At 35.9% G+C, this 65,334-nt stretch overlaps 3 protein-coding genes, 1 long non-coding RNA gene and 1 other non-coding gene across 14 annotated transcripts in view; 3 read left to right on the forward strand and 2 right to left on the reverse strand.

The window, feature by feature from the left end:
- Nucleotides 1–6,366, forward strand: part of LOC148877045 (uncharacterized) — an 8,234-nt gene extending 1,868 nt beyond the window's left edge. For 6 of the 9 annotated variants that reach the window (XM_088980674.1, XM_088980680.1, XM_088980704.1 and 3 more), the window contains 5 exons: nt 814–903; nt 1,357–1,533; nt 3,546–3,644; nt 3,731–3,976; nt 5,824–6,366. In XM_088980674.1, coding sequence (XP_088836800.1) covers nt 844–903; nt 1,357–1,533; nt 3,546–3,644; nt 3,731–3,976; nt 5,824–6,123 — 882 coding nt within the window. In that variant the 5' untranslated portion in view covers nt 814–843 and the 3' untranslated portion in view covers nt 6,124–6,366. The remainder of the gene's footprint in view (nt 1–813; nt 904–1,356; nt 1,534–3,545; nt 3,645–3,730; nt 3,977–5,823) is intronic. The other 3 variants (XM_088980712.1, XM_088980719.1, XM_088980726.1) reach the window with 1 other exon arrangement.
- A 12,139-nt stretch (nt 6,367–18,505) lies between these two features.
- LOC148877046 (uncharacterized) lies at nt 18,506–19,933 on the forward strand. 2 transcript variants are annotated; one of them, XR_016110682.1, is made up of 2 exons: nt 18,506–19,088; nt 19,264–19,933. It is a non-coding gene; the product is annotated as an uncharacterized LOC148877046 (long non-coding RNA). The 2 variants fall into 2 exon arrangements; XR_016110683.1 differs by having other exon boundaries at nt 18,929–19,088; nt 19,173–19,933.
- Nucleotides 19,934–21,684: 1,751 nt separating this feature from the next.
- LOC148877047 (flavodoxin family protein / radical SAM domain-containing protein) lies at nt 21,685–28,015 on the reverse strand. The gene is made up of 8 exons (XM_088980740.1): nt 26,605–28,015; nt 25,704–25,819; nt 24,235–24,410; nt 22,922–23,112; nt 22,743–22,829; nt 22,360–22,517; nt 22,062–22,272; nt 21,685–21,976 (listed from the first exon to the last, which is right to left on the reverse strand). The coding sequence occupies exons 1-8, from the start codon at nt 27,481–27,483 to the stop codon at nt 21,836–21,838; spliced, it is 1,959 nt and encodes a 652-aa protein (XP_088836866.1). The 5' UTR covers nt 27,484–28,015; the 3' UTR covers nt 21,685–21,835.
- A 1,431-nt stretch (nt 28,016–29,446) lies between these two features.
- TRNAI-UAU (transfer RNA isoleucine (anticodon UAU)) lies at nt 29,447–29,520 on the forward strand. The gene has a single exon. It is a non-coding gene; the product is annotated as a tRNA-Ile (tRNA).
- A 7,913-nt stretch (nt 29,521–37,433) lies between these two features.
- On the reverse strand, nt 37,434–60,107 carry LOC148877049 (methyltransferase, putative (DUF21)). The gene is made up of 12 exons (XM_088980772.1): nt 59,443–60,107; nt 58,506–58,582; nt 58,321–58,404; nt 58,119–58,232; nt 57,807–57,893; nt 57,471–57,610; nt 57,290–57,377; nt 45,388–45,461; nt 44,147–44,340; nt 43,169–43,434; nt 38,161–38,207; nt 37,434–37,983 (listed from the first exon to the last, which is right to left on the reverse strand). Exons 1-12 carry the CDS (start codon nt 59,618–59,620, stop codon nt 37,734–37,736), a joined length of 1,599 nt encoding a protein of 532 aa, XP_088836898.1. The 5' UTR covers nt 59,621–60,107; the 3' UTR covers nt 37,434–37,733.
- Between the last annotated feature and the right edge of the window lie 5,227 nt (nt 60,108–65,334).

Genomic DNA, 65,334 nt, shown 5'->3' on the forward strand with positions numbered 1-65,334 from the left:
GCCCACAAGCCATTCAATTGATAATCAACTGTAATAGTCTCAAATCAATTTAATTTGCCAGACTGGTACAAGTTAGGTACTGTAACAAAGAGGCAAGGGTCTTATTACCTGACGAAGACCATAATTTGGGTTTTACCTCATGCATGCAAAATGCCTTCGTTTCCCTGCATCCCCTGATCTTTAAGAAAAATATTACATAAGCTCCTATTGTTTAAGGACCTTTATATTACATATAAACTTTTTCCAGGAGAGTGATAATATACATTTCAGGATATCAAGGCAATTTTTTTTCTTATCAGGTTACTGTGATGAATGAGATCCTGCAGGATAGCCCTATTTGGGGATGGGCAGCTGCCAGCTGGATTTTATTTTGTTCTCTTTGTTTTCAACATATTATACCATGTGGAATTTGCTTTCACTAAAAATGATTTGAAGATCATATGGATCTTATGTTTTGACAAGCATATAATTAAATGAAGAGAATTGTTGGGACATGGAGGATACATTAAAGAAATATGTATTGATTTTGTATAGTTATTAAAACTTTTCTTTGGCAACAGTTAGATCTTTTTGAGCTCTATGAAGTAGCATCTTAGAAGTTTAATAAAGCTCTGCAATTCATTGGTTTAGGCTATTCATTTGATACCCATATGTGTTTTAAACTGTGCTTATGCTCCTAAAAAATCTCAAATCTCAATTTAGAAGATTTTTTTAACTTACTAATTTTAGATGACCAAATCAGTTTGCCTGGATTGGTAGAAATTTGAGAACTGTTTTAAATGATCTAATATGAGGTTTACTGTCTAATGTCAGGCTGCATTTTAAGCTTGGAAACTTGTGAACATGTTTCGGAGAAAGCACTCTCATAGTCACCAGGAGAATGATTCTTCACAAGATGCTAAGGTAATAAGAGAATTAGACATAGACAAGATAGGTGTAACATGTTTGTTTGATTTATTTGATTACAATTGCGAATTGACTTAAGGAGGATTCATTGCTTTTTGTTGATGATAATTACCTTGATTTTGCTCCATGAATCTTTTGATTGATCTAAGCATTGACTGATGTCATTTTCAATGCATAAACATAAGACTGTCCATCAAGTGGTTCACCAGCCATGCAAAAAATGCTCTCTTAGTGATGGCACATCTCATTTCAGTACTGTGGATTTTACTAGGAGTTAAAATTAGATTATTATATCAATTACTTTTCAACCTATTTTATATTGTTTGACTTCAAAAAAGTAAAAAAAAAAACTATTTTATATTTTCCATAATGAAAAATCAATAATTTGAACAAAGATAAAAATCAATGTAATCAATTTTAAATAATGGAAAATCCTTACTCTACAAACAGGTCAATGAGCTCAGGACTGCTATTGGACCAATATCAGGCCGTAGTCTAAAGTACTGTACTGATGCATGCCTCAGGAGATATTTAGAAGCTCGGAACTGGAATGTCGACAAATCCAAGAAAATGTTGGAAGAAACACTGAAATGGAGGTCAAATTATAAACCCGAGGAAATCCGTTGGGTAAGCTAGTCCTGTTCAGATCACATGTTTCTATCAATAGGAAAATATTTGGAATTTTTATGTGCTACAGGTCTTTGATTCTTTTCCTTGAGTTCTTGATATGATTGTGTGTGTGCTTGTTAATATAATTGATTCCCCATGTAAAAATCTGAATACCTAATCTGTAAAAACTGGCATATTAATTAAGCTTATTCATTATCTTATTGGTAGTCTGTTCCAAGTTTCAAAAGTATAAATACATATTGGTTTTCAGGGTCACAAAAACAATAAATAATGGGAGTTACAACTTTTTAATAGGTATAAACATTAATATCCGTCCTTAGGGGTGCCCACGGTTTGGTTAACCGAAGCATAGACATTTTTTTCAAACCGAACTGGTCCTACCATTTTTTTGATTTCTCCGAACTGAAACTGAACAGGTACCACTGGTTAACAGGTAAATCAGTTTTGGTTTTTGACCAATTCGGTTCTTCGGTTTTTTGGTTTTTTATTTTTACAATATATATTATATAAATATATGTATAATATTATTTTATAAATAATTAAGAATATATAATATATTTATAAATAGATTATTATAAATGTAATATATGTATATTTATATATAATATACATATAAATATATATACCAGTTGGTTTGGTTAACCACCGTTTTTTTAGGTTAACCAAAAACCAAACCGGTCCTTTGGTTTTTCAAAAATGCCAAACCGAAACTGAACCGATCGGTTCGGTTTTACGGTTTTTTATGGACACCCCTATCCCTCCTAATATACCTACTTGTGAATTTATCAAACTAAAAAAAGTAGAAAAAAAATAGAATTACAATGGTAAGAAACTCTGGATATGCGATTTTTCCATATCCAGAGTATTGATACTTTGAACCATGGTTTGCTCTACTATCTCATGTGGCAGCGAAAGCCTTCAGAAAGAATTAAGACCACAAAAATTCTTTTATTGATACAATGGAAAGACTTTTCAACTGAATTATCTAACCTTTCAAATGGTACAGCTGGACCTAGATATCCTCATGTAGAGAACCAAATACAAAGAAATGATGCATGTAATAGGTGAATGGCCAGTTATATTGAAATATCTTAATGATCTTTCTTAGTAGTTAATATTTTTGAATTTGGAAGCATAAACAAGCGCTAGGAATCCTTCTAAGGTTACTCTAACAACATTAGACTTGGCTGAAGTAAAAATTATCGAGTAACCACAACTGGAAATGAGCTATGCCCACAAGGAATACTTATTATTATAAGGCTTGCTATATGACACAACTCAAGAAGTGTATGTGCAAAGCAACACTGAAATATAGAAACTCCCTTGTTCTTTTGAAGGAGCCAATTATGGCGAAAAGTATAACTTATACTGAAGTTGTAAGGACTAGGTACTTTGCACTATAAGCATAAACTATAAAGGCTAACACATTTATATGAGTTATTCATTTGGGCTCTCTTTGCAGTTTTTGTTGACATACAATCTATTTAAAGATAAAATGTCTGTTCATCATTCTCCTCGGTGTCATGAGCAAGTTTTTCATATTGGTCCAATGTGAATCCGATTTTACACAGTTATTTATTTGTTGCAACTTACATCCAATATCATGAAATAAAGGGAAACTAAAGTGGTATCTGTCCATGGGGTGGGATCAACCATTAATTGTCCCATCCAAGAGATCTCCATTACAGAGAAAAAGGCCAAATATGGGAGGTTCGAAGTGAGGGTGGCAGGTATCCATAGTGGACAGTTACAGTTACCTAGCTTATTGTTGTCTTATGAAAATTCTCCAGCCTGGTGGTACACATCAAATGATAGGCCCCTGCTTAAATGCCTGTTTGCCACCTTGTTGTACTTCTAATTGGTGGTTCAATCGTTCCAAATTGTAAAGGCAATGTTTGAGAATATATAGGATGACTATACATGTTAAAGAAACTTTTTGTGGCAAAATTTATTGATATTTGATTTTCATTTATGAAGCTTGAACTTAATAAAATCTATTTGATGATCAGCATGAAGTTGCAAATGAAGGTGAGACTGGGAAAGTGTACAGAGCAAACTTCCATGACCGGCAAGGGAGGACTGTTCTTATATTGAGACCAGGAATGCAGGTTGTGTATTTGGTTTATCTTTCAACACATGCTTGGAATTTTTTGGGTCTTTGAATAATAACAACATTTGCAATTTTCTTTTACAGAACACATCGTCACAAGATAGTCAGATCCGACATTTGGTGTATCTTATAGAGAATGCTATCCTTAACCTTCCTGAGGGTCAAGAAGAGATGTCATGGTTGATAGATTTCACTGGATGGTCATTGAACACCAATGTTCCCATCAAAACTGCCAGAGATTCTGCTAACATTTTACAGAATCACTATCCTGAGAGGCTTGCTGTAGCATTTCTCTACAATCCCCCCAGGATTTTTGAAGCTTTTTGGAAGGTTCAGTTCTAATTCATTCCATAATGCATTTTTGGTTTTTGGTGAATAGGTTGACAAAGTAGTGATTTAAAATCTGAAAAGCCTAGCTATTTGAACAGAGATACTTGGGAACCTGCGCCACCTGGAGGGCATGCATTGAATGGGAAAATATTAAGATCCATGATACAAATGAACGTGTTCTGATTAAGTCATGAGCATTCTGCCATTATCTGTTATTCATTGGCTTGAAAATAGAATATATTCACTGTCATTTTGTTATCAGAACTTTTGATCCAGTGAGTGGTAAGGATCATAGGCACTCATGGCTTGGTGAGAACACGTTCATCACTTATTTGAGTGATCCTATTGACAGGTTTATTAATTGTTACTAACCTGGCTGACAGGGGTGGTATAGGCTGTGTTGGGCTTGTCTTTACAAGCAAACCAAGAAATTGTAATTTTAAGACCCTAACTCAACAACCAACTCATTCGTTAGAGAAATAAAGAAAATGAAAATAAAATAATATAAAAACCAAGAGGGTGAACAAGAAAGTGGCAGTTCTATTTATTTTTCCATGTTAGGTTGACAGCCAGCATTAAAACTTTTGCCAAAGTCTTAGGTCATAGACCCTGAATTGTCTTTTTCTGTTCATGATGATATCCATTTTTGCACATGCACAGTGGGAAAAGAGGATAAGGACAACATTTTGTTTTGTTTTCTTTTTTTTTTTTTTGTACTTTCAAGACTTAAATTTAGTACTGTACACCATATATAGCCTAGTAGGTAGGGCTTGCAACTGATCCTATTTCAAACCTGATCCAGATGGTGCTGAACATGGATCTCCATCGCAGTCATGTTATAGATCAGGTCATGACCCATGCTTGTGTCAGGATAGTATCTGCCACAGACCCCTTTAATCACAAAAAGACAAATATAGCATATCATAACCCAGTATATTTGACAAAAACTCTATTGACGAGTGCTTTTTTTTTGTTTTTTAATTCAATGGCTCTTTAATGGATGAGGGCTGTGACCCTAACACTTCTCTTAAGGAAAAGATTATGGATCCTAGTTATGGAATCATTTTGAATTGATTTTGTTAAAATTAGAAGTCAAATCTGCTATGAGGCCAATTTAAGATCAAATCCAGATGCCCTAATATGTAACTGAAACAAATTTGGAGTTACACGTATCCCATCCCAATCTGCCCTTTTTACAGCATTAGATCTTGGTTTCTTGGTTGTATACAGATGCATCCTAATGCCTCTTACCTAGCAGATATTGGAAATATGGTATATACTCCATTCAACCTGAATTTATATGGTCAGTATTACATCTAGGCAGTCTCTTGTACAAAATTATCAGCTTGATTACTTCCTCGGGGATCAACTGATAAGTCCTGTTGACTCAATCAGATCAGCCTTTCTTATTCAATGTTCGGATTATTGTCTTGCTCTCCCAAAATTTCACTGATGAGAAATTACCAGAATCCTTTCTGATGTTTTACCAAATAACAACTGCATAATGACATTTGTGTCTGGTACCCATTTCTTCTTAGACTGAAACCTTACAGTGCATGTCCATTTGTTTGTAAATTGCTAGTTCTATCTTCAGGGTATGGATACTTCCACATTTTATATTATGGAACCTCTTTTTACTAGATGGAATGCCAAGTGTTAATGTTGGAAGCCCATCAGGTTTTACTTTCTAACGAACCTAATTGCATGCTTCTTAAACTGCAATAATCCGAGCTTCTCTGTTTATTCTTTTTTTTTTTTTTGTTATCTTTTTATTTTTGGGAGAAATTGGGCCACTTTTCTTCTCACCACTGTGTTTAATCATCGAGTTCTCACTTATATCTGTGCAGGTTGTCAAGTACTTCTTGGATCCTAAAACATTCCAGAAGGTGAAATTTGTCTATCCAAAGAACAAAGACAGCGTGGAGCTCATGAGTTCGTATTTTGATGTGGAGAACCTTCCAACAGAATTCGGGGGGAAAGCTAAGCTGCAATATGACCATGAGGAGTTCTCAAGATTAATGGCCCAGGACGATGTAAAAGCTGCTAGAGTGTGGGGATTTGACAACAAGCTTCACCACGTCAATAATGGGTATTCGGGAGCAGAGGTGGTTCCGGAGCCAGTGCCTCTTGCACCGCCGGCTAGTTGAGTAGCCCGCCCCAATCCTCATTCCCCTTACTAGTATTTTAAGAAGTTAAAGGATCCTGTTTCCTAGTTTCTAGATTCCATTGATCGATGTCTTGAATGATCTCCCTATGGCCCTTGAGCTGATTGGAGCCAATCATAACTGCTATCCTTCTCGCTAACAGAAACTGGAACTGAGGTTCCATTTCTTACTAAGAAAGCATACTTCTAATTCTCGGATTTAAGTAAAGGTAATTTCTATTCCATATGTTCATCTTTCTTCATAGTTTCCACTTAGGCACGACCAGTTACAATGACTACTTGGAGGAGCTTCACATGAGGCATGGTCTGTGTGCTACAATGAAGTAAGCTAAACTAATTTTAGATAATTCAGAAAACTGAGACCTGTTGACAGACACAAGCCAAGTAGAAAACAAAACTGTCAGGCTCCATTCACAAGAACATCAGGGGTAATAAAATCGTGAACACATACACCGGGGATTTTCATCAGCCGTCAGGGAAATGTAAATTTCTTTTCATTAAACAGAACTTAAGCATTACTAAATCTGTTGAATGAGCAGTAAATTTCAGAAAGAAGATAAAGCAATGACCATCAGCTACATGACCTAAATCTCTAATCAGTAAAAAGAAAAAAGAAAATAGCGTAATTGGATACATCTCAGCCTCTCAGGGAAACCAGTGAGTGAGCAGCATTAGGATTTGGAGGGAGTTAATGTAATGCAATAGGTGACATACAAGGAATTCTCGTTACATGACCGACCACCTTTAAAGTTTCAGGTGGGTGCTTCATACGTCCGCTGCCCGAACCAGCAGAACTATTATTCCAAGGCTATCCCAACTCCAACCTCACTCCAGCATTGAACCATGAATTCGCCACCATCACCTTCTAGAATTCCGCCTTTGTGTAGTCTTCTTCTTCAGTCTCTGGTTTACGGTCAGGATCTTCAGATAGCTGCAAAACAAGTAGAAGGTAATTGCAAGTGTAATAATGAAAGTAGTAGAGCAGGAAGCTCAGAACGAAAACATTTACTGCATATGCAGATTCAACTATGAATTCCTTCAAGCAGCGGTAGCTAAACATGGAAACAGATTGCCACAGAAGGGTAGCTTCATAGTTGGAGGATGAGCCAATACTGCAGAAAAAAGGAAAATAACAAAAAAAATCAGAATTGTGAAGCGAGATTGTTATATTTCAAAGGAATGGAAGAACGAAAATGAGGGACCACCGGACACTTTTATAGAAAATTTGAAGAAGATGCTCAAACTACATGAAGATTCTGAACCAATGTTTTAAAAATCGATTCAGAACCAGAACCGCTTTGGTGGATCAGTAGTTCACACCATTCGATTCAAAGGGATGGTCCATTCTCAATTAAAAAAAAATAAAAAATAAAATAAAATAATTAAAATCAAAAAAATAAAAAATCATTATCTGGCCAATGCTTCAACTGCTCGGGTTAATAAATCACTGACCATATCAATGGTTTTTGACCAAGATTAAGTGTATGTGAAACGAATCAATTGTCTAGACGATTTCCGGATCCAGGTCAACAACGGTTAAAGAACACTGTTCCGAACCCAAAAATCACTGGAGAATACCAATATATACCATGGCACCAGCGCTATTGAATCTATGTATATGCATTAATTACCAGAATAACAAAGAATAAGATCTACACAAATGCGCCTTTCCTCTAGGACCATGTAGCGTCTGAAGTCCTGAAGAAAGTCAGGATTATTCACAAATCAATCAAGATAAGTTGGTGTCAGTAGGGGGGGTTATAAATTATAATCCTGACTCTGGCACATTAAGAGGTAGCCCATTTGTTAGCTTCCAATGGTTTAATAGGAAGGTGATAGTTGTTCAGGTTTTCTCAAGGTCGAATCTTGTGTTTCAGTTGTTTAGCCCTGCGCTACAATTGTGGTAGCAAAAGTGGTTTGAACCTGGAAAAGCAACCTTCCTAGTGTTTTTCCAGTTGGAAGATTGCCATGTGGAGGGACGAAAATGCCTCGGTGTCAAAAGGAGGAATAAAAGAGAAGAAAATGCTTTGGACATTTTTTTTTAAGGTTTTCGACAAATTTGAACGCCTGCTCCCTGCTAGGCTAGGGGTGAGCATTCGATTTATTCTGTTAAAAATCTAATTGAATAAATCTAAAAAAAATGAAACCGAAACCAAATTATAGAAAAATCGAAATAACCAAAATAAAAATTTCTGTTCAGCTTTTAGTTATTTTGGTTAAAATCGAATTTTAATAATATATACTCTATTATATATATTATAACATATAATATATTAATGTATAAATATTTAATATATTTCATTTTATTATATAATAATGTATAAATATATAATATATTATATCATATATATAATAATAGAAAGCTTAATTAATTTGGTTAACCAAATTTCTAATTCTAAAAATCAAAACCAAAAACTGAATTAACCAAAAAACCAAAATTAAAATTTTTTATTCGATTTTTTTGTTTTAACGGAATAGTGCTCACCCTTACTCTCTGCACGACCTACTATTTCTTTGTTTTTAACTTTCCTTTTAATATTTTACATGTGGATGCAATAGGTGGCAGCTCAATTCCGATATCCTGCCACTTCTACCCACATGGCACTGTAGTTGTACATTGGAACATCTCCCATGAATAGTAACATGTAAATAGGGAAGATGTTCTCAATGTACGGCTTTAGTGACACATAGGTAGGTGTAAGTAGGTTCTTTTGTGGGTAGGAGATCCAAACCAGTGACAGTTAAGGCATTCAAAAGATGTAATTTCTGAGTTTGAGCCTACTCATAGAGCATGGATGGGGTTTGGGGTTTTGCCTCTAAAAATTGCATCGTTCCTTACATCCCAAATGACTTTTAGGCTGCATTTGAATGTGATGTAAATCAAGAACCGATGTAAAATTTGTATCTGTTTGGTTTTGCAGGCGTTTGGAAAGAAGGTATAATTATGATCAACGTAAAATTCCACTTCGGTTCAATTTTGCGTGTGTTTGGATGGAGTGGAGTTTTACGTCGATAATCGATGTAAAACCTCATCAAGCATAAAGTTTTACATTGATAATCGATGTAAAAACTACATCGATTTTATTGATGTAAAACTTTACACTCTTCCACCCATCGCATTTTTCAAAAAGAAATGGTCACTTTCACAGTTCAGTGTAGAATGTTAACGGTGTATTTTTACACCAGTGACATTTTACACTGATTCCACATGCAACCTTAAGATATTGGCTATGTGCTAAGCGGTATTCTCTTACATCCATCTCCATTGCGTGGGAGTTGCATCACCAACCAATGATGGTCGGGAGCTCATTGACTGAGATAATGTCAGGGTTCAGTCCCACTTGAGCTTGTAGCCAGATTGTTCTAGCAAAATGACATTTAAAGAAATGTGGAGTTGCGTTTTATCTTCGCAACCACATAGGTCATAGGTAGTGTTCAGGTTGTGTTCACGCTTCCAAAGGCTTGTTTTGTTTTGAACTTACCCTGAGAATGCCCACATGAAAAGCTGGGTACAGGGAACTATTTTTAAGGACCACAGGAAGGGCCAATTAGTGGGTTGGCTTGTTCTTGGTTGCAGGTGTGTGGTCAATAACCTATGCACTGATTTGACTATGTACCTCCCATTGGGTGTATGCTCCCGTAGGAGCCTATCTTTGCATGTTGACCAAGGAAGAGGTAGGTTAAATATTGCTTCAACACTTTCTCGAGTAAAGAACATATTAAGGATGTTCATGTTTCATAACCCAACCGACTCCATAAGGTCATTAACTATTAAGTTCATAGGTTGAGCTGTTGTTGACCTTAGAGTAGGTTTGTTTTCCTCTAGCCAAGGAACCCACGGGTCCTCTACTACATTTATCCCTTCCCCTGAGCCTATCTTCCAACAGACTTGGTTTTCTAGTTTTCCTTTTAGTTTTAATGCATTTTTCCACCATAGAGAGTGTTGTCTTGAGCTTTTACATCCAAAAAAGTTATGTTCCCTTATGTATTTCTTTCTCATGATCAAGGCCTAGAGGGAGTCTTATTCTGTTAGCATCCTTCAGATTTGCTTGGCGAAGAGAGAAAGATTCATCTCTCTCAGTCTTCTGTGGTCAAGTCCTTGTCTTTTTGGCCTACAAATTTCATCCCATGAGATGCTTAGATGATTTTTGTTACCGTTTTCCACCAGAAGTTCCTCTCTAACCTTTCTAACTCATCTGTTGTGGATCTAAGGAGGATATCAGTCATCATAGTGTATGTGGGCATGGTTTGGGCAATGCTTTTAATCAAGGTTGACCTCCCCACTTTGGAGAGTAATTTGGCTTGCCATCCCTCCATTTTTTGTTCCATTTTCTCCATGAATTCTTTATAGGAAAGAGTCTTTGTCCTTTCTATATTCAATTTGGCCCCTAAGTATTTGCTCCCAAAATCCATGGGCCTTATGTTAATGAATTTGGATAGCATTATTCGATGAAGCCTCGAAATGTTGCTGCTATAGAGGTAGAGGATTCCCGATTTTTCGTAATTCACCTTTTGCCCCGACAAATCCTCAAAGTTTGCCATTACCTCCATTAAATTTTGTAGGGATCTAAAACCAATCTCGCTAAATAGAAGGCAGTCATTTTTAAATAAGATATGAGTTAGCATTGGGGAATCTTTACACAGTTTATTTCCAATTATTTTCCTTTCTCTCACCACCCTATCCAAAAGTAAGGAAAGTATGTTCATTTCCATAATGAAAAGATAGGGGGAGATAGGGTCCCCTAGTCTAAGACCTCTAATTGTCTTAAATTCACCTTCTGGGCTCCCATTTAAGTTTAATGGAGAACATGGGGGTTGAGATGCACAAATGGATAAGTTTACACCATTCTTCAGGGAAGCCTAACTTCTTCATTATTGCTATTAAAAAAATTATAATTCATTATGTCAAACACTTTGGACATGTCAAGCTTGACTGCAATTTAATTCCCTTTTTGCCCATTTCTTCTCATTTTATGTACTACCTCTCATGCTAGGAGAACATTGTCCAGAATTTGCCTTTCCTTGATGAAAGCCACTTGTGGGCTAATGATGTTTGGTAAAAGAGGTTGCAATCAATTCCCTAAAATTTTTGTGATGGCCTTGTAAATGTTGTTACAGAGACTTATGGGTCAACAGTGCTCTACTCTTTGGGGGTTTTTAACTTTCAGGACAAAAACAAGGTTTATGCAGTTAAGTATGGTGGGAAGATGGCATGTATTAAAAAAATTCTGAATGAGGGCCACTATTTCTTTACCTACTATGTTCAAGTAATTTTGATAGAAGAAAGTGGTAAAACCGTCAGGGCCTAGAGCTTTGTGAGGATTCATTTCTCTAAAAGCTGTCATATTTCTTCTTCTAGGGGAGAGGTAACTAGAGCTTGGGCTTCCTTTGTTGTGAGCACTGGTCGAATTAGTTGATCTAGGCAGTTTAGGTCCATACCCTAGTTTGTTCTTTCTTTTATATTTAGGAAGTGTTCTCTAAGAGCATCGAGAATTTGAACTCTTCCTGTGACCCATTTTTCATTGTTGTCCTTCAACCATTCTATGTTATTACATTTTCTTCTGCTCCTGGCTTGGAGGTGAAAGAAATGTGTGTTTTTGTCATCTAATTTTAGCCAAAACTCTCTTGATTTGAGCCTCCATAGTTGTTCTTCCCTACTCAACCAAAGGTCGAATTGTTTCTCCAAATCCCATAACCGATTTTCATTTTCTTCCAATTTGGTTTCTTGCATTTCTTCATGGATTTCTTTTAATTTCCTTGAGATGTAGCCAAAAGTCTCTATTCTAGACTTTTAATTTTTCTTTCAGTCTTTATAGTTTTCCCAATGTGGATTGGGTGCTCGAGGTCCAAACTTCCTCAATAATTTGTATGCAGCCATCATGCTCTAATCACATTGGAAGGAAGTGGAATTGTTTTTTAAAGTTGAAGGGGTGGGGGTTTGTCTCTAAGAGAATGGGGTTGTGATTGGAGCTGGTCACTGGAAGATGCTCAACTTTTGCTCCTGGGAAAAACTCCAACCAATTCGGGCTAGGTAGGGCTATGTCTAAACATTCTTTCACCGCTCTATTGCTTGGTTGTTTGTTCCACCAAGTATAAGGGTGACTTGAATAGCATAGGTTGATGAGACCAAAAAATGGACCATTTCTTTTAGGAACTGGGAGACATGACTCTAGGGAGAACCTTGGCCACTATAGTCATTGGCGTATAGAAGGTCATTAACATCTCCCATGATGAGCCAAGGGGAGTTTTCTAGATCAAGGTGGTTTATGATAAATTATTCTCAGAAGTTAGCCCGATTAGCTCAAACCGAATGACCATAGATGAACACCAGTTTCCAATTCCAATGAGAGGATGTTGGGCCTGTTTGGATGTCAAAAGAAAGAAAACGCTTGTTTTCTTTTATTTTTCCTAGCAGGATGCTTTCTTTCCAATAGCAAAATAGTCCTCCGCTCAAGCCCATTGATTCTATTGTAGCATAGTTCGGGTTCTTTAATTTACAAGTAAGGACCTTGTGCTGGTCATTATTTCTTTTGGTTTTTGCTAGAAACATGATACCTAGGTTGATAGTAATGAAAAGCTGGCTTAAGGTTCATTGGGCTTTTGGGTTGACACTCCCACGTATATTCCATGCTAAGAGCTTCATGATTATTTTGGTATGAGTGTTTGTAGATAGCAAAAAGTTGTTGCTACTACTGGGGAGTACCTAGAGAAGGATATTTGCAATAGCGAAAAGTTGTTGCTACTACGACAGTAGACTATCATATTGATCCCCCGCCATGTGGAGTCCTTGAGTTCACGAAGGGATTATAGGCTTAAGCTCTCATTGGGCAAATCAATAGTCTCTTTGTTTTCGGGAAGTTTAAAGAGCTTGGTTGATTTTTTTTTTTTTTGATTGATCCAACCTCTAATCATTCCCTTTGCCTTCTTGATCTCTGCCATTTCCTTGGTTTTGGCGCCCACTATCACTTGCATTCCTCTTATAACTTCTATTGAAAGATCGTTCCCTTTGCCTTCTTGATCTCTCTCCATTTCCTTGGTTTTGGTGCCCGCTATCACCTGCGTTCCTCTTATAACTTCTAATGAAAGATCAACTTTTCCATTAGAATACTCCTCCTCTATTTGGTCTTGGGGAGTGTGATTTAGCTCCTTAGCAGAGTTAGCTCTCCAAGGAGGCTCATCATTTGCCTCGTGCGGGTTGATTTTCATGGCCATCTTCTTCCTACATCGCAATGATTCCGTAGCCGAGTTGACATGTATCCTTCTATTCTGTAATTTATGCAAAACCCCATTAGGCCTTCATAGCAGAATCAAAGCCAAGGATTACTCACCACGCCGTCTTCCAAGAAGAGACCTGTAAAAAAAGCTTGCCAAAGATCAAGGACCACCTTGATATGAATATATTTCCCAAGTGTCAGGCGATCAGGCTGGATTTTCTAATGTTTAGAAAGGACCCTGCCTGCCAAGCCAAATAGTAGTTCTCCATACTCATTCTTGGGAGGTTATGGATCTGAACCCATATGCTTTGCTCCCATATTTGAACCCTTTTCTCCATTTCTAGCATCTTTCAACAGTGCAACAAGCATCCAGCTTGAGTGAAAAAACTAGGGTAATTCCTCCAAAACTTTTTCCATGTCTACATCTTTTTAGAAATGAAACACCCAACCTCCCTCCGCCTAGAATACATTCAATTTTCCAATGGGATTCCAAGTGTTTTCTATAAATGCTTCTACTTTCCAATGGGCTTCCATCGAGAACCCCCACAAAGTCCTTTGCACAACCTCTGCTGCTTCCTTCAGGAGCTTCAGTTTGATACCATAGTTCATGCCTGAAATTGTTGTCAATTTACCAAGTTCTTCACCCATGTGGGATACCTTGCTTTGCACATCTTGAGATTGTTGCTTCCTTTCCATTTGAATAGTTCAGAGAGAGATTGTTGCTTCCCTTCCATTTGGTTGAGAAAAGAGCTTGCACAACTAGTGGGAGAATACAAGGTCGACCCGAGTAGGCAGGAAAAATAAATAGTTGCCTCACAGCAAGCAACTACTTTAAGCTAAAGCTATGGGGTTGGTGTGTGAAGAGGGTCATGGTGGCCTAGGCATGAGGTTGGGAAGGATGAAAAGATGCACAAGAGGATCAAAAGCATCATTTCCATGGAGGAGTAAGGATTCAATCCTCACACCATGCTCACAACCTTTTGTAACCGTTCATGGGAAATACTTTTGTGTTTGTATTTTTTAGGGAAAATTGCAAATTAACACCTTGTACCTTGGGCCTAGTCTCACTTTAGTCCCCTTAACTTTAAAATGTGTCAATCCAATACCTAAACTTTCAAAGCATGCCAACTTTGTACCCACCATTAACTAGCCATTAAGTGGCATACAAAAAGACACAAATGCCCTTCGAGTGTCATCTAATTTTGGGTCATAAGAGCACTACTTCAATGATGGGTTTTCATATTAATGTATGTATTTGGTTTCTTATGGCTTCATGTATTGCTTAATGCAACAAAGGATTAAAGTATCAATATCGGAGATCGTATCGGACAACTCGGATACGGATATGGATACGAATACACTTTGAAAACGCATGGATACGAAAGAAAAAGATGGAAACACATGGATACGTTAGGGAAATACATATGAATTTCATAAATATATTAATCACACTAAATTTAAGATCAAAATTATCACAAAATAGTATATAAATACATAAAAATGTAAACATTAAGTATATATATGAAGAAATATATTACAATTAATGAACCAGGATGCATAATTTTATTTATAGTACATCAATCAAGAGTCCAAGGCACTAAACATATGCACCTATTATATTCTAATTATTATATCAATTATTTTTTATTTTACTATTTTTATTTTTTATCATTAAGAAAAGTCAAGTAAATATTAAATTTTCAAATGCAAATTAAAATATCAATTAATAATTTATAAAAATATAATCTTAACATAAAGTATATCAAATTTCTAAGATGCATATCATATACAAATTCATAGTTTTTAATTACTAAAATAATTATTCTATTATTAATATTTTTATTTATATAAATTTTATGAAATAAAAATTCATTTTTTGAAATAAATGTAGATTAGTGGATTTGATAGATTCAATTTAATATTATTTTCTTCAATGCTTTGTATATAATATTTTTTATTTTTTTGTAAATAATAAATATCTTGTTATTACTTATTAATGTAAATTAAAATATTATATAATAACTAATAAAATTATATAAAAATTTTAAGAATTATATCATGTGCAAATTTATAAATTTTAAGTATTAAAATAATTATTCTATTATTAATATTCTATTTGTATAAATTTCTTGATATCAAAATTCATATTTTTTATATAAATATGGATTCGATATATTATTTATTCTATTAGTTTATAAAATACTATTTTTAAATATTATTTTTTAATTTTTAGTTAGCATTAAATATAAATATGTGTGTATTGTTTAAATTGCATGTGAATAGTAAAAGTTAATAAAATTTATTTTATTTTACTTTATGTCACAAAATGTAGTACGGCTTATTGGTTTGGAAACGTTGTGAATTCTATTACGTGTGAGGCAATCCGGGTTTGAATCACCTTATTCGCAATTTTTTATAGAGAGTTTTGAATGATGCAACGCGTATCGGTGTGTATCGGCCGATATGCATTTGTATCCATTCGATACGAATGACTGATGAGATACGCTTGTATTCATAGTGTATCCCATATTGTTACTAACCGATACCAATACGATATGCCCTGTACCAGACATATCATATCAATATTTAAATCCTTGAATGCAATTGTACATTGTCCATTCTATTCAGTTTCAAGGAAAAAGACGATGAATAGTTTTTTTGAAAGGTAGTTTTGTCATTTTAAAAGTTTTAAATCGCACATGTCATCACATTTTGGAAGTTTAGGTACTAGATTGGCACACTTTGAAGTTCAGGGACTAAAGTGAGACTAGGCCCAAAGTACAAGGTACTAATATGCAATTTTTCCATGTTTTTATTCACAAGAAGATATTCCCAATAGATAATTGCAAGTTGCTATAAGCACAGTGTGAGGATAGTTCTGTGTAGACTGAATTTGAATTCTCCGTTGAGATATTCGATCCAATGCCATGCTCTTCAGTTTTATCCCCTCTCCCATGCCGTTGCTATATTGTTTGCTCCTTTTCTCAATCCTCACCGGAGATAGGGGTGCAAATGGATCGGTCGATCCGAAGTCCAATCCTGTTTTGTCATATTCAAATATCTCTATTTCGGATTTTTGGATCGGATTTCAAGCTACGTTTTGTTTGAAACAAAAGGTAGGGAAACCTTGTATGAGTTTCCCTACCTTTTTTAGGGGTGCTCACAATTCGGTTAATCAAACCGTGGGCCTTTTTTTCAAACCAACCAGTGGTACCAATTTTTGAAAAACTGGTAATCGAAACCAAATCAAAGCTAATCGATTAATCGGTGGATCGGTTCGATTAACCACCGATTTGGTTTTCCTAATTCATCCCTACTGCCTTTTTCTTTCAAACCAAACAATCAAACACAGTGCGGTTAAAATCTGTGTCCTTTGATAAGAGATCTCACTTCAGGTTGTTAATAGTAAGGCTTCGTTTGTTTGCAATACAAACGCCGAACTGGGGTATTTATGCACCCCGGTTCACATTTGCAAGTGTTTGTTTGAAATGTAAATAAGCAATGATTATCAAAGAAAAAATGTATTTTATGATAGTTTTGTACTCTAAAAAGAGAGCATTATTGTACCTATTTTTTAGATACAATTTTGTATTCATTTGATAATTAACCTTTTGACCAAGGTTGAGGCATTGGAGCATAAGATAGTTGGAGCATTGAATGATGGACCCACACCTTTGCACCGATTTCAAACAAACAGAATGAATGCAAAAATGGTTTAAAATGTGAACCGTATTTACATTCATGAACCGAAAATTGGGTAAATATATAATGTACATAAATGTGTTTGCATTGCACACAAACACAGCCTAAAGGATGTTTCTCCATTAATTATGTCCAACTACGGGATGGTTGCGCAGTTGGCTAGCGCGTAGAGAGTTCGAGCCTCTCTCACCCCACATTTCTTTTATTTCGACTTACCTTTTACTAACTGTTCCTCTCTCTCTCTCTCTCCGAAAGCCAATATACTTATTACGCCTTTTTGAGTACTGGTGTCATGGTGTGAAAGCCCAACAAATAACAATAAGCCTTTGTACTGGACCTTTACATCAAAGTTGTGTGTTGGCCTTAGGTTGTGTTTTCCTCAGATCACTTAGTATCTCCTTTTTTGTTGAGCACTTTTTGATTTCTAGAAGCAATTTATATGCTCGACTAAGTGTAGCCTAGGAGTCTTCTCTGTTTTCTACTGTAGTTTTGTAAAATTTACTTATTCTCCCTACTGGCAAGAATATTCTTCCAACTTTTGCTTTAAGGAGATCATCACTACTTGATGAGAAGTAAATTGGGTTCATGAGATGAGAGTGCTCCAGAAGGCAGCAAGGATTGTTTTATCAACAGCCAGCCTAAAATGAAAATGAAAATATTGGGGTAGAGGGATCCTCCTTCCCAGTTACTACAGTCTACACTCGATTCACTCCCTTCTTATGGATACCAAGCATTTCCCCCCAGTTTGTTACCAGTTACCACCCTTGTGAGTTGTTTCTCTCCCATTCCCCAACCAAAGACAAAAGAGTCTGATTGCCCTGAGAAATGGAAAATCCGGGGGCCGGCCCGAGACCCGAGTAAATCTCAGTTTGGAGATCGGGTCGAGCTTGCCCGAATTGGATGCCTTAACTGTAAGAGTTGAGCCGGTAAAAAAGGATGATAACAAAACAAAACGCTCTGCCCCTGCCGGTTGTGTGGGGGGTGGGGGCCGTGGGGCGGCTCTTGCTAAATCACGGCCATCTTTTGAGGTGGGGCCAGCTCAATAATTGCAAACGATCCCTTTAACTTAAGCCAAAGTGCCAAACATCAACGGTGCCAAATGCCAAGGCCTGTCTCAGTGGGTAGGTGGCCTACACTCTAGACACCCATGACCCATCATACAACACGTGGCAACTCGATTGCCTATGGACCGTTAAACACCCATGACCCAACATAGAACACCTGGCAACTCGATCGCCTCTGGATGGCTGGACCCATGTTCTGGCGACCTGGGCGATGCTTGAAGGAAGCTTCACGGGAGGGATGTAATTATGTGAATGAGTAAATCGTAATACTGTCACTGCGATGGTTAGTTACGGCCCCTTCGCAGTTTGCAGCAATAGAAACCAATTACATTCAGGGATCGATAGAATCATATAACAGAGGGTTCGACTATGATACGAAAAAGATATGATATCTGAAAATTTTATGACCACTCAACTGAAATCCTAAATGCGATACTCAATTACATGTTATTTATTAAAATTCATGAATGAGTTTTGATTGATCAAAACTCTTCTTATACCGTATCTTTTCGGCATAATAGATTTTCCCTATATCAAAGTTTGCTCAAGGGGTTTACAGATAACAGACCTACAGTTATCACATGCTTGATGATCCCAGAGTCCCAGGTGACTTGGATAAACTGCTCAAGACTCAAGTCAAGAGTCAAGAGTCGGCACAAGCGGTCAGTCCGACCATTCCAGTGTGAATCGTACTCGAACGTGCCTCAGACTTGGGTAAATGGGTACAGACTAAACTAACCAAACCGAACCCAACGTTAGGCAGTTCGTTTAGTTTAATTTTTAACCATGGTTACTCAATTTGGTACATGCTTTTAATGTTCTATTTCTTCTCCTCTTTCTGCCTGTCCTCTCATTTCTTATTTTCTTTTCCGTCTCATCTGTGGTTCGGGGTCTTCCATGCCAGAAAAAGAGCTGCTGCTTTTAATAGGGTTCGAATGCTTCGATGGTCGTTATTGAATAAACTGGGTGTAAGTGTAACTGTAAACTGTCTATTTAGTTTTTGACTAAGTGGAAGTTAATGTTCTCTGTGTTTCTTTTTTTTTTTTTTGTAGTTTGAGGATTTAGCTGTAACCTCGACTGTTTTAGCTTTTAGGAGTAAAGGATGAGCAAATTGTTTATTGTTGTTTTCTTTTGATTGGGTAGAGAGAGAGAAGGCTCTAGTTCGATTAGAAGTTGGGTTCTGTTTATGTTCTGATTGGATTGAAAATTTTTGATGGGCAATAAGAATAGCAAGAGAAAATCAAAGAGAGTAACAGTGGCAATAGCAAAAGCATCACCAACCGGAGAAACAGCAGAAGTGCAATCTCAGGCTCCCAGAAAACGAGGTCGACCTCGGAAAATCGTTGAGAGGACCGTGAGCCAGGAGGAAAAAGGACCAAAACAAGAGGAAGAAGCAGTAGCCATCGAGGAGGGTGTTTCGAAGAGACTGAAAAGCAAAGCCGAGGGAGAAGAAGAAGAAGAAGAGCTTCAGCAGCAGGATAAGAGAGCAATTGGATCCTCATCTTCAATATCTTTAGATGGTTCTGCGAAAGGACAACCTGATGCAAGCAAGTCAAAGGAACCTCCGAGGAGCCGAGGAAGAAGGAAAAGCCAGCCTCGCAAGAGCGGCTAATGAACTTAAAATTCTGCGGACAGAGAAAGATGGTTATTCGCTATGGCTGTAGTTGTATTTCTCCGACATAATTTAATATCTTATAATATGAAAAGTATATATATGTGTGTGTATAGTGTAAGCAACAAAAAATCTGTTACTATTGCATTTGTTTTCTTAAAAAAGAAACAAAAAATCTGTGGCTTCTATTCCAAGTCCCAACCTCTTCTCTGACTTGAATTTTTTAGCTTAATAAGTAGCATATTTGAAATTTTGAATTACTGTTCATGGAGAGGCCTAGAACATCAACGTGCCGCTTTGCTAATAAATTGATGTAATATTGGTCCGAGATGTAGGGCTAGAGTCTGAAGTGCAGTGTCAACTGATTGTAATCTGAGCAATCAATCAATGAATTTTGCCTTTCTATCACTAAAAATAACAATAAAAAAAGAATAACAAATTAAAAATAGCATCATCGACTTCAACTGTGTATGTGTTTGATTCCACATCACATAAGCGTTGATGTTTATTGCATATAAAATTATTATTTTATTTTATCATTTATTAAATAAATGTTAAAATATTAAAACACTTTGACTTGTATATGAAGCATTTGAGAAAATATCAAATTCATGATTCCTACTTGATCATTTTTTTAAATGAAATAATGATGTAACACACTTTAGCTGAGGTGAAAAACAACTTTATAGAGCATTATTTAAAATACTAATAAAAACATCCAATCAAATAGAAAAAGCCAAAACTTTTTGAAGTAGGCATTTTTAAGATAAGCATTTATCTAAAAAAACACCTATCAGAAAAGTTGGTGATACGTCAGCTCGCGGGTAGATTTGGCATTAAGTGGTTTCAACTTTCATGGGATTCGATGGAGGTTCCATTTTGAATTAGCACTCTTCCCAAACAGAGACTTGGCCACTGCCCAATGTTTGATTTTATATAAGCCGCTCGCAAGTTACAAACTTATAACCCTCAGACTCAAAGCTGAGATCTCCAGTACTGGGGATGCAAAAAAAATCACGTTAAATTCTGATAGAAGTATGTCCCAATCCAATCCGGTTAGCTACTCGATTGATATATACCTATAGCATTGTTTCAAATTCAATATTTCTTACCAAAAAAGAAGATTCATCAAATTCAATATGTTTACATATCCAGATATCCGGTTCAAATATAATTTGATTAGAAATCAAAAAATCTGCAAAAAAACTTGGCTTAAATTAACAAAAAATATAATATAATCTGATCTGATTGGATTGGATCCTAGCGGATTGGACCAAACAAAGACCAAGTGTTCCGACCAATAAACAAAAAACCATGTCTTTTTTTATTTTTATTTTTTTAAACCATGTCTTCAAATCTTACTCGATCCAATTAAGACTAAACATATAACCACATCTAACTTGAACAAATGGGTTTAAATGTGATCCATTTGCAGCCTTACTTCGGTCTTCACTATAAAATTAGTTGGCCTCACACTTGTTCTCTTATTAACAAGTGCATAGACATGGGAAGAACGAAGAAAGCATATGCCTGGAGTCTTGAGACAACCAATAAGAAACTACTTAAACTTGACAAAAAGAAAAGTAATTGAGTACATACCATGGTCATAGCCCTTTAAGTGAAAACTTCCAACTTCTTTTTTGCCCTTTTGGTGACCCATTGTCCCGTCAGCCAGCTCCTTCCACCTTCATCAATTTGATGCCTTGAAACGTGGATTTTTTTTTTTTTGGTGAAAAACCAGGATGAGCTACAAAACACGGGGGAGTAGCTCGACCCCACTGATTGGCAGGTACATCTTCTACTAGAAATTGCAGCATGAGCAAGGCTATCAAACAGGCTGATCTTACTAATCACATTTAACCAACACCAATTTGGAGTCCAAGACCCGAGCATCAAGGTGTAAATCATTCTACAGTTATGGAAAAGCCTTAAAAGCATGGAAAATGAAACACTGGCCAAGAAAATTATCATCATAAATTAAGAAACCTCAATGACATGTTTACAACGTTTCCAGTCAACGGGGTATGACCTTTTTGTACAGTACTATTCATTCAAGTATCAGTGTGATACGAAGTACAAGAAGACAATCTCTTGCCAAAGATGTCAGTGGCTTGGTCTGTGGTGTCGCTCCTTCCTGTGTCGAGATTGATTGGGATCAAAACCCCCATCCTCTGCGCCATAGAGGGCCCAGGATGGTGTTGCAGCAACATAGTCGTTGCTGCTAAATGGCTTTTCTGAAGCTACCTGCATTTCCAATGTTGATAAAATTCATCAGCTCAATTGTCCAGAGAACAAGCCCAAGAATGGATAGATGTGAATTACTACTGACCAAATCATGGAACTTCTCATAATCTATCCATGTGAACCATTGGCCATTGATCTTAAACTTTTCAACCTTTGCCAAAAGAACACAGCAGGAGTGGACATGTTCACAGGCAACTTCATACTCCCCATTACTCTTTGAAGCTAAGGCCTCTGAGAAGGCTTTTACATCAGTATGCCAAGGAACATTCTCCATTGTCAACTTCGATGTGGCAGACCTGTCAAATAGTTTCTAGTGTTGAAGGTAAACCAAACAGAAAATGACCAGGATAGTAGGTAGCCAACAAATGTGAAAGATAACTTACGAGCCACAGTAGGTTACACCCTTTATTTCAATAAAATCAGGTTTCCCAATGTTGATTAACTTTGAGTAAGCATCTATATCTTCTATGTTCCAACCTTTAACCAATGTCAAACGGAAAACAGTTCTCTGTTCCTTTTCTTGGAGAGCTTTCAGTGAATCCTAGCAACATTTTTATATAACCACATATAAGTCAAGCTATCATTGAACTCAAACACCTGGTTCGTAGTTTAGTTTTAAGAAGTTGAAAGGAGACACTAAGAGGAGGAAGTCAAATGTATCCCAGTGGCTGTCATAAATGCAGATATGCAAATAGTAGGACCACAGAGAAAAGGTTAAAAAGATTCTTCTACCAAGTATTACTGTCTTGATTCTGTAAGCACTTACAATGAAACGTTCCCAAAAGTCCCCAAAGAGTGGCCTATCAATTGCCTTCAAACTGTCCTTTGTGGCAGCATCTACACTTACATATAGCTGCAATTATGTCAAAGAAAGTCATGATTTACAATTTCCAGATAAGATCACTTAATTTAACTATGTCAAAGGATGAAAACAACTTTGCAAACCTGAGTGACAGGTTTCAGCATCCCAATCCTCTCAGGAAACTGAGCATTTGTTACAAGAAAGGTAGAAATCCGTCTCCTGTGAAGCTCATCTACAAGAATGTTTATCTCTGGGTACATGATTGGTTCACCAACAAGTGACAAGGCACAATGCTTAGGCAAGAGACCTTCTGATAGACGTTCCAATGTTACTCCTGCATAAAACAGATATTTGTATCAATCCATCGACATGACTGCAACCATCCATCCAATGAAGCAATTTTTATTTCCCAGCATTTCCTATTCATTTATGAGAGAATATACTTGAACTAGGCTGGATTTAGAACCTAGCAACATAAATCAATGCAAGACAACACAACTCAAACATCTTATATGATGATCTTCATAATATTTACCACATGGAAGAATTTGCTAATCCTTCACCAGACAACCAACTACTTTATAAACTCTCTTTAAGCATCATATAAAAAGAGGATATTGCCTGTGTAATTAGAGCAGGGTAGTTGAGGTGGAATACATAATGTTGTATGACTGGAATGTATCAGTGCACATTGTTTCAATTAATATACAGGTGGTTAAATAAATTCTTGAACCTAATTCACAAACTGATAAGGCTCTACTAATGGACCTAAAATTAGCAGCAAATGGACCCATGATTACTGGACCCCAAGTCCCAGCTGTTCCATTTATGCATGTACTCAGGACTCAAGGCACATGGATTTTCCAAGCAAGAGAGACAGAGAGTATGTACTTGGAGAGAGAACTGGATCAATAACCCAGGATTTTGTTGAGTAGTTTTTCATTTTATTTTCTTTATTGGTCCTATTGATCAAAAAAAAAATCTTTATCAGTTCTTTTTCCACCAATTTCTAATTAGGGTAAATGATAAAGTTGTTATTTTTCCTCATTAGAATAGGAAAGACATTATTTTCTCTCTCGGAGATAAAACTAGAACCAATGGTTGCTTTAGGAATTACCAATTGGATAATTGACGCACGAATGCTTCTTTTTGGTACATTAAGTTGAACTGGTGGAATTAAATGATTACATGAATCAAGTTTACCATTTGAAGAATAGAGATAGATCTTACCCTTCTTTGTTAAATTTTTGCTCTTCTAATTTCCTTTGCTCATATTGTATGTTGAGACCAATGAATCTGTTGGTAATTTGACACTCTACTATCTAATTCCCCTATTTATCATTGAAGCCATGCACAAAGTTTTACTAAGATTTAAATCACTTTTACAAGACCAATCATCTCCATGGTTTGACTCCAAACTATGTCATGGTTATCTCCAAACATCAACCAAACCTACCAGGGACTCCTTTCATTTGTTTTATCATTTTGGAATGCTGATCTATGGCACCATTTATAATCTCCAGAGGATCATCCATTTTCCACTGCCAGCTCTTCCCAACAGGATTTGTGTGATGCCTCCAACAGAAAACACATTTATTGGCACAAGCCAAACTGGGGGTTGCCTCCATGCACCTGCTTCATTGACAAGTTAGATAAACTTTTAAATATAAACCATTGCATAGAATATAATGAACAAAGAGAATAACAGATTACTGATAGTTGTCAAGGCATCTAGGCAATAAGGAACAGTGCAGTGCCTAGTCACCTAGGCAAATAAGAATTTTATAAAATAAAATAAAATAAAAAAACTAATGGGTTAGCTCACTGATTTCATATATCATTCAGCATGCATATTAATTGAAAAAATAGCAGTTCTCTTCATTAAGAACATTAAATTTACTCTCAGACAATGGATGGAACTGCTGTTTTATTTAATGTAAGAGAAAGAAAGAGTAGAAAATACAAAAGGAAGAAACCTCTTTATTCTTCATTTTTTTCCTTCTTTTTCTCTTGTTAAAACCCTTGGACTTTCAAAGTTCAATAGTAAAATCTTAAAATTAAGTACAAGTGATATATATATATAGTATATAATAGAATGTATTGACATGCATAATAATAATATGCAGCCATAAGGTTCCCATCTTGAGATTTGTATCACCTCAACAGTCACCTTGTTGCCATAAGCCAAGGCATTGAGGTTAACTTGCCCAACTAAGGGTACCTAGTGACGGCTTCAAAAATATGAAATGACATTAAAAATTAATAAATATCACAGTAAAACTCCTTCAAGGAAGAAGGCTCAAACTTTCTAAAAAAACAAAGGCTATTACAACCAAATGAATTAGCTATTTTATACTAATAAGCTGAGATTGATCAAAATCAGCATCATTCTTACATCCAAAGCCAATAAAATATGTGTACACTTTATCATTGGCATATGAATAAGGATTTCCATTTTTCTAACAGCAGTAATTAGTACCATATACCATAGATATTCTATAGCCAAATCAAATAATACATGGTTTGATCACTAATACTAATGTGTTACACAATATAACGATATTTCTACACATTTAAGATGTTTGGCACATATGTAAAGTCCTACCAGAAGTAAAACATGAGGAAGATGAGCAGGATGCAACCAACTCAAACCTTCAGAAGCTCAGTTATATATATAGATAAAGGGGTAAAGGTGAGCAGATCCATAGGAAAACCATCAAATGGTGAAGCACAACCATGAACATTATAAAAACTTATGAGCATAATAACACAGGTAATTACTTGCAAACAAACTCGATCTATGAGCGTCCAAGACATGTTCTTTGTTTTCTTTTTTTCCTTTCCTTTCTTTTTTTGTTTTTTATTGGTGTATCCTTTTTTTTTGGATGAGTGGAGGAGGGAGGATCTTAGGATAAATACAATCACCTATGACTCTCTATGCCATAAAATGAATGCTTGTAGCAACCTCCACGACCACGAAGTTGTGACTTGGTCCATCTACAAATCTTAACACCACTATGTGAACCTATAATTTTATATCCCTGCATAGATGATGTTATACAGGTAAAATTTAGTCCATAAACTTATTGAAGAAGGTAAATGAAATGACTGAGCAACAAAATAATAGATTTGCATGTACATGGTCAAATTAAATGTACAATATATAAAGTATGGATGTAAAATCAACGCAAAGCTTGACAGGGTAAGGACAATATGGTATTTAAGACTCATAGTCATAGATGAAATAGTTGCCAAGGCATCTGGACAGTTCTAGGAAATAGTGGAGCACCAAGATGCCAAGTTGCCTAGGCAATAGAAAATCGAACATCATATGCCTATTACAAAAACGAAGAAAATTGAACACAACTTACATTAGCAAATGGAGAAACAAAAGAGTTACTATCATCTGACCTAAGTTCTACTACTGTTAGTGATTTTGTTCTGTAACAGAAAGTAATTTCTCGTCTTACTATTTGAGGTGAATCAGACTTTTAGTGTTTTAGCAATTTATACTTTTAAATGATTTCAGTAAATGGTGAAGAGTTAGACAACGTAATGGCATCTCATTAGATAAGTGCAGTTTGATTTGATACCTTGCGCATTATTCAAATAATATGGTGAAGCACTGATTCGTCATAGATTTGAAGAACGTATATATGCATCAGCAATTGTCCTAGAATCTCTTTGAAATTAGTCAGTTTTGGAAAATTAACAGAATTTGGTCTCGTCCCCCATAGAAGCCATAACGTCGAATAATCTAAATCTCCTAACAACTCTAACTTGAACATTTAACTTAGATGATTTCATTTGAGGGGAGGATTGATACCTGCTTCTCTAAGCTCATTCTAATTACTGGAGTGACCATTTCCTTTTTTCCATTCACCTCTCCATTGGCCACGGCCGATGTTGACGATTTTCTTGGAGGAGCTTTACCAGCAATGTCCTCCAGATCAACGATAACAGATTCTGGACCATTCTCTTCAATATAATCATATTCGGAATCGTCGACACTCTCCACCTCACTTTCTGTAAATAATGCAGTGCCTGGAGGTTTTCCATTCTCCAACAAACCCCCCTTCAACACTCTTACCAACTTCCAACTCCAAGCACCAAAAACAGCGTCCAGATCTCCTGCGTCAACATCACCTTCGCACACAGGTAAAACCTCCGAGGCTCCAAGCGCTCTCATCCGCTTCGAGAAATCCTTTGCAACAGCATTAAAAGTCTCACCATATGATTGGCTTCCAACTCCGAACACCGCAAACTTACAGTCAGAGAGCAGCAATGATCCGACTCTGAAATCGTCGGCGCTCTCGGCAAGCCAATTCGCAAGAAAGTTGGAGTTGGGAGGAGGCTTTCCATCTTCCCAAGTTGAGGCGACTATTAAAACTAGGGTTTCCTTCGAGAGATCTTCAGGCTCGTAATCTTTCGGATCGACAAGGTCGAATGGGATGCTGTTCGAGTTGAGGATATCAAAGAGACGATGAGCTAGGGTTTTAGAGGTTCCAGTCTGAGAAACGAAGAAGAGCTTTCCCCTGCGGCACGATATATCAAGGTTTGGATTACGACTCCGAGATGAAAGTCTCTGGCTTCTGAGGCGACGGTACTTCCAAATGCAGTAGAAGGTCGAAGCCGAAACAAGCGCAAGGAGAGCGAATCGAGCAGAAAGTGGCGATGAGGATTTACCCATCATTTCTGCTCGCATCAAACAGCAAAAGAGGCACCTCAGATCTCAGGAGTGGAAACTCCCTTCATTAATTCTTTCTCCCGCGAGGCCGCGACGTCTGAGCGTTGTAGTTGTTCTCTGCGAGTGTGAACGAAGCACACAAGGCCATTTGGAGTTGGAGCGGCGGGCTTTATATTTTGAGTTGGAGCGTTGTAGTCTAGTGACTCGTACTTTAATTAGCAGTCTGGTGTCGGTTCGGCTTTTTTATTTTATTATTAAATATATAAAAACTTCTCCTGTAATTTTTCTTTAGCAAAAACCTCTCTTAAACTTTTAAACATCTACACAAAAACCTCCCTTCGATCAGTAATTTAGAAGAAAAACGGATAAAAATACGAAGTTGCCCTGATTAATTGTCAGGGAGTTAATAAAATATTTCAAAATATAGAAATTGCCCCTACTTTCCTTTCCCTCTGGCAATAGAAGGGAACAACATAAAATCCTTCCCCCGATCTTCTTCCCCATTGTCTCCACTCTCTTCCATTGAATCGATTGACTTGGAGCAATGGAAAGGCACCATTAATCTTCTTCGCATTCATTTAAGCTGTGTTTGAGAATGATACAAATGGAATGTAAATCCGGATTCAGGGTGAATTTGCATTGTGATTCACTTTTGCATGTATTTGACAAATGGCAATATTATAATTATACATTGATAAATGATAGACCAATGCATATTTATATTGATAATAAGATATAAAAGTACATTAATAAAAAAGAGGTAAATTTGCATTCAAGTGATGTTTTGATAAAAAAGACATATACTTTATTGAAATTTATATTTGTATCCATTAAGAGTCTGTTTGATAAGAAGATAAATTTGTTAGTACAAAACTAACCCAATTTTACAGTTTACATGAACTATTTTATACTCTACATGTTTGCATTCACACTTATTTGCATTGTTCCAAATACAGCCTTAAAGAATTTAGTATTATGGTCCTCTCATCTTGTGAGGATTTCACTACTGATAGACTCGCCGCCATGTTTTTGTTGCAGATGCATTTGCCGCTTTGGACCAAGCTGGGATTTCGTGGGCTTGAGCCAGAAGTCACGGCTCCTCTATACCTTTCAGAGACGTGGACTGCAATGGAGGGCTTATTTGCATCAGGATAAACAAGGGCAATCGGGGTGGGCAACTTGTCTACAAAGAAGCTAGAGCGCTTGACAAAATATGCAAAGGTACCACCTGCTGTGAACCAGGTTGAATGCCACCCTGTTTGGCAGCAACCTCTACTGCACAACTTGTGCAAATCAATGGGTGTTCATCTCTCAGTAAATTTCTGACTGGTTAATTTGGAGTTGGATAGTGTGTCTGGTATAATTGACTGGCTTCATAGAAAATCCTCGCATGTATCGTTGGCCTAATAGCATTGCCCAACGATTCCTAAGGGATCAAAAGCAAGCAAATTTACTCAAGAAAGGTACGAAAAGTCAATTCATGAGGAAATTTTTTCCTAGATTTATTATTAAAGTTTCAATTGTGTAACCAGAAGATAAAAGAAATGCTTGATTCATGATAAAGAGGGCCTTTTCTAAGAAGTACAACACCTTCATCAGAACATCATTCTGTGATGCAAATATGGTTCTCTAGCTTCTTTATAGAGAAGACTTCTTCTCTCGCTGCCACCGTGAAGAAGATGATTAGTCCCTTCGATTGCTCTAACTTAATCGATTCGATGGAAGAGTGGGGACAGTGGGAATGAAGAAGAGAGAAAGAGAGAGAGAATGAGAGAAGAAGGTTCATCTTTTGTAACTTAGGTCACCGGCACCCTATTTATTGATTCCTATTTTGAATCATTCCGTAATTTGTTAAATGGATTTGGTAGACGGGTTCGGGCATTTTGAGAAAACGAAGCTAGGGATTAGAGTTGATAGGGGAAATGGTAGGGTTTCTCTCAATATATCAATAAGTTGAAGTGATCATCAATCATAGGCCGTTGGTCCCGTAGCTCAGTTGGTTAGAGCGTTGGTCTTATGAGCCGAAGGTCGCGAGTTCGAGCCTCGCCGAGACCAATTTTAATGCGGATCAATGTCTTTCCAATCAGTTTTTGCATAAATTCGTATTTGTTTTTCAAAACAGTAAAATGCATTTCCAGTCATGTAGGAGCTCAGTACCTGACTGAAGGCCTCTTTAAACACCAATAAAATAAAACTCTAAAAACTGATTCTTTCTTTACACCAAAATAGCTCTTTCTTTGTAGAAATCAATCTTTGATCCTAGCTTTGCACCTTTTTTGTCCGGTTGCAACCATTAGACGTAGGAAGCTAAGCATACAAAGCAAGCCTTTGTTTTTAAACTTTAAGTGTTTATTTTTTCTGTTTTTTAACCTGTTTTAGCAAAAGCGAAATAAAAATACTCTTAATTTCATATTGGAGAAGAAAACAAGAGTTTGTGAAAAATTGAGTTCCAAAGAACCCGTTTTTAACAAAACCAGTGAGGACGATGAACAAAGCTGGTTATTTTTTACCCAATTTTGATATAGGCAATGGATAATCCTATATAAATTTGTCAGTTACCTGTACATCGTATGGTAAGTTGATTTATGACAAACCGTATCCTATACAGGTGCCTGAAAGAATCAATTAATAGCATTATTATTAAAAGATTTTGATATAGGCATTTTTCGAATGTTTTATTTTTTATTTTTATTCCATATCATTTTAAATAATCCTTTCTCCTAAAATTTCTCCTAAACTACCTCCCCACTATCCCCCACTTTTTCCAAAATTATCTCTAATTCCTATTTATCTTCTAAATTATCTCTAACTCTTATTTATCTCCAAAATTATCTCTAATTTAGTAGAGAGTTTTCTCATAAATTATCTCTAATTCCTATTTATCATCTTCCCTACTTATTATTTATATCTATATAAAGAAAGTTTTGATTAAAAAATTTAAGAATTATTTAAATATTCTAACAAAATTATATAACATCTTTAAAATATTTGTTAAAAACACAAAAATAATTTTATATTTTTACAAAATATAGAACTTATGTACTAACAATTTAAATTATGCCATTCCTGATTCTCAATTTAAATGTTTTTCAAATATTTTATAGATTATTTAAATATTTATCATAACTAGATTTTAAATAGTTAAAATAACAGAATTATGTAATAAATTAAAAAAGTTTCTTCAAAGTAGAAAAATAATTATAACATAATATTAAAATTAATAATAATTTAATATATTACCAAATTAATAATGAAATTATGTAATAATGGTATAAATTGTGATTTTATGGATAATTAAATTCAATAAATAATTAATATTTTAAAGTTTAAATACTTTACATATTATTTAAGTATTTAAATAACTAAATATTTTAAATAACAAAAAATTAATATAACTAGATTTTAAATAGTTAAAAAATATATGTAATAAATTAAAAAAACTGAAAAGTAGAAAAATAATTATAACATAATATTAATACTAATAATAATTTAATATTTTTACATAATATTATAAATAACTAATTTCACTTATATCAAGTAATAATTCAAGAAAATAACCTTCAAAAAATAATATTTATTAATAATAATTTTAAACTCCTAATCTGTATTTATTATATAATTATATATACTAATAACATTTATTGTATTTCAGTAATTATTTATTGTTTTTTGCCATAAATGTATTTTCAATGATTATGTATAAATTTATTTTGTTTTTTTATTTAACAGAAAAAATTCAATAATTATTGGATATTAAACTACTATTATTGAATTTTTAAATTTAATTTATTGTACTTATTGTATTTATTGTATTTTTGTTATAACTTATTGACTAATTAATATTTATTAGAGATTAAACTATTATTTGAGATTATACTATGTATTGACTAAGTTAAAATATTTTTAGTAATTATTGTATTTTTTCATTGTCAATATATTTTCAATAATTGTGTATTTTCGCTTTAAATTTTCAATAATTATTGGAGATTAAACTATTGTTATTTATGGGAAATAAGACTATTAATTTAGTTAAAATTATGAGTGTTCACAAGTTGTTTTGTGAAAATCAACCCACTCAAGTTGTATTGGTTTGGGCCGGTTTTCACCAAAGGTCAGTCGGTTCAAAAGATTTAAACTTAAAAATTTAATTTAATTTTAAAAATTATAGTATAATTATTAAAATAAATAAATTTAAAAAATAGATTTATGAAATAAAGCATTTTAGACTGTGAAATATGAGAAATTTCTCACTTTTCCATATTAAAAATTATATTGAAAATATAAAATATTAATATATATCCATGGTTAGGGCATTCGATTTTGGTCAGTTTACAAATGACCAAAGTGAAACTAATCCAACTTGGTCGAACTGAAATTAATTGTTGTTACTTTTGTATTATAAAAAATTTATTAAAAATAGTATATAAAATATGAATAATTATTAATTATTTAAAAAGTAAAAAATATAAAACAATTGTATACTCTTATGTGTTTCTATTAGGGTCATTTACTAGAACACACCTTATAATTTTACATATTTACTTAAACCTACCTTATAGTTTTCATTTTACTAAAACATCCCATATATTTTACAACTTATTTACTTAATCAACCTTTCATTAAGGAGTGTTTGTTTTGCCATTAGGCCCATGTTTTTTATTCCAAAAAAACCCTTAACACTTTTTTATATAGAAAACAAAATTGGCCAAATATAGCCAATAGAGTGGTTACCCATGTCTTATTAAGGTCAAAAATGGCATTTTAATTTTTATTTTCTTTTCATTAAATTTATTTAAATGAACATTAGAGTCAACACTATCATTTTCCACTATCAGCTAATGGAAGATTGATTAAATCTGTTGCAAATTATAAGTGGTGTTTTAGTAAAATGCTAAATATATGGTAGATTTTAGTAAATCCATGAAACTATAAGGGTATTTTAGTAAATGATTATTTCTAGTATTTATCTTTTACTTAATAAATCCTGTGCATCGTACGGGTCCCCGCTAATATATATTAAAATAAGGAAGTCTAGAAATTTTCTCCTTTTTCTCCTTTTTTATTTTTTAATTCCATGTAGTTTGAAACAACCAATGAGATGCACTTTCCCAATAACCTAAATAATCTCTTAAACTTCTCCTAAACTACCTCCCCCACTTTCTCTAAAATTATCTCTAATTCCTATTTATCTTATAAATTATCTCTAATTCCTATTTACCTCCAACATTATCTCTAATTTAGTAGAGAGTTTCTCTCCTAAATTATCCCTAATTCCTATTTATCCTCTCCCCTACTTTTTATCCATATCTATCTAAAGAAAGTTTGGATTAAAAAATTTAATAATTATTTAATTATTCTAAAAAATCATATAATAACTTTAAAATATTTATTAAACACACAAAAAATAATATTATACTTTTACAAAATATATCACGAAATTATGTACTAACAATCTAAATTGTTTTCCCAAATTATCAATTTAAATGTTTTTCAAATATTTAATAATATGTAATATCTTTAAATAAATAAAATTCAAATAATAAAAAATTTTAAATATTTTATAGATTATTTAAATATTTAAATGACTAAATATTTATCATAACTAGATTTTAAATAGTTAAAATAACAAAATTATGTAATAAAGTTAAAAATATTCTTTAAAGTGGAAAAATAATTATAAAATAACATTGAAATTAATAATAATTTAATATATTGCAAAATTAATAATGTAATTATGTAATAATAGTATAAATTATGATTTTAAGGATAATTAAATTCAATAAATAATTAATATTTTAAATTTTAAATATTTTACATATTATTTAGGAAAATTCCCGATAGGTACCCTGTACTTTAGGCCAGGTTCCAATTTAGTACCCGAACTTTAAATCATGACAATCAAATACCTGAACTTTCAGTTTGCGATAATTTAATACCCGGTGTTAAATTAACGTCAGTTAGAAGATAAAATATCCTAAATACCCCCAGCTATTTTGAATAATGTATGAATTACCGAATAAAATTACTAAAATATCCTCATCTATTTCGACCAGTGCAAGTGAGAACCCACTGTTCACGGTGACAGGATCTGTTCCTCACAAATGGGCGCCTCACAGGCACATCCACCATCCATTGGGAACATCTGTGAATATTTACTGATAAAAATGGGAGATGTTCTCAATGGATGGTAGGATGTGCGTGTGAGGAGCATGTCCAGTCTCCTGCTCACGCTTGCAGTTATTGAGATTCCGAAAACCAGCTCCCTCACACTGGTGGTGTCAAGCGAATGCGTCGCCGGAAAAGTTGATTTTCGGCGATCAAACACGACGCCGAAAAAAGTTGAAATCGATCCAGTACCGTTGTCGGAGAAGACGACTCCTGTCGTCCGTCGCTGGAACATTATTGTGCCCACTTTTTTACTCAACCGTTGCCGGAGAAGACGACTTGTTGTCAGCGCCGGAGTTTTCTATCATTTTCTATGTATTTTTTAACATCGACTTCTCCTTGATTTCTCTACAAGTGGGTTACTGAGATTTTAATGTAAGATGTTCTAGGGTTTTGATTTTTTTAGTGTTTTTCATTGCTTTAGCTGTGGACACGAACTGATCGCTCGTCAATCCATTGATCTCGTTGATAACCTTTGCGATTCTAATGATCCTTCTGTTTCTGGCGATTTCATTGCTCAGATTATTGAACGTCTTTCTTCTTCTGCTTTGTCTTGGAGCCGTCGACAAATCTACCCGATAAGGTTTTTCATTTCTTTTAGTAATTTCTGTTCTCATTCTGGTTAGATATCGAGTTCTTTACTTCTCCTCCATCCAGATTCGAACTTGAAGTTCAAAGTCTCCTAGTTTCGATCTTCTTTATTCTTCTTATTCAAGCTTTTCTGGACAAATTGGAGAAAATTTTGGCAGGCGCATAGATTTGTGCTTTCAATCTCCGTCCAACATTCTTTCCAGCCAAGTTTGTATTTGAATCCCAAGACCCGATGAATAATCACCTTGAACTAGAAACCTACTTGGGTTGATTTCTCATTCACCATCCAAGCTTTCTTGGAAACCAAAGGTACAAATGCTAAAACTAAGCCAAAAGTCAAGTGGGCAGTTAGACTAAGCTCCGCAGGGCCAAGCCTCCCACCAAATTCAACGATTGAAGGGAATCCACTACTGGATTTCGTGGAGGAGGATTTCCTATGTATCTTTGATGATCAAGAGCTTGCCCAAACGATGTATGACAAGTGCATCAGATACCGAGATCTGGTCACCAAGCACGACACCCTAGGTGGTTTTCTTTTCAATGTGGCACTCTTGAAGACGCTTCTCCGATCGGAGTTTCAATTGCACCTCAAACAAGTACTCCCCTCTCTTGTTACGATTTGATTTCTATACAAGACGACGCCAAATTTTAGTGTTTTTTAAGTTTACTAACTTGGCATTGAATTGTTGAGTCGTTATGCAGGGTCACTTCAACCCAAATTTCTTAAGAACAAGATGAAGAAAGAATTTCCACTTCCGATCTTTTGAAATTTCATAATCTGCCATTTTGGTGAAAAAAATCCATCTATAAAAGTTAGTTTTGGTATTTCGAAAATTTTAACCCGCACTTGATATCACATGAGTCTTCTAAGTGACGATAATTTAACGTTAGGTACTTAAGTTGTCACAAATTAAAAGTTCAGGTAATTTTGATTGTCACCATTTAAAGTTTGGGTACTAAATTGGCACTCGGCCTAAAGTACAAGGTACTTATAGGAAGTTCTCCTATTATTTAAATATTTAAATAACTAGATTTTAAATAGTTAAAATAACGAAATTATATAATAAATTTAAAAAAAATCTAAAAAATAGAAAATTAATTATAACATAATATTGAAAATAATAATAATTTAATATTTTTACATAATATTGTGAATAACTGATTTAACTTATATCAATTAATAATTCAAGAAAATTACTTTCAAAAAAACTAATATCTATTAATAATAATTTTAAACTCTTAATCTGTATTTATTATATAATTATATATACTAAAATTAATATTTATTTTATTTCAACAATTATTTATTATTTTTGTGATAAATGTATTTTCAATGATTATGTATAAATTTATTTTATTTTGTTATTTAACAGAAAACTTTCAATAATTATTGGAGATTTAACTATTATTATTGAATTTTTTAAATTTAATTTATTGTACTTATTGTATTTATTGCATTTTTGTTATAACTTATTGATTACTATTTATTAGAGATTAAATTATTATTTGATATTATAGTATTTATTGACTAAATTAATATATTTTTAGTTCTTATTATATTTTATAATTATTGTATTTTTTCATTATCAATATATTTTCAATAATTGTGTATTTTCGCTATAAATTTTTAACAACTATTGGAGATTAAACTATTGTTATTTATTAGTGATGAGATTATTAATTTAGTTGAAATTGTGAGTGTTCATGAGTTGGTTCGGTTCGATTGTAGGCTATTTGGCCAACCAAATTGACCTGGTCAGGTTGGGGAGTTGGTCAGCTGAAACCGACTAACCTTTTGTGAAAACTGACCCACTCAAGTTGTATCGGCTTATGTCGATTTTTTTGGTTTAGTCAATTGGTTCAAAAGATTTAAACTTAAAAATTAAATTTAATCTTAAAAATTACAATGCAATTATTAAAAAATAAATTTATTATATAAAACATTTTAGACTAAGAAATATAGAAAATTCCCCACTTTTTCATATTAAAAATTATATTTAAAATATAAAATATTAATATATATCCATGGTTAGGTCATTTGATTTTGGTCAATTTACAAATGGCCAAAGTGAAGCTGATCCAACTTGGTCTAATTGGGAAATTTTTTAACCAAAGCTTATCCAACTCAAGTTGAGTTGATCAGGTTGGTTGGTTTCATTAGTTTGATGAATAAACCTAACTGAAATTAATTTTTGTTATTTTTGTATCATAAAAATTATTAAAAGTAGTATATAAAATATGAATAATTATTAATTATTTAAAAAGTTGAAAATATAGAACAATTATATACTCTTATGTGTTTTTATTAGGGTCATTTACTAGAACACACCTTATAATTTTACATATTTGCTTAAACATACCTTATAATTTTTATTTTACTAAAACATCCTATATATTTTACAACTTATTTACTTAATCAACCTTTCATTAAGGTGTGTTTGTTTTGCCATTAGGCCCATGATTTTTTATTCCAAAAATACCCTTAACACTTTTTTTGTACAGAAAAACAAAATTGATCAAGTATAGCCAATAGAGTGGTTGCTCATGTCTTATTAAGGGCAAAAATAGTATTTTTTATTTTCTTTTGATTAAATTTATTTAAATGAACATTAGGGTCAATACTGTCATTTTCCACGGCCATTTAATGTGGAAGATTGAATAAATCTATTACAAATTATAAGTAATGTTTTAGTAAAATGCTAACTATATGATAGATTATAGTAAATTTGTGAAACTATAAGGGATATTTTAGTAAATGACCATTTCTATTATTTAGCTTACACTTAATAAATCCCATGTATCGCATGGTCCCGCTACTATAAAAATTAAGTTCTGTTGGCCCATCTGATTGGAAACATGACGCTATGGATGACGTAGTGATTTGATTCTCATGAACATTCACCATTATATCAAGATAAAGGCTACTTTTTCGCCCAGAAAGAAATTTTATAAGGTTTATTTGTTCTAAACTTTGATGCATGATTTATAAGTCACCACATATCGATCTGGTTCTTAGGTCCACTAGTAGCTTACTTATTGATGTAACTGTGGTTCTTATTTTATTGATTTGGATGGTAAAAAATTTTCTACCATACAAAGAAAAGCTTCAGTCATGTCTTGACCATATCAATTTCAACTGAACGAAGATCAAAACCAGCTCAATTTATAGATGATAATAAATTGTACATCATGAAATTATATTACAACTCAAATGCAACTTAAAATATATGCCAAACTAGATAATTGAAACTCGTATGAACATTCTGAGTTTTGATACATATAACAATACGTCACGATCCTTTAAATGTATATTATGCAGTCATAAAGGCTCAGATACGCTACAATCATTTTATAAGTTGAGCAGTGGAACATATAGAAACGTTCACTATTGTTGCACCTGAGAACATTTAGCGCAGCATGCATACAAGTTTTTCCATCTTAATCAATTGATACAATACAACATAGAAACCAATGTCAAAACTAAGGGATCTCCTTAATTGCCAGTCCTCCCTTCATAACCTTGGAGTCTCATTTGTGATAGGTGAACCTGATATGGAGGTGCCTGCAGACACTGAAAGTGTAGGTGTGGGTCCTGGGGCCAATATGTAAGGGGAGACAGGAGAATGCTGGGTGTGGTTTTCTCCCATGGACGCTGGTGAAGTTGATGTCGGGGTGCACATGACTGATGATAAAGTAGGAGTTGGCAATGGAGAGTTTGAGTTGGGAGCCCTTCCCTGAGATGATTGCATATTGATCTTTATCCTGCGTTTGAGGAACGATTAGTTTTTTTCTTATTGATCTAGCCACAGAAGAACTTGTAAAACAAGGAAATAGAAAAAGAAAAAGGCACAGAAGAGATCTGAATTTAAAGCTCCACACAGAATATGTTACTCAATTGTAAAGTAAAAAAGAAAGCAGGCATGGAAATAAAAAGTTAACCTGTTGTGGATATTTATATATTCATCAGTTTCATCCAATATCTCCTCCTGACATCAAAACACAACTATGTTAAGCATGGACAACAAGAAGGTCATGATCAAACACGCAAATGTGATTCAAAACCAATAAAAAATAGTAAAAATATTTCAGATTATAGCAGAAGAGGAAGACAGCAAGAAGAAGGAAGAAGGGAGAAGAAGGGAGAATGGAGTTCGATAATCTCCTCTTTCTCCACTCTAATCTTTTATTAATCTTACTAAGATTACATAAATTACATGTCTGCCCCTTTTTTTTTGATAAATAACAGAGACCTTATTAAAAGATAATAATAGAAAAGGTACAAAAGGAGGGGTAAAATTTCTTAACCCTCCCAAGAAAGCAATTCAGATTACAATGTTGCCCAGAAGAAATTAACTCTTCCCACCCCTTGTTTGGCCAATGAATCTGCCAAGGAGTTGGCACACCTCTTTATCCATTGAAACTTGACTTCCATATTTTGGGTTTTTTTTCATTCAGAATACAATGCAATTATTCGACCTTCATCATCCCTGAAGGCTTCCCCTATACCCGACAAACCTGGATTTCCTTCACCATTCTTCTTACAAAGGATGCACCAGTGTGGGGATAAACACCAATTAGGCCTTTTTCTTTGAAGTAAGTCGCAAGTGTTACACTTTTCAAGGAAAACTTCCCAACAAAAAATACTAATTCTGGGAAGAATTGGTCTACCCCAGACTTCCAAAACTGGAAAAGGGATTCCAAAGACAAGAGGGGAATGAGCCAGTTCCTTGAAGAAAGAGGAGCAAGAGAAGATACTCGAAGGAGAAGGAGCCCAGACCACTCCCTCAAGGATATTTAGCAGGTCAGCAAAGAGGTTCAGTTCCGGTTCTCTAAGGGCGCTTCTAAAACCCAAATTCCAATCAATGGTTGAATTAGAGGTGGTCAAAACAGTGGAGACTGGCTCATTTTTAAACCGTGATAAAGAATACAAGGAAGGGAAAAGTTCTTTTAATGGAGTGCTTCCCACCCAAACATGATCCCAAAATTTCACGCGGTTACCGGAGCACATACCATACCTGATTAGAGGAAGGAAAGAAGGAAGCATGGCATGAATTGATTTCCAAGGAGAAGCTCTTGTAACCCTAGTTGAAACTTCAGAGTCCCAGCCATCCGCCGCTTTTCCATGAATACTTAAGACAACTTGAGCCCATAACTTATCCATTTCCAAAGTCAATCTCCAAAGCCATTTCCCCAGCAAAGTTTCATTCTATTTTTGCAAATTGCCTAAAGCAAGCCCACCATCACTTTTGGTTTTGGTAACTATATCCCACCTGACCCTATGATCCTTTTTCTCCTCTCTTGGTTCCCATAAGAAGTCTCTCATCAACTTTTCCAAAACTCCACATATTCCTTTGGGCATTTTAAACACCGAAAAAAAGTATACAGGCAGATTTGTCAATGTGGACTTAATAAGAGTTATTCTACCTCCCATGGATAAGTAATTTTTCTTCCAAGATGCTAACCTCTTAGTGAATCTCTAAAAGAAACTCTTTTTACTTGGGTTATCCCCGAGTGGCAGCCCCAAATATGTCAATGGCCAATGAGCGATCTCACAACCCAAAATTCAGGCTCTATCCACCACCTCACTTTCACTCAAATTAATGCCAACATTGGCCTCTTGCTCGACATTCTGCCATTTCTGCCCTGGTCAGACGCTTAATGGGTGGAGTGGCCATGTTGCTACCTGTACTTGTCATTGGTCTAGAGGCGGTGGTGGTGGGAGATTTCAGTTCTCGGTTGGTAGCAGAAGAGGGGGTCGTTGCTGCTGATCTTGGGGGTACCAATGAGTTTGGTGGCCGACCCACATTAAAAATTCCACGGCTGAGCTGTAGTTTGCGCTCGAACGCGCGGGCTAAGTTCATGGCTGTGACCAAATTTGGGGGATTCTGCATCTCAGCATCCACCCGCAGGGGTTCTAATAGCCCTGCCGTGAACATATCCACTTGCTGGTCGGGTCGCACGGAGGATGCCCTCGCGAGGAGGGTTTGGAACTGTCGCTGATATTCGGCCACTGTGTCGGTCTGTTTAAGGTTAATCAGCTCACCCAGTGGGTTGCTGGTCAGTGGGGGTCCGAACCTAAGAAGGCAATAGGACTTAAACTGGGGCCAACTGAGCCCAGGTTCTTCTTGCTCTAACCGATAAAACCAAAGTTGTGCTTCCTCTGTTAAGTGAAAGGCAGCTAGACTTACCTTATCCCGGTCATCTGCCCGTTGGTTCCGAAAAAATTGCTCGCAGCGATACAGCCAGCCTAAGGGGTCTCCATTGCCGTTGTACGACAAGAATTCCAGCCTGCTGTACTTGGGGACGACTGCGGTTCTTTGGCTAACGAACTGCTGCTCACCGGAAGACTCTGGCAAATCTGGTTGGTGGCCATTGGCGGTTGTCCCTCCTTCAGAGTTCCCTTCCCTAGAAAAGAATAGCTCCATCAGGCGTCGCAGCTCCCTCACTTCCTCTTTGATCTCACGAACTTCGGAGCTAGTCTCCACGAGTTGGTGCTCGAGGTCGTGGACCCTGGATGGTAGCTGCTCCAGATCACCCATTATGCCTTGCTCTGATACCAAGTTGTTGAGGGCCCGGGAATAGGATCTCGTCACGGGTCGGTCCACGGGGAAAACCTCTTGTTTTCCCTTGTTCCTTCCTGCTCTTGATGAACCTATCTTGGCGCCTCTGGTGATTTGTTCAAGAGATCACCAACTCTCGTCACTCACTTCTTAAACTGAATGTTCGATATCTCATTCAATAATGGGGTCTCCTTAAATAGGAGATTACAAGAGTCCTAATCAAAGGGAGTCTCCTTGCTGAATAGGGAGACTTCCAGTTCTATCTTGCTAAGGATAAGATAAGCTAATCCTAATCTGATAAGCTACTAACAAGATAAGATAAGAGATAAGAACAATAAGATAAGAACAAGCAAATGAGCTAATCTAATCTAGATAAGGCTGTTGTTGTCGAACTGGGTAGGATGAGTATCACTGAATCATTGCTGCTGCTGGCGGCGATGGTACGTCTTCCCGAGGAAGGCGTCCATAACAGTAGACAACTACACTCTTCTCCCCCTATTTCAGATTTTTCACATCATTCTTCAGCTTGTAGGTCCTTGCAACATTCAATTTCTAAGAGTATGTTTCTGTAATACTATCCCAAATCTCCTTGGCTGAAGTCATCCAAAGATAATGTTGACTTATGTGGGGCTGCATAAAATTTACCAACCATCCAATAACTGTGTAGTTATCCTGCATCCATTTCTCATATGTAGGATCAGTCTCTTCTGGTTTTTCCTTACTGCCCTTGAGAAACCCTAGTTTACCTCTACTACAACATGAATCTTTATAGATTGTACCCAAGCTAAATAATTTGTTCCATCAAATTTGAATGTAATCACTCCTATCAAAATGGAATCTATAGGACCAATCCCCGGCATCAGGATCTGCTCCATTGATCAAACGAAAATCAAAAAACAAGGCTTCCAAGCTTTATAGGCCTAACTAAGGTCAATCCAACACTTAAAAATCCCAAAACTAGGGTTTCACTGTGTCTGGCCTCTAGTGAGAAAGCGAGAAGAAGTAGTCACTCCAAAAAGATCTTCCCAAACCTCTTCCAACTGCAACCACCCACTTTTGGAGATCAAAAGGAACTCGCAAAGCCTTGAGCACCACACCCAAACAGTCTCTTTAACTTGTAATTAGAAATTCTCTAGTTGGCTAGGATTTTGGGCAAAAAATCAACAGCCCCACTTTCTTGGTGTATGGGAAAAGAAAAGAAAAATAAAAGAGAAGGAAGACTTGCTCAGATACCAAGATGTAATTCAGACCAATAAAAAATAGTAAAAATATTTCAGATTATAGCGAAAGAGGAAGAAAAGAAGAAGACAACAAGAAGAAGGAGGAAGGGAGAAGAAGGGAGAAGGAAAAAGGAATTTGATAATCTCCTCTTTCTCCACTCTAATCTTTTATTAGTCTTACTAAGATTACATAAATTACAAGTCTGCCCTTAAGTTATCAGACCCTCTAATACGTAATGCAAGCAGGGAGTGTTATAATTTTAAGGAGAAACACATTAAACAGCTGATTCATTTCAACTATAGGAAAGGTAACAAATAACTTAATGACTAGAATAAGGGAGCGCCATGATAAGTAGTAACTATAGAGATCACATAGGCTCAAAATAATTAGAGCAAAGTTAGTTTTTTTGGAGGGGGAGGGGGTTGAGACATAATTTAAGATTTTGAGAATCTGAAGACAATAGCAGGTGGAAACCATGCATCCCGAATGAGAAAAGACGTGATGACAAAAATTATATAGAAGGATTGGATTTCTAAAAAAAGGCACCATGAAATTTTGCATCCAACTCACTTAAACTCAACTAATCTTTCTCCCAACAATTTAGGGACCATTAGGGGTTCTGGGTGCAACTTATGTGGGCTCGGGTTGGGCTTTTGTCAAAATTTGAATGGGCCCAGCCCAAATGCCCGAGCCCAAAGCCATGTAAAATGCTAACTCGGCCCAACCCGAGTTGCACCCCTAGGGACCATTAAAATTTTCACCTAAAATCTCCAAATTTCATAAGATGGAATACATGGCCATAACTGGTTTTCCGGTTTATCCTAGAGAAGCTGCATGAGATTGGTTAGGGTTGGTAAGAAGCATTTGGTTGGTGAAGCCTGTGGCTACCCAATATGTTGTCTTTATTGCCACATATTCTCTTATTTCACTTAACAAACCCCTCCTGACCTATGGTACCCCAATACCCGTACAAGGGTGCTATATTGTGTCAGATATAAATTTTAGTATAAATTCCATATCCAATACTGTATCCAGCCCTGTCATTGCCATATGGGGGTAACATAGTTCCTGGCATGCACACAATTTTCTTTTGGTTCTAACAATTAATAATGCTTTTGGTTCTAACAATAAGAGAAACTTATACAATTTTCTTCATCTGAGCATACCTGTAGAAGTTCTTCAATCACATCCTCCATTGTAATTACACCCACAACCTCTTGGTTGCGCGGGAACACTGGAATAGGAGCATTCTCAACATCCAAAATGCAATATGAACAACCTCTATGTCCTTTCATCAACCCAGATGAAGCGGCAGGACGATTTCGTAACTGCTGATCTTCATCCTTCCTTTTGGGAGCTATGTGAGGATCACACATCTCTGATTTAGTCCCCACATCCTGGGTCCCAGAAGAAGAGCCCACCTTGTCATGCTCTGTTAACAATATACATTTCAACGCAACAATGTATGACATAAATGAGGGAAGGCAGGTATAATAATCTCAAGTAACGCCGTGATTAGATATAAAGAGAAGAAAATTAAAGTTTAAGACCTACTTGTTGGAATTATAAGACCTATTTTAGTCCAAAGGAAACTGCATTATTACAAAAAAAAAAAAAAGGAGAAGAAAGATGCAAAGTTTCCCCAAACAGATCATTGAAAGACAATTGCTGCAAAAATACTGGTAGAAAGGACAAGATTTAGTCAGGACAGAAGGACGTGTAGGTGTCTCTTATATGTACTTATGACACATTTAGTATGGTGCTTTATGCTTCTTCCTCTTTTCTTTTCTTTACCTTTCTCTCCTTTTCTTTCTTTTCCTTATATTTTCTTGACAAGTGATCAAAATCCACCACTAAATGAATCACACAACAGAGATATCATTACTTAAGATAACATACTTAACCATTCAACCAAGAAATCTATTTCTTTCAGATGGATAACCATATAATATGATATTATGATAAGAATAATCACAGGAAGTCACTGGAAATCCAATGGGACAAAAATTATAATACTGACCCACTAAGGAGATCAACTCTTACCAGAAAGTGATCATTACCTTGAAAAGAAACCTTCTAGACTAACTTGTTACTCCTTTTACCAGACATGCAAAGGAATCTAGATTATTCTCATTGATCTTTACCTTCCTCTACTGCTGTTGCGTTGGATTGGGCACTCTTTTTCCTTGTGTTCAGCTTACTCTCCATGTGTTGCACCTCTTTAGTTTTCCTTGGTGTCTCCTTTGTTTCATTGAGACCCTTTACCACAACAGCTATGTGGCTGTGACCCTTCTGAAATTCATTCAGAATATCATAAAGAGGGATGTTTTCTGAAACCCTGAATAAGTAAAAATAGATCAAGAAATTAAATAAAGAAACTAATAGTTAATGAAGCATTGGCATGAACAAAATAATAGATGGATGAATTAAGCATGTTCTAACAAGTAACATGAAGATGCAGATAAGAGACTACTATCAAGGGCATTAGGTAAGGTTTCAGAAGAACAGAAGGCTTGAGCTGCTTCCTTCAATATCCACAAGAAAACATTTACGCAGGGGCCATCAATGGCATAAATGAACAAAGAATCTAGAAATGGAAATTCCAAGATAAAATAAATGAGCTGCAGAACACAGGCATGGAACTCCATGCTAATCAGACATGTCAAAATGCACCTTGTATCCAAGGCCAAGTCCAATACACCATTTTTGTATAAAATACTGTGACCATATTGTACCCAAGCCATGTCCTAGCTCCTGAGCATCTCAAATGGGAGTTAAAGCATATTTTAATGAAAACTTAAATAATTCCCTGCTCCTACAAAGTGCAGTGAGCTGAGATGCAGCATATCAAACTTGGTCATAACTACAGATAATGTGTAACAGTTCTATATTGCACTGTACTGATGCCCACCTTTCACCCAAAGAATCAAAATCAAAGGCCTAATTATTTGGTAACTGATGTTTGCTGATTTTGATTCAGATATCCTTTTTTTCCGATGAAGTTTGACTTCGCTTTTTATTCATCCAACTCCACTAGTCAGTAGTCATAACTAACAACCTTGAGACTGATGAAAACCTTGACTACTTTCTATTTATAGTAACTTTGGTTGGAATTAACATGTTTTCCATCTTCCCCACTTGAGTTGGATCTTTCCAAAGTTGCCAAAATAAGATAGTTGAACTTGCAAATTATAGAATTTTGAGAACTCACGCCCACAGACACACAAATAAAATCAACCTGAATTCTCAGAATCACTCAAATTGATTAGTTTACTAATAACAAGTGGATAACTTAGGTGATAAAGAGAAGCAATAACTTTATAGTAGGAACCAGTTAACCTTTAGGATAGTAAGAGGAAAATGAGAAATGCATAATTCTTCTTACCTAGGGATTTTCCTTATGGTCATTTTTCTTATAGGAACTGCATCTTTTGGATCAACTGTTAGCAGATTTTTCACCTGCACCATGGAAGACAAGATGTTAGAGAAAAAAATGGCAGGATGATGAATTTTGTAGAAAATCATGGAAATGGGCAATGTGCAAAATTCCATTTATAACTTGATGACATTAGATGAAGTCTTAATGAGATGCTAAAATGAAAATCTCATTTTGCTGGGTTATTAGATCAGTTAAATATTCTTGATAGAGACCTTGAAAGTCTTGCTGGATGGCTTAACCTGAACAGTACCTGGGTGAAGTTCAAGATTCTTATCTTTTTTCCTTTAAAAATCATTTTCCAACTTTCCATTAGCATAAAACACATAAACAGTGGAAAGTACACTATAAGAACTACTTAAAAACCACATTGTCCATTGTGACATTATCATCAGCTAAGCCTTGTCCAAACTATATGGGGTCTGCTCCATGATTTCGCGGTGTTCAGTAACATATCCATTTTTTAATTGTGGGCACTTAAATCATTTCTCACTACTCCAACCCATGTTTTTTTGGCCTGCCCCTAGCTCTTACAGCCCCTTCAGCTTATAATAGATCACTTCTTATTGGTGGTGTAGAAGGTCTACTCTGCTTGTGCTCAAGCCACCTTAGTCTAATTTTCCTCGTTTTATCACCTACTGGAGCCACTCCTAGGTTCTTTCAAATTGTGATATAAAGGCATCGATTACATAATAAGACTCAACTCATACCAGCCAAGTGTTAATTTCTTAATTTTAAGCCCTCAGTGAAGACCTAGCAATGCTTCCAATGTCATCTCAACAAGAAACAGAGCCATCTCTTAGTTCTACTTTCAATGAATTCTCATCAACTATAATATACTACACCTAGAAAAAAAGCACTTGGAGAAATAGACATATATAAACATTATACAGAGTCTTTGCTTCCCCTATTTGAACATATATAAACATTATACACTATAGCTGTTAAGGAAATGCCTAGGCAACACCTAGACAATAAGGTGCATATGAAGGACCGCCTTGCTTAAACACCAAGATATTTTTTACATGGTGTTCTTTACTTTTATATTCTTAATTTTTTGAGATTATAATAATAAAATAGACAATATTACACTAAATTATTCAGTTTAAATTAAAAAATACTAGTTTCTTTTTTATTATTTTTCTCATTTTTAGGGTTCAATCATCATCATCATCATCATCATCATCTTTCTTTAACCCTTTCTTTTCTTTTCTTCTTTTCCTAAGACAAAAATAAAGGCTCAGCTCTCTATTTTCGGAAATTTCTTTTCTTCCATTTTTATGAATATGTTAATTTTCTATGTTCCTAACAAAGATTATACATTTTCTATTACGATTATAGACAATTAATAGGAAAAGATGGTTGCTGCTTGCTATGGAGCCTAAGGAATTTACCCTAGGATTCATGGTTTTTATTCTGAAAGATGGGCTTTATTTATTTTTTTAGGAAAAAACCCATCACCTAGCCTCACCTCGATGGCTTGAAAACCATGCCTCTATCCACTCCCTTACTTTAACAATCAAGAAATACAAAGATAGCTTAACATGCAGGGATGAATATTAAGCAAATAGAATAATAATAATGGCAAATTAAGTGATAAATTAGGGTCAATACATATTAAAATCATTGAACCGGTGTCCAAATGAATTCAAAAATTCATAAAATTTTACCAGAATGTATTTCAGATCCTTATAAGACTGTAAGAAAAAATATGGGTCAAAACAGTCTCAGATAGTTCATGAACCAGTCAGTCAAAGTTTCGGGTATTATTGAACCGGGGATGAACCATTGGGTTTTAGTCCGAATTAGATTGTGGGACCCACATATATGGATTCAGAAGGTTCTAAAACCCCAGGGTACCAAGTTTCAAAAAATGCAATATTTATAGAGACATGAACCGGTCAGTCAAAGTTTCAGATATAGGTGAACCGGTAAGGGCAAACCAGATTGTCAGATCAGACAGGAACTCGCCGAATTAATGCGGCAAGTTGACTCAGATGAATCACCGAGTGAAAGGACTCAAAACAGCACAAATGGACGAGATTATTCGGGTTTGGGTTGACCCTCGAACCCGTCGTCTTCTTCGCCCGTTTTGGGCTTAATAATCAGAATTACAGCAGCAGCATCTGGGCTGCTCCCTGCCGACCGTTTCAGGCCGCTATATGGTCGGAAACGAATGGCTAGCAAAAACCAACCATACCCTTCCAGTTATGCTCCGGAATCCGGCCAAACCACCATAAAACTTAAATCTGAATTTTTGTTGGTATTTCTACAGTTTCTCATGCATAGGTTGAGAACTCAGGATCTGATACCAATTGTTATTCTTCTATTAGGATTGTACAACCTCGTGAATGAGAATAACAATAAAGACTTACTTGAAGCCAAAGATCTGGATGAGGCCATGACAATCTGAACCGGGAGATCACTTCAGCCCCGTTTATCACACTTCTTGCTCGCTGGGAGAGCTTTGCTGCCGCTTTGATAGTGAGCACGGGGTTGGGAACCTTCCCTTTTATAGCCATCTTTGTGAACGGTTACCTTCCCATCAAGGTGTCTGTTCAAATGTTGGCTTTGAATGCTGAGTGAATGGTTGCCATTACTGAATGGCTCTTTGCAAGACCATTAAATAGAAGAAATGTTCCAAACGTTTCTTTTCCTTTAATTCTAACATTTATTACCTTACTATGACAATTTAGAAATACAAAGGCAGCCTAACATGTTGAACAATGAGTTCACACAACCACAAAACTTTCATTTGGGGTATCAATAGCAGGATGCCCTCATTGGATAATTTGGTTTTTTGTTTGATTATAGAGATTGCTTCTAGGATCTACAAAGATAGCTTAACATGTGGAACAATGAGTTTGCATGGTCACAACACTTTCTTTTGACTCTCCAATAAAACACAACATGATATCAACCAAATCACCTAGTGAATGCTTGCCTAGGTGATTGGTTTCGATGTGTTCACACAGTCACGACACTTACTTGCAATCCTCCAATAAAACATAGACATGGTTTCTTATGGTTTCTTTATTGGAAACAGTAACTTCATTAATACAACTCAAGTATAACTTTCCAGAGTTAAGTACAGTTGACAACCCCTAAACAGGTGTTGAGCCCCCAGTAGTCTTTCTTACAAAACTGCCCAGAACATTCTCTCCCACATGGTCCCTTGTTTAGCCAATGTATCAGCTAAACCATTATCTAATCTCCTTGTCCATTTGAAACACGCACTGATCTCCCTTGTCGTGATGAGGATTTCACTTATGGGCTGTCTATAAATCCAGGCTTCCAACTTACCAGATTGCAGCCACTCAATCAACAATTTAGAGTCTCCCTCTATCTCAATTTGGTGTAACTCCAACTATTTGGCATATCTTAAACCTTGAAGCAAGGCCATCACCTCTGCTCTCAATGAGTCCCCCACTTCTATTGGTCTTGAAAACATAGCCACAATTCTGCCATTTTCATCTCTTAATACTCCTATACCTAAAGGGCCTGGGTTACCTCTAGAACTCCCATCAAAGTTCAGTTTCACTCTTTGTTGTGTTGGTGGGGACCACAATTCCTGCACAGTAGGTTTTATGGAAGTTGTAGATGCCACCATTTCCCAATTCCTATAAATGTCTTCAGCAGAGAAGTCTTTAAACAAATCCAAAGTTTTCAACCATTGAATAGTTATAATGATTATCCTTTCTACAATTTCCTCATTGGATTTCTCCACTCCTTTAAAGATCCAGTAGAAGATCAAGACTGTAATCAGTCTTGAATTCTAATAGGTTTTAGGTTTACAAAACAGAAGAAAAGTGAGAGAAAGGAGAAGGAATAGAAGAGAAACAGGAGAACACAAGGGGTTAAAAGGAGGGACAGATTCTAACAGATCTGCCGCCGCCACTCTCTTATTATTTATAGGTTATGTTCAGTACATAATGGAAAGGACAGATCTGCCCTTAGTACTTACATGATAAATAAAGTAAATAAAAAACTGAAATAAATAACAACTGAATTATCAAACTGACACTACTATAACTGAAACAAATAACTACACATGCTGTCCTACGAACACAGTGGGGACCACTGCTGTGGGGCCCACATCAGTGTTCTCTACACTCCCCCTCAAGTTGGGAGTAGATATCTATCATTCCCAACTTGGATAGGTCTGTATCTAACTTCTTCCTTGGTACAGCCCTGGTGAGGATATCCGCGAGCTGCATATTATATGTGATATACGGAAGACACACTTCTTGTGATGTGACCCTCTCTCGCACAAAATGTCGATCAACTTCGATATGTTTAGTTCTGTCATGCTGCACTGGGTTGTGGGCTATATTAATAGCTGCCTGATTATCACAATACAGCATTAAGGGCTTTTCATAGTCAATACCCAACTCTTCAAGTAGTGACTTCAGCCATAAGATTTCAGCCACTCCGTTAGCCATTGACCTGTATTCCGCTTCAGCACTGGAGCAGGAAACAACACTCTGCTTCTTACTCCTCCAAGAGACAAGGTTCCCTCCCACAAGGGCACAATATCTAGAGGTAGACCTTCTATCATCAACACTCTCAGCCCAATCGGCATCTGTATAGACCTCCACCCTCATGTGATTATTGTTCTTGAGCAGTATACCTCTACCCGGGCATCCCTTCAAGTATGCTAATATTCTCTCTACCGCAAGAAGATGAGAAGTTCTAGGGGAGTGCATGTACTGGCTAACAACACTAACTGCATAATTGATATCTGGCCGAGTGAGGCAGAGATATAGGAGCTTTCCAACCAACCGTTGGAACATAACTTTGTCTTCAAGAGGCTCCCCGCCCTTTGCACTAATCTTGTGATTTTGTTCAATGGGTGTATCAACAGGATTAACACCCAACTTTCCAGTTTCCGCCAACAGATCTAGAACATATTTTCTCTGAGAGATAAAAATCCCCTACTTGGATCTAGCAACCTCAATACCCAAAAAGTACCGTAGTTATCTCCAACATTTGCACCTGAGTTAAATTCTCCCCTCTCATAGAACTCTTCAAAAGCCTCCATCAAGTCACCCCCAATTATCTCCCAACAATCTTAATAGAAAACCAGAAATCAAACAAAAAAAAAACAAATTATCCAACGAGTGCATCCTGATATTAATACCCCAAATGACGCATTAACAACCCACTAAGAGATGAAAAAATAGAGATTGTCTCTAGGATTTACTAACTTACTATGACAATTTAGAAATACCAAGGTAACCTAACATGTTGAACAACGTTCACACAACCACAACACTTTCTAGAAGTAGGGATGATGGAGGCCTAGGAATAGTAGGAAATATCAAATAATACAACTTTGTTGGGGAAATGGGGTAATCAAGTAGACTGATCCTATGCTAAAGGTTATGTGAACTGAAGAAATCACCTAATGCTAGAGGTTGACAGTCGTACTTTGAAATCTTTTATTTAATAAGTTATCGTTTCCAATAAAAAAAAAACAAAATGAAAAACCAAACCACTGAATGAGTGCATGCCTAGGTGATTTGGTTTTGATGAGTTCATATGGTCACAACACTTTCTTTCAACCCTACTACTAACACAAACCAAGGATTAAAGCATCGGTATTGGGTATCGTATCGGACAATTTGGATACAGATACGCTTTGGAAACACATGGATACAAACAAAAAATATGGAAATGCATGGATATGTAGTGAAATACATACAAATTTCATAGCTCTTGTCCCAATTTTCCCTTAAGGCAGCAGCCAATGGTTTGTGGGAAGGTTTTGCTATTGCTCCGGAAGCAGAAAAAGTCAATTTATTGCAGTTTGTTGATGATACTCTCTATTTCCTTGATGCCTAAACTGATCAGTTGGAATTATTACTCGGTATCCTTTGCTGGTTTGAAGTAGTCTCAGGTCTTAAAGTAAATCTTCATAAAAGCAAAATCATTCCAGTGGGCCCCATACCAAATCTGGAATCCTAAGCAAGATTGATGGCTTGCCAGGTGGACTATCTTCTAGGGAAGTACCTAGGCCTTCCCTTAGGTGCCAAGTGTTATTCTTCTGCTATATGGGATCCAGTTATTGAGAGTAGGAAAAAAATTGGCCTCCTGGAAGGCCAAATATTTGTCTATAGGAGAGAGAGTGACCCTTATCAAAAGTACACTTGCCAACCTCCCTACCTACTTCATGTCCCTGTTTCCTATGCCATGTAAAATTGCAAAAAAACTTGAGAGGTTGCAGAGAAATTTTCTCTGGAGAGGACGGGAAGAAGAAAAGAAAATGCATCTTGTGAATTGGGACCAAGTATGTCTTCCTAAGGCAGAGAGAGGTTTGGGCTTAAGAAGGTTGAAGGTGGTAAAATTAACATTGTTGAGTAAATGGTGTTGGAGGTTTGCTGCAGAAAGACCCGCTTGGTGGAGGTCTTTAATTGCCTCAAAATTTGGGGTGGATTGGGGCAACATGGGGTTGTTCGGTTTGGAAAGGGATTCCTAAATATCTTCCTGTGATGTATGAAGGTGTGAGTTTTAAGGTGGGAAATGGGGGCAGGCTGAAATTTTGGAAAGACCCCTGGTGTTTGGACAGACCTTTAGTTGAGGCTTTTTCCCTCTTTTCCAATGTGCATTTAACCAAGAAATATCAGTGGTGAAGTCCTACGTGGTTTCTAACAACACAGTGACTTGGAATCCTCAGTTTAGAAGAGATTTGTTCGATTGGGAAATTGATGGAGTGATGCAGCTATTGAAGATATTACAGGATTAGCCTATAGACATTTCTAGTGAAGATGAATGGAGCTGGTCCTGGAGTAGGGATGGCTGTTTCTCAGTCAAATCCCTTACTATTAAACTTGGCAGAACAGGGGTTACTGAGTTCCCCTGTCAGCAAGTGTGGAAGTCTTGTGCTTCCTCGAAGTCTATCTTCCTTGTCTGGACAATGGTGCCGAACAAATGTCTCTTAAGACTCAACCTGGATAGAGGGGGTATTCAGCTCCCCTCTCTGGTGTGTGGTTTGTGTGGTTTATTGCTTGAGTCCACAGACCATCTATGTATGCATTGTCCTATCTCTTCGAGAGTCTGGTACCATTTTATAGGAGTTGTTGGTCTTTGTTGGGTCATGCCAAATTCAGTAAAAGATTTGCTGCTTTGCTGGAAATCTCAAGGTCTGAAGAAAAAAGAGAAATTAATTTGGAGAACCATTCCTGCAGCTGTGATGTGGGTAATTTGGTCAGAGAGGAACAGAAGAGTCTTCAGCAACAAATCAAAGAGCACTGAGGAGATTGTGCAGCAGGCAGTCGGCAGGCTGATTTCTTGGGTGTCTGTAGCCCCTGATTTTAAAAATTTGAATGCTCCTGAGTTGTTTAGATCTGAATCCATTTGGGATCTGTAATATGTCCTGTGTTCTGAGTAGCCACTTGTGGTTAGCTCTCCTGTTGTAATGAGTCCTTTCTGAATTAATAAATTTCTTATTTTACCTTTCAAAAAAAATACTAAATTTAAGATCAAAATAACCATAGATAGTGTATAAATACATAGGAAATGTATATTTTAAAGGCATATATGAAGAAATATATTACAATTAATATACCAGGATGCATAGATATGATATAATTTTATTTATAATGCATCAATCAAGAGTCCAAGACACTAAACATATGCACCTATTATATTTTAATTATTATATCAATTATTTCTTATTTTACTATTTTAATTTTTTAACATTAAAAAAAATAAACAAAAAATTCTCAAATGTAAATTAAAATATCAATTAATAATTTATAAAAATATAATCTTATCTTAAAGTTTATCAAATTTGTTAAAATTTCTAAAATACAAATCATATACAAATTCATAATTTTTAATTACTAAAATAATTATTCCATTATTTATATTTTTGTTTCTATAAATGTTTTGAAATAAAAAAAAAAAAACATTTTTTCAAATAAATGTAGATTAGTGGATTTGATAGATTCAATTTAATATTATATTCTTGAATATTTTGTAAAAAATATTTTTATTTTTTGTAAATAATAAATATGTCGTTACTACTTATTAATGTAAACTAAAATTAAATTAATAATTTGTAAAATATATAAAAATTTTAAGATGCATATTATGTGCAAATTTATATGATTTGTATAAATTATATTTATTTATATAAATTTCTTGATACTAAAAATTATCTTCTTATATAAACATGGATTTGATAGATTATTTACTCTATTAGTTTATAAAATACTACGTTTGAATATTATTCTTTTGAATTTTTAATTAGAGTTGTTAAACATAAACATGTGTTTTTGTTTAAATTGCATGTAGATACAAAAGTTAATAAATTTTATTTTATTTCATTTATTATCACAAGTATTGTGTCTCAGTGGTTTAGAGTCACATTTAAGGTTTAAGTGCCAGGTGAGCATTAGGTGACCTAAGTTTTAATCACTATATGCATCTTTGTAGAGAGACGCAGCATATCGGTGTGTATTGGCCAATAATACAGGTCGATACACATACTTATCAATTCAATACGTACAGCTCATTGGACCGATACCGATACAATACACTTTGTATCGAACGAATGCGAGGGAGAAAGATAAGCATGCTAACAATCAAATCACCCAATGGTGCAAGCTAAGTGATTTGATTTCGATGAGCTCATGTGGTTAAAACACTTTCTTGTGACCCTCCAATAAGTCATGAACATGCTAATAATCAAATTTAAAACCAAATCACCTTTGTGAGTGCATGCCTAGGTGATTTGGTTCCGATTAGTCCACATGATCACAACACTTTTTTGCAACCCTCTAATAAAACATAGACATTCTATCGATCAAATGAAAGATAAAATTACCCAATGAGTGCATCTTGTTGTTGCTACCCCAAGTGATACATGAACTACCTGCTACCATATGATAAAATGGAGACTACCTCTAGGATCCACTACCTTACTAGGAATATCAAGAAATACAAAGGTAGCCTAACATGTGGAGCGATGAGTTCACATAGTCATAATACTTTCTTGTGGCCTCTAAAACAACCTAGACATGTTGTAAGTCAAATTGTCAAAGGATAAACTAAATCATCCAATGAGTATGTCTGGGTGATTTGGTTTTCATGAGTTCACATAGTCAAAACAATTTCTTATAACCATCCAATAAAGCACAAAATGCTGCTATCAATCAAATAAAAAACCAAATAGCCCAACAAAGGTGTGTCAGCTATTGCTACACCAAATGATACAAGGACAACCAGTATCATATAAAAGAGACTACCTCTAGGACCAAAATTAAGATTTTAGCCTTGGAGCTTTCAAAAAATAATTTAAATAAAGCTTTTGACCACTGTGTAGAGTGACACTTAGATGATAAGGCACTCAGGGAGGATCACCTCACTAAATCACCAAGATATTTTTTACATGGTGCTATTGGATACTTTATATCCTTAACCTTCTGAGATTATAATAATAAAACAGACATTATTAAACTAAATTATTCAGTCATTTATTAAGAAAAAAAAAGTAAATTATTCAGTTTGAGTTAATTCTTTTTATTATCTTTCTTATTTATTAGGGTTCAATCAAGATGTATAGTCTTGAATCCTTGAAGATTTCAAAATTTGAACTAATAAGCATGGAAGAACTCAAAAATAGAGGTTCAACCTCTCTATATTCTGAAATTTCTTTTTCTTTCTTCCAGTTTTTCATGAAATGTTGATTTTCTATGTTTTAAATGAAACTTATACATTTTTTATGAAGACTATAGACAATTGCTAGTGAAAGATGTTTGTTGCTTGCTATGGAACCTAGGGAATTATCTTGTTCATGGTTTTTATTCAAAAAAATCCCATCACCTAGGCAATGCCTATGTGCCCACCTAGGCAACTTGGCAACAAGGTGCCCCCCTATCACCTAGCCTCACCTTGGCACCTTGAAAACTACGCTATACGCATATTGGTAATAACATAATGGGTTTGAATTGGGTCAGGTTGCCTGATGCATCAACCCTATTTGAACCTAATTTTAAGTCATTATAACAGTTCTTAACCTAGCATCTAACTCAACCAAATCCAAAGCAATTCTTTAATGTTTTTCATAGAAATTTGGATTGAAGCCAACCAATTTTGAACCCTGCCTTGGTCATGGTTCATAATTTCAATATGATGAACATTTCACCATGTAGAGTTGGACAAATTTTGGAGATATTTTGTTAATTTTGATAAGATATTTGGAAAATCTAAAAAAATTAAGAATGTTTTCTAGAAACATTAAATTAGTTAATAAACCTTCAAGAAATTATTAAAATAAATATAGTTTCACGTTTAAGGAACAAAAAACCATAACAAAGAACTGTATAAAAAGGAAAAAATTTAAATGATTGTAATAGGTATGTTTCTCTGTCTCCCTTTTGGTCTTTAGCCATCTTTTCCTCTTTATATATGTCAATTGCTTGCCATTTTAACTTTTGTCTTTATTGTTACTCAACATTGAGAATACTCTTTAGTAGTTATATGCATTTTCCTTTTTCTTTTGAATTATAGTGCTTTAGTAAGTGAATCATATCAAAGTAGTAAGCCAGTTATCCAACCAGTAATTTCCTGCTGGTTCTTTTAGGAAAATATTTTATGTCTGAAATATCGCCGACATATCGACAAACTATCAGGAATATTTGGAAAATTTTCCTAGAAGATTTCGTATCGCCATCTAGCAAATGGGGATATATCAAGGATATTTCACCAAACACCATCAATCTGGCGAACCAGAACCTTGGTCCTGAATTCAAGGAAGCCTCATCAACTATAACAGATGATATGCAGAAAAAGCACTTTAATATAATCCTTTTTCATTCAGGTTTAACTAAACTTGACCACTGTTTTTCAGGTTGCCTGACCAGGTTGGGGCTGAGCCTGAGCCAAGTTGCATCCTACCTTAGTTCTGACTTGAAGGAATCCTGTCAACTATGATATTTAGAAAAAACAAAATGCAGTATTGTTTGGATAAATGAAGAATAGAAAGCAGCCACTCATGGTCAAGTAGGATTATAGAACTATGTATCAACAAATATTACAAGTGCCCCCCTCAATCATTGCTCAATTGTATCTAAAGCCAAAACAGCAAACCATGAGCTAAGTTATAGCTTGCGAATTCCCTAGTTGATCCACTCCCAAGCATAAGGAGACAAGCCATACTCGTGATTTCTTCATTGTTTCCTAGTTCCTACCCATGACCTGTATCATCCTTTAGATGTGACCATCTTAATGCAAAAACTGGTATACTGAAAATTTAGAAATTTAAGAACAGATATATTTCATGTTACATACTTTTCTATAAAAGTTACAAATAAATTGACAAGATAGGTTGCACTAAGTAGGCCAATGATGAAAGTTAACTAGAGAACACCTACTTTTGCCACATGGAGGACTACTATGGCCAATCTGAACCATCCATCAGATAGGGGATCGTCTTGACTGGTCACATGTTTATTTCCCATATCCACATTATCTTTATACCACACTTCACATTGGAGCTTTAGCCCACTAGTGCAAACCATCTAAGGTTATAGACTTATACTTTGTAATTATGACAACAAAATAACATTTTAAATTGGTATAACAATGAAAAAATCTAATATAAATATAAAACGTAATGTTACATTTACATAATCATTAGTCATAATTTAAATACAAATCTAAATGGCATTTCTAACATGACTCCTTAAGTAAACTCCATCACTCTAATCGACTCCATCTCAACCTTACTGAACCAAGTCATAAGCCCAGGTCAGCAAACTGTGATTTATATACCCAATAAACGAGAAGTATAAACAGTAAATCAAACAATAACAGTTTTTCTAGATAAAAAAATTAATTAACTTACCAGGATAAGACCAATTATATTAGTTGAATTTCCAGCATAAACAGGAACTCTACTGTGACCCTTTGTCATTATTGCATTTAGTGTCTCCCTGAGATGAAAGGGAAATAAAAAGAAGGTTAAAACCCAAGGAAGAAACAACTAAAATAGTTCAAAAGAAAATGAAAACATAGAATAAACCTACAAGTCAAGAATGCCATCCAGATCAAGAGAAAATGCTTTAGATATGGGGGTCATAGCATCTTTTGCAGTCTTTTCTGTCAACTCAAGGGCACCAGCAATGATAGTAGTCTCATCATGTGTCAAGTCACCACCTTTTCCAGCCTATTCAACAAAACATAGATATGATTAATTTCCCACTGTCACAAAGAAGAGAATAAGCACACTGCAAAAGCAAGACTTAATTATTCTGGTAATGACTTAATAATATTCAAAGCATGGTGTGAGTTTTAAAAGCAACAACCAAAAGTCAAAATCAACAGAGTAATAAAACACTAAAATGGAAATGCAAAGATAATACCTCATTTCCATGAAAATTCACAAATGTTTTAAGTTCTGCTCTTCGTAGAAGGACAGCGTGTCCCTTGCCCAACATCCAATCTAGCACCTGCACAAGCAAGGAAAATTATATATAAAAATAGTACATGAAGTAAAAGCCTGCTTTCTTGTTCTCCTTTTTCTTCTTTGATCCTTTTCCATTTTTAAAACAAGCTCAGCAAAATTTTCATCCATATAATTGATCCTACTTACACGGATGACCAACAAAATTCTCATGTAACACAATTTCATACCTATATTCACACGCAAAGAAATGAAAATATGTGGATCATACCTTACTGATTGGATAAGCAACAGGGAAGAACAGCAAAAGCAGAACACGAACAAGGGGTGCCATTGTTGCTCCCACTGTCATGCCATATCGAGAACAGACAGCCTGTGGCAATATCTGTAATTTACAGATGAACAAAAGAAATCAGCCAACAATATGCAATTAGGCACCTTTAGAAACATAGTGAAGTTTGATTAGAAAGAACCTCTCCAAACATGAGGATCAAGGTGACTGAAATCAGTATTGCTGCCCAAGGAGCTACAAGCTTGTCCAAGAAAATTGGAAGAGACTGAGAGAGAGAGAGAGAGAGAGAGAGAATGGAATTGATTGTTAGGATAAACAATTAGATACTACAACCACTTAGAATCAATTTATCAAAAAGCCACAGACCTCCATCGCTAAAGAGTTCCCGATCAACAGTGTACACAGTAATAGATGTTGATTCTTTACCACTGGAAATATTTTTGCTGCCAAAAGAAGATCATTTGGATTATTTACCACTGGAAATGTCTTTCCAATCAATGGTGTAAATAGAAATTTTTTGCAGACCAAGTAAAATATAATTTCAAAAAATATTTTGTAATTTTAGATCTATAACAAACCTCAACTAGTTCAATAGCAGGATGTGTATTCCAAACTATAACCCGAAAATGTAACGATTTCAGCTCAACTCTTAACAGCTAAGCGGGTCGACTCAACCATCCAACTCGGAAAACGGGTCATAGGCTAAGTAAAACAGATTAAAAAAGGAAAAAGGAAAAAAGAAAAAAAGATGTTGGATGAAAACTAGCCCAAAAGATGTTGACTTCCCCACTGTGCTAACATCTAAATCCCTTCTATTCTCTGTGAGGTTTGTTCCCGTTGTCAATAGTTGATGGTTATCCAGGTTTTTCTGTGTTCTTAGATTACCTATCGAGATCCTTCGGATATCAGGCTGCGCCAGCTATACAGACCAAAGTTTCGTTTGCAGACCCTTTGGCGAATGACAACCCAGTAATTAAGAGCTCGTATTAAAGATGGGTGAATCAATCTGGGGAAACAAGGGAAGGAGATTCAGAGAAAAGGCAGGTGCCAACAAAAAGCTGGCTATTCACCGGGTTGACTCGGAAGCAACAGTATTTAACGCTATGACCGTCCGGGAGACAACTACAGAAACGTTCTTCAATTGCAGATACTCTAAGTGTACAAGTAAAAGAAAATTCAGCCTAAGTAAATAGAATTACGAAACTTCTGCCAAACATAATTTTACGCGTTTAAAGTAGAATGAGACAGCACAAAGGTATCGGTTCCGGTTTTCGTTTCATCAAAATTCAGAGAGAGAGAGTACCGGCGTGGATGCGGTCTTGAGGGCGGCCGGATTTGATGAGGACTTCAAGGTCGACAAGGCCGAGAGACATGAGACCGAGGGTAAGACCTGCCATCAAACCGGCGAAGCAAACCAGTCCTACGATCACAAGCACGTATACTGAGAACTTCGTCCCGCAACATGGTACATCCGCTGCCATTGTTACCTCTTCCTTTCCCTCTCGTTCGGTTTCTCTTCTAGTTTGCTTCTCCACTGCAAATTTACAATCCGTCTTTCTCTTTCTTCAATTTGATATTTATAATTTTTCGATAATCAGATTCTTATTCTGGGAGAAAATCAAAGGGGCCCCAATAACGGTGTAATTTCACTCTATCCGATCCGACCTACGCAGAACCATAAATCAAACGTGATGAAGCTCGCTCGCGCTCATCAGTCAAGTTTATGCAGACAATCGATTAGGTGGAAATTATAAAGTGAAGTCGAGTCCTGCTCCTGCTCCTGCTCCGGAACCACTCATTTCTACTGGGGAAGTTCCGTCTCTGAGAATGTTGTAGTTATGCCGATGCTCATTCTTAGGTCCCCACTGCAACTGGAACAGCCAAACCAAATGCATCAAAACCTTTCTGGCTAAATTACTTTTCATAACGCTACGAACTTCCCTCGGCTGTATTTATTAACTTAATTGTAGGTTATATGGGCGAAAACACCCTTAAATAGTTTTTACTTATTTTAAGGGTAAAGTTGTAATAAAAAAACATTACGAGAATATAATTAATCGTAGGGTATTACTGTTAAGTTGTACCTTGTACAATAATGCATTTAACGTATCCATTGGCCCCGTTTGGGAGTGATTATTTTTAAACACTTGTTCTAAGCTGGAACCACAAAAAAATGTCCAATAGGTGCTTATTCCAGAAAATAAGCACATTTTTAATAAATTAAAATTTTGGGCTTATTTTTAAGCTTTTTTTTTTTTAATGTTTATTGCATTTTTGGCCCATCTTGGTCGGTTGGTCCAATATATTATTATTTTCAAAATACCTACCCAAAAAAGCGCTTTTAAGCACTCCCAAACGATTTTACATTGAGTTATCAGGAATTCAGGACAACTTTTATTTATAGCAGAGCACTCACTGGACCCACTTAAAATGATACAACGTTCTAAATGCAATGTGCATCCCTAGTTTTTGTTTTTGTTAGGATAAAATATATATATGGTGCAGTAGCACAACCAACAAAATAAGCATGATAATAATAGGAAAGAGAAGAAAATATGAAATCACCTCGTTCCCAGTGAAAAGACAAGTGAACCACTATTGATTATGATAGGAATCAAGATATGAGAGTGTAATGAACAATGATTACGATCTTGTTCAAAGGATTAAGACCTCTCACCCTTTTAGGAATCAGGAAAGGGCATATAACAAATCTAATCATGATTAAGCTTCTGGCCACTGTGTATATTTGCTTTTAGCCCATTCTTCGTTCGGTTGCCGTGCAAATATTGATATGCTTAGTTTTTGCTTTGTTTGTAATTCTGATTTGCATTTTTATCAGGTACAAAATTCGTACCATCTTACTTCTACCTCAATTCTTTATCACATTTCCTCAAAAAAAATCTTTATCATATAAAGTTGGGATAACATTATGTAAAAATAAATTAGAATCTATACTCAGCCTTTACTCCCATGCATAACCAGTGCAAATGAAATTTGTACTGCAGCCAAACACAGCTTGGGCTCTTTTGTTACGTATCTCTTCTCGTTGCCGAGCTATGGCGAAAACACCGCTCGAAGGGGAAGATGTCGTAGCCCAAAAGAGAACTAAACTCAAAGAAATTTGGATTCAAGATGGTATCCTTTATTCAAACGTCTCTATTTAAAGCCCGCAGGTGGTTACAGAGGTTGACACGTCATCACAAATCATAACAGAATGAATGGGTCCTGATCGCCCATGATTGAAGTGGTTGTCCGGAGGTCAGGTGCTAACGGTTGGAATATTCCCCTGCTTCAGGCGGTTACGTGACATTCCCCCGTCCTTGACCACGGGCTCGTCCTCGAGACCGAAGTCTTGAAACTGCTGCTGAAGCTGGGGCAAAGGTTCCCAGGTCGCGTCTTCCTTACACATGCCCTCCCACTGAATCAGAGCCTCTGTGACTGCTCGATTCCCACACTTAACCATGTGTCGATCCAAAATCTTACAGGGTTGAGGAAGGAAGGTTCCGTCAACAGCCACTGGTGGAAGAGTTGCTTGGCTTCAGATGGGGGCACCCATCGCTTTCTTAAGCCACGAAACATGCACTACAGGGCAAATCTTGCATCCGTCTGGTAACTCCAACTGGTACGCAACCGACCCGACCCAATCCAATCCAAGATTTTAAAGGGCCCGTAGAAGCGGGTGGCTGATTTCTGGGATCGTCGGGTAGCAACAATCATCTGTCGGTATGGCTGCAATCGAAGGAAGATGAAGTCCCCTGTTTGAAACTCCCTCTCTGTCTGTTTCTGGTCGGCAAATTTTTTCATTCGTTCTCTAGCCCGATTCAAGTTTTCCTTCAAGAGTTGCAATGTCTTCTCTCTGGCTTTTAATTCCTCTTCAACACTCTTGACTAAGGTGGTTCCCGACATGTAAGACAAAAGGTTTGGAGGGGGGTAGCCGTAAACAATCTCAGAGGGAGTGGCCTTGGTGGTTGAATGTTGGGAGGCGTTGTAGCACCACTCTGCCTGCGGCAACCAGCGAGACCATTGCTAAGGTTGGTCCCCGGCGAAACACCGCAGGTAAGCTTCTAAGGTCTTGTTTACGATCTCGGTCTGCCCATCTGTTTGCGGGTGGTAGGAAGGGCTTAAATTAAGTTGGGTTCCTTGCAAACGGAAGAGTTCCTTCCAGAACAACCCTGTAAACACTGCATCACGATCACTGACGATGCTTTTCGGCATCCCATGAAGTCGAAATATCTCTGCAATGAATACCTGAGCCACGTCCCTGGCAATGTATGGGTGTTGTAATGCTAAGAAGTGGCTATATTTGGACAGATGGTCAACCACTACCATGATCACTGTCCAAATTTGTTCCGAAACCGGTAACCGTTGCAGAAGACCGGGCAGCGGCAAATTTTCTATCTTGTTCCTCTGGCAAACTTCATAGTGCTTGATCCATTCTCTAACTTGTTTTTTGCACCCCTGCCAATAGCAAACCTGTTTAATCCTATGCATTGTCTTGTGGTATCTGAAGAATATTATGTACAGTTGTAATAGTCAGTTAGTTGTTGTTTCAGTTTGTACAGTGCCAATCAGATATTAGAGGTAGATACGGTGGTTAGTCCTAGTCAGCACTTTTTTTGTTAGTTAGTCGGTTATCCTGCATCTATTTATAGTTGTATTGTGGAGCTAATTAAAAAAAAAAAAACACAGAGATGCAGTTTCATCTCTTCTTTGGTACTCCTCTGCATCCGTGTTTGCTTTGATCTTGTTGTTGAAGCAATCTGTATTTGAAGTTTTTTCTTGCTTGGAGAGTATTATCTCTGCGAAGATGACTGACAGAAGCGCGAGTGCAGGAGATGGAAACCAGGCTTCGAGCAAACATTCGGTGAAGACGTCAATGCAATTGCACTCGTCCGATCATCCTGGTATAAGTCTCGTAACTAATCCACTTAACATGAACAATTACATGATTTGGAGTAGGTCTATGAGAATTGCTTTAAAGGCCAAGAACAAATTAGGCTTTATAGACGGTACTTGCGACGAACATGATCCTACATCAGCTGAATATGAAGAATGGAGTCATGTAGACTCCATGGTGATTTCATAAATATTGAACTCGATGTCAAAGGAGATGAGAGAGGCATTTGTGTATACTCCTACTGTTAGGGCATTATGGTTGGAATTAGAAGAGAAATTTGGCCAAAGTAATGGACCGCAATTGTATCAACTCAGGAGACAAATAGTTTCAATAGAGCAAGGTAACAATATTGTTGCTGTGTATTCGAACAATTTTAAAAAAAAAAAAAAAAAACTATGGGATGAACTCAATTGTTTGGAACCAGTACCGAAATGCAGTTGCAATTGTACATGTTCTGCCTCAAAGAAAATGGAAGAAATCAACTCCTCCAACAGAGTTATGCAATTCTTAAATGGGATTAAATGATTCATTTGACAATGTAAGGAATCAGATATTGGTAATGGATCCTTTATCGAGTATAAACAAGGTGTATGCTATGGTAATGAGAGTGGAAAAACAACGGCAAGTTCATATTAACTTTGGTGAGTCTGTTGAAAGTAGTGCTTTATTAGCAAAATCTGTAGGACAATCTGCAAATACTTATAGTCAGGCAGGCAACCGAGGCAACTTCAAGAAGAAAGATGGAAAGAACAAGGGAGACAGATTTTGTACTTATTGTAACACTCCTGATCATCTTGTGGAAACTTGTTTCAAGAAAAATGGCTATCCAAAATGATTTAAAGATTTGAAGAAGCAAAAGCAGCAGAAATCTGAGAAGACTTTTGCCAATATGGCTGATTCGCCACTTGAGGCAGGCAGACACCAAATTAACTCGCTGAACATGGATACTCTGAGTTCATCTTTAGCAGAAATCATACAACAAGAGTTGAGGAAGCTTGTAAAGAATACACAACAGGTGGAGCAGAACAGAGTTAATGCAGCACAATTTGGAGATTTTACTGAAGATTTTGCAGGTACAATTTATTCTTCTGGTTCTAGTAAGTTACATTATACAGTTCTTGGTTCTTGGATAATAGATACAGGTGCTTTGAGTCATATGTGCGCAGATTTAATTCTCTTAACTCATAGCCATACTCCTCCTCATACCAGCATTGTTCACTTACCTGATGGGAATGTAAGGCAGGTCACACAGATTGATGATGTTGTTTTACATCCCAACTTAATTCTGAGAAATGTCCTATACATACCTGATTTCAAGTTCAATCTGTTATCTATTCATACACTCTTTTCTTGCTCAAATATTAGTCTCATTCTACTCCACTCATCGTGTTCTACAAGACCAGCTGAGTAATCAAGTTTTTGTTGTTGGCAAAGTGATGAGGAATCTCTACATTCTTGATCACACTTCTTTCTTGCCAACTACTATCTCTAAATTTGCTTCTTGTATCGGTTTTGTTTCTTCTGCTCGTTGTAATGCTGCTGCTGCTAGTAATAAATAGTTGTTTGTTGATTACTTGGATTGGCACAAGAGACTTGGCCATCCTTCTGCAATTGTTATGAAACATCTTCCTTTTGTAATAAATTCTGCAGCTAATAAAGTTTGTTCTATATGTCCTTTGGCTAAGCAAACCAGAATTCCCTTTGATTTGTCCAGCATTCATACTTCTAGTCCCTTTGAATTAATACATGTGGATATATGGGGGCCTTATAAGACACCAATTGTATTCGGAGCACATTATATGCTTACTATTGTAGATGATTTCACAAGAACTACTTGGACATATCTTATGCATCATAAATCACGAACTATACAGTAGCTGCAATCATTTTTTAAGCTTGTTAAAACTCAGTTCTCAACTGTTATCAAATCTGTGAGGTCCGATAATGGTACTGAATTCTTAAGCCAAGAATGTTATTCTTTCTTCATTGATCTTGGTGTCCTACATCAGAAATATTGTGTTTACACTCCACAACAGAATGGAGTTGTGGAGAGAAAACATCGCCATCTTTTACAATTAGCTCGAGTTCTTATTGTTCAAGCTGGTCTTCCTATAAAGTTTTGGGGTGATGCTCTTTTAACAGCAACACACCTGGTAAACAAATTGCTTTCAGTTGTTCTATCTTGGAAAAGTCCTTGTGAGCTATTGTTTAACAAGCCTCCGGATTACTCATATCTCAGAGTCTTTGGTTGCTTAGCCTATGCCACTAATGTTCAGCCTCACAAATCTAAGTTCTCCT

This window comes from Nelumbo lutea, chromosome 1, assembly GCF_056320005.1.
Source record: "Nelumbo lutea isolate HS-2025 chromosome 1, American lotus-T2T, whole genome shotgun sequence".
In the NCBI taxonomy this organism is placed as follows: Eukaryota; Viridiplantae; Streptophyta; class Magnoliopsida; order Proteales; family Nelumbonaceae; genus Nelumbo; species Nelumbo lutea.

Excerpts from the sequence above, each read along its gene's own strand:
- LOC148877047 (XM_088980740.1), bottom strand. The coding sequence starts at position 27,483 with ATGCGAGCAGAAATGATGGGTAAATCCTCATCGCCACTTTCTGCTCGA. Across the intron at positions 23,113-24,234 it reads ACAAATGAAAGGAGTCCCTG|GAGTAACATTGGAACGTCTA; the intron begins GTAGGTTTGGTT and ends TGTTTTATGCAG. Across the intron at positions 22,830-22,921 it reads TGCTGAAACCTGTCACTCAG|CTATATGTAAGTGTAGATGC; the intron begins GTTTGCAAAGTT and ends ACATAATTGCAG.
- LOC148877049 (XM_088980772.1), bottom strand. The coding sequence starts at position 59,620 with ATGGCAGCGGATGTACCATGTTGCGGGACGAAGTTCTCAGTATACGTG. Across the intron at positions 58,583-59,442 it reads TCAAGACCGCATCCACGCCG|CAAAAATATTTCCAGTGGTA; the intron begins GTACTCTCTCTC and ends TTCTTTTGGCAG. Across the intron at positions 44,341-45,387 it reads ACCATAAGGAAAATCCCTAG|GGTTTCAGAAAACATCCCTC; the intron begins GTAAGAAGAATT and ends TTACTTATTCAG.